The sequence below is a fragment of the Paroedura picta genome, chromosome 5 (assembly GCF_049243985.1).
Source record: "Paroedura picta isolate Pp20150507F chromosome 5, Ppicta_v3.0, whole genome shotgun sequence".
NCBI classification, from domain to species: Eukaryota; Metazoa; Chordata; class Lepidosauria; order Squamata; family Gekkonidae; genus Paroedura; species Paroedura picta.
This window is the reverse complement of record NC_135373.1, coordinates 46542698-46614545: the sequence shown is the minus strand read 5'-3', so window position 1 is coordinate 46614545 and position 71848 is coordinate 46542698. Positions and strand designations below refer to the sequence as shown.

The 71848-nt window shown below is 45.3% G+C and overlaps 1 protein-coding gene and 2 long non-coding RNA genes across 4 annotated transcripts; 1 reads left to right on the top strand and 2 right to left on the bottom strand.

The window, feature by feature from the left end:
* The first annotated feature begins 13864 nt into the window (after positions 1-13864).
* On the top strand, positions 13865-45234 carry LOC143837638 (uncharacterized). 2 transcript variants are annotated; one of them, XR_013231034.1, is made up of 4 exons: positions 13865-13898; positions 15997-16038; positions 28980-29089; positions 42231-45234. It is a non-coding gene; the product is annotated as an uncharacterized LOC143837638 (long non-coding RNA). The 2 variants fall into 2 exon arrangements; XR_013231035.1 differs by lacking the exons at positions 13865-13898; positions 15997-16038 and adding an exon at positions 26877-26958.
* Positions 45235-48930: 3696 nt separating this feature from the next.
* TENT5B (terminal nucleotidyltransferase 5B) lies at positions 48931-64848 on the bottom strand. Its single transcript, XM_077337690.1, has 2 exons — positions 64242-64848; positions 48931-53832 (listed from the first exon to the last, which is right to left on the bottom strand). Exons 1-2 carry the CDS (start codon positions 64434-64436, stop codon positions 52813-52815), a joined length of 1215 nt encoding a protein of 404 aa, XP_077193805.1. The 5' UTR covers positions 64437-64848; the 3' UTR covers positions 48931-52812.
* A 2199-nt stretch (positions 64849-67047) lies between these two features.
* Positions 67048-71506, bottom strand: LOC143839043 (uncharacterized). The gene is made up of 3 exons (XR_013231552.1): positions 71382-71506; positions 71087-71194; positions 67048-67165 (listed from the first exon to the last, which is right to left on the bottom strand). It is a non-coding gene; the product is annotated as an uncharacterized LOC143839043 (long non-coding RNA).
* Positions 71507-71848: the final 342 nt, after the last annotated feature.

The following is a 71848-nucleotide window of genomic DNA, read 5'->3' as shown; positions in this document are numbered from 1 at the left end:
AGGAGAACTTTGTGTAAAGTTATTAAAAAATGATAGATGATTCCCTAGGTAGAGAACTGCAATTGGGTGAGGATTTGGATAGGAAATGAATCTCACATTAGGCAGGCCAAGTGGTCATGCATAAATCCAATGTGCTAATCGCTTATACCACAAGAATTTAAACAGGCAGGAGGATCAAGTTGGGACTGATTTACAGTGGTATTTTAGTTCAACAGAAAAACACATACTATTAATTCTCTGCTAGACAAATGCATTCCTGCTTGTGAATATATATATATATGCACAATCTGAAGTACTTATAGTCTTTTGTAAATCTAATTGAATTCAATAGAGTTTTCTCCTGAGTGAGAATACTTAGGGCATTTCCGCACGTGAGAAATGTAGCCGTACAGCCTCCGAAGGTAGGTGGCATATTCTGGCCCCTCCACGTGACGTCGCCTACCTTCAGACTCTGGCCAGCAGCTGCCTCGCAATTTCCTCCATTTTAACTCGTGACTTCAGGAATCCTAAAAAGTGGATTAACCACCCTAAAATGTGAGATCCCCTGGCGAATAACTAGCCTGCAACCTTCTGAAAGAAATTATGGAGGGTGAAATATGCTATAGCCTTCTTAGCTTTGTCCCACCCATGCTCCTGCTCTCCCCCCTCCATTTCCTGCTCAAAGAAGGAAGTAGACCCCCCCCCCCGTCATTTCAAATGGCATTAAGTGCTCAGTGGCGTGCAGGCAGTGCCCGGATTAAGAGATGCTGGGGAGGAAAGGAGAGCGAGGGAAGGAGTCTGGGGAAACTGTGGAATGGCATGGAATATCTGAGCAATGGGGTGGGGGAGAACAGAGAGGAGAAGAAGCGATGGTGGTCTGAGAATCAAAGAGGAAGGGAAGGATGCATTTGGTTAAAAACAACTAAAGAGAGACTTAACGCTGTTTGAAATGACAGGTGAGGGAATCTGCCTCCCTTCACTGTGCCCTCTGCTGGCCAGCCCTGTTTTTTTTGGGGGGGGGGGAAGGCTTTAACTAATGTGGTGATGTATTTAGATAGGACTTAATACGCATTGCTATGTGTAAGTTTCAAGTAAAAAAAAGGGGCTAGACCAACAAACCACAGATTGGTTGGCCCCATTGATTGACAGGCCGAGGAGTAGTGAATGAAAGATCATGTCGCTCTGTCTTTTGCTTTTTGTGCAGCATGTGAGAAGGGGTAAATGCAAGAAGACACAGCGGGAAGTCTTTAAATTGTGGAGGGGAGAAATAATGTGATTTAATATCATGCTATTGCAGATGGGGGGCATCTCATCATTTTGACCACTCTGCAGAAATCCTCTTAATATTGCAGCTCTAAGACTCTTGTGAAGGGAGAGCAAAAGGTACTCCTCTATATGGGAGCAAATCCTATGGAATTCCATGGGACTTCTGAGTAAGCATGCATAAAACTGGTTTGGAAGACACTGATGTGTGGAGCAGGATTTTTTAAATTATTGTTGTTATTTTTGTTGGACAATTGTTGTTGGGCAAACCTCAGTGATCCAGGACTAGGGCCTCACCCCAGAGATAACTTTATGTAATACAAGTTGGTTGTCATATTTTCCAGCAGTACCCATTTCACAGGGATCTGGCCCCACCTCTCTGCCCCCACCCCCATTTGTAGACCACCTGTTCTTGGATCGGGGTAGAGGCATTCCACACACACTAAGCAATGCACTTTCAATCCATTTTCAATGCACTTTGCAACTGGAATTTGCTGTGTGAGTCCCACTACTTCAGACCAACACGGCTACCCACTTGAATCTATACCGTTTACTGTTTGATTCAATTAAAAAATCTGTTTTCTGGTCAAAATGCAAGGGAAACGGTGGCCCACAGAGAAAAATATGCAGAAGAATTTTGTGTGCATATCCTGTTGCCAATGTGCAAGCCTATGTAATCACAGTGGAGATGCAGCCTCAGAGTGGGGAATCTGTTTTCCAACTGCATTTATGTTGCACATTGATCTGAATTCAGTTCTCCCCACAACTAGTGAGACATTTCAGTGGTTAGACCACATTGGCTCTCTGGCCTTTCTTGGGAGAGAAACCCCCAACTATGGAGGAAAGGCCTGTCATAGGGTCATACCACTGATGTGTTACTTGCCTCCACCCTCCTGCCCAGTTGCAGTTTCTCTCTCTCCTCTTCTCATCTCCAGACTGCTAACTTGGAGCTGTTTCTCTTGGCTTGTGACTTGGGACATTTGGCTGGGTTGTGAATTTAAAACACACACACAGACACACAAATCTGGCTGCTGTTAGTAATGGCTGAGGACCAGCTACTGAGCAACGGAAAATACCAGGAGCTGTGTTCACGACGGATGCAAACTGGAAATGTTGGGCTCATGCTAAGATGCTGCGGTAGTAGAGGAAAAGAACTAGGTTCATCTCATGCCTAGCAAGGTGCAGTGGTTAGGCCAGGGGTAGTCAAACTGCGGCCCTCCAGATGTCCATGGACTACAATTCCCAGGAGCCCCTGCCAGCGAATGCTGGCAGGGGCTCCTGGGAATTGCAGTCCATGAACATCTGGAGGGCCGCAGTTTGACTACCCCTGGGTTAGGCTGTTAGGCAGTGATCATGGAGAACAGCAGAATAGTGGAGGACAGTCATTCAGCAATGGGATAAACCAAGGCAGGCCTCTTCTTATCATGTGACTTGTGCAATCAAGTTAGTTCTTGTCGTATGCTCCCAAGTCAGTGGGGCCCCTGCTGCCGCCTCAGTGGGATGTTTAAAAGAGGGTCCTGGGCTTGGAAAAGTTGAAGACCACTGTCAGAAACCAAATGACGTCCCAGAGGAGGAAACGGTTTGCCATCCCTTCCTTTTGGTTAACCTGTGGATTATTTTTTTTAAACTGCATTTATAACTCATGGAGGCATATGGTGTTTTTAGATTGTTTTCAGTTTTTTTTTAAGATATCTGTTGCTAAAACATTGTTCTATCAAATTGTTTTTATATTGTTTTATATATTGTTACCCATCCTGGCTCCTGAGTTGCTCAGGAGAGTAGCGGGTATACACCTTTGATGAATGATTTATTGCTGTAGTATAAGGCAATGCATTTGGCAGGATTTGAAAATCCCTATAAAATTCAAGTTATATACAGGCATCCCCTTCCTTCCAAGTTAACTGGCTACATGATACTATTGCTGCCAGTGCGTTTTGTATTTTGGAAAGCTAGATTCCTCGCTGAGGACTTCAAGCAACCTTATACTGAGCCGGACAACTGGTCTACTGAAGTCACTACTGTCTACTCTACCCTGACATGGGACGCACAGGCTCTGAGCTCATCAGATCTGGGAAAGTAAGCAGAGTCTGCCCTGACACTTATTTGGATGGGAGACCACCAAGGGAGGCCAGGGTCATGACTTAGAGGAAGGCAATGGCAAACCACCTCTGAACATCTCTAGCTCTGAAAACCCCACGGGTTGCCAGAAGTCAGCTGTGATGTACAACAAAAAATCAAAGCCTAGTCTGACTAGCAATGGTTCTTCAGGATTTCAGGAAAGGTCTTTTAAATCATCTAATACTTGATCCTTTGTAGCTGGAGACACCTGGGATTGAACCTGAGATCTTCTGTGTGCCGAGTGGATACTCAGCCACTGAGCCAGAGCCCTTCCCATGAACACAAATGCATGAAACTGCTTTCTTCTGCGTAGCAGGAGTTCTCCAGGGTCTCATGGAGGGGGGGGGTCACATTACCAGTGACCTGATCCTTAACACTGGAGTGATTGTACTTGGGACCTTCAGCATGCAAAGTGGGCGCTTTTACAACTGAGCCACCACCCCTGCATTAATTTCTAAAAATGTACTTTGTTTACTTTGTAGCCTGCCTTTCTTGCTGAGATCCCCAGATGGATAACAAAATATAAAAACAATGCAACCAGATGCCCAATTCATAGTGCCATAAGGGCCAAACTGGCCTCTGCAAGCCATTCCCTCTCATATGGAGATTCGATAGCTCTTCCAAGAGATTAGTCATGATGAAAATGCCATTTGCACATACTCAGAAGTATTTGGATCTCAACGGTTACTTTGAATGTTTCAGGGCCAAGAGCTGGCCTGAAACACATTTTCCAGGAAAAAGAAGCCCTGCTGCAGTCTTTGCAAAATCATACCAGGTTTTTCTAAACATAATGCCAGGGTGGAAAAGTGTGTGTTGAGCTCTGTGCAAATCCAATAGAACAAAGGAGAAGAAGTCAGTAAGTCCTGTCTGTATGCCCTAGTTGCCAAATCTGTACTCTGAGCCTGCCTGAGCTCTCAGCCACTTTGAGCTCTCTGACTAATCTGTCATTCATTTCTGAGTCCAGGTTGTTCCTCATAGAGAGAGGAAATCCATGCTCCTTCACCTGCCAGTCCTGTAGTGGTGCTCACCACAAGCAGAAAGCACAGGATATGTTGCGGGATCTCCATGGTGTGGAAGCAGCATGTATAAAAAGTTTCTTAGTTAGGCAGGTAGTATGAGGGGTTAGAGGGGGGGGAGAGAACTGAATCTTTTCTAAAGAAATGGATGGTGAAACGTGAGATTTATGGTGCAACCCAAGCCCATCTGCTAAGAATCCTACTCTTTAGGCCTGTTCAAGGGGGCTTATGCCTAGTAAAGTGTTCCTAGAATGGCACTGATAGACCCCCAGTCTGAGGTCTAGCTGGCAATTATTTGCATCCAGCAGCTCTTGGTGTGGCTAGGCTTGCCACGGATTTCATGGTGAACAGGTTCAGTGGGTGACCCCTCCTCCTTGCGGAGTTGGATTCTGCTGGGCAGGGAATTGTTTAAAGAACTGCTTCAGTCAGTCCCAAGTTACATAAATGGTCATAAATAAATGCAACATTTTAAATACCCTACCATTTGTTGCTTCTCAAAATAATCCTCAGGGATACAGATGGCCCACGAAGGATGGATTGACAGCATTTTCACGCACGTGAATTTGTGAAAACGCCTGATGCAAAACTAGCCGGCAGGCGTCCCAAGTCATTCATTGCTGAACTAAACTGACTGGGCTGATTGGATAGCATCTGATCGTCACAGATAAATGTGGGCCAGTTCAGCTGCTGCATACATTCACGGCAAAACGTCCCTGGTTCCTCATTCTTTATCTGTGGATCTTGAAATATTACATTTTCCAGTTTGCCTAATGGACCCTGCATATTGTAGCTACCTGTTCTTCTAGACCAGGGGTAGTCAAACTGCGGCCCTCCAGATGTCCATGGACTACAATTCCCATGACCCCCTGCCAGCATGTGTTCACAGGGACTCATGGGAATTATAGTCCATGGACATCTGAAGAGCCACTGTTTGGCCACCCCTGTGGGCACCAAGTGGTCCAAAAAGAACATAGACTGGGACCCTCCAGTATAGCTGTAAAACCTTGATGGGATAGTGGACCGGGAGAAGTAGAAAGAAGGGAACTATATCAGAGAAACCGGTAAACACCTGGTGACTATGAAACACCTGGGCCTATAAAAACCAAGGGCCAGCCTCCGAACTCCAGCGGTGGCATAATCAGTCTTGAACCATTTGTAAGCAGATAAGGGGAATGAACAGCTCTGCCTTACAAAGCATTTTTTGAACAAAGGGAAGGGGAGGGAGTTGGAGAATGGTGCGCTACAGCCTCAGCTGGACATGCCTGCTATGAGCAGATGGCATTTTCCTATATAAACCCTCCTTCTGGAAGCACACGTTGCATTTTTAGTGTTATGGGGACACGTGGAGTCCGATGGGTTTCCCCGTAGTGGTCTAAGTATGCTGCAGGGGTTGGCAGAGTAGGGGCAGCATGCTGAAATAAGGTTTTCAGAGGGAAACCTCTGCTGGTTTTCTCTGATCGTGCTTTTTCCCCCAGCTCTGGCCCCCAGACAGGCTGCCAGCTGGGAGCTGGAAGAGGCAGCAACTGTTGGCCGGGCTTTGTTTCTGCAAAGAGAGTTGGGACTGTTAACTCAGCCAGTTGCTATTCCAAGAATCCCGGCCTCTGCTTTCATTCCCTGTCAGGAGACATTCTCAACCTTCTGCCCCTGCCTGTGTCACAGAAACATTCTGGAACCCACTGGAGAAAACGCCAATAAGCTTGGGGGCGGTGGCGGGGAGGGGAGGGGGAGACTCATTTTAAAGAAATTATAGATAAAAAGTACCTTTTATACAAAAACAAACAACCCTCTAAATGGCTCTGAAGCCGGCCGTGTGTCTGTTGGAGTCTGTGGGGAGAATCTGTTTGCAGGACAGAAGCCTAGTCTCTTGTCTGTCCCCGTCAGAATCAACAGACTCTGCTTTGGCCGTTGTGAAATAGTGCTACCAAAATAATTTACATTGTGTGCTTCACAGGCAGCCCTTTCAGCAGTTGGCAGGGTCACTTGCTCCTTAGCGTTCTTTGTGTGTGTGTGTGTGTGTGTGTGTGTCCCCTCCATCCTTGGAACTGCTGCTGGCCTCATTGGGGGAAATACACAAGCAGCATATGGGACAAGCAGTAGCATGGGGGGCATCTGAGGTCAGGAAACTGGAGTGGAAGGAAACGTGAGGTCTGATTTGAAGGTATTGCTCCATCAGTCTTAATGGCAGGTCCACTGGGGGAACAAAATTGCCCTTTGTGGAAAATGGAAAGCAATTTCTGCAAAGTCCCTGTTAATTTTCTAGGCCCCTTTATTATGGACCCCTCTCCTGTTCCTGGGGGATGACTGACTGGGAGGAGCAGCTAGGGTAGGAGAGGAGAGCTGAAAAGGATAAAGTTGATATCATGGCTAGATCCAAACTGGGGTGCCCTTCTATGGCTATTTAACAAGAGCATATTGTCTGGTCTGTGCTTTGACCCTCAACAGCTACTGTTTCTTGGTTGTTTCGCTTCAAGTTCTTCTGCCCCCTTACTTTGGGCTATAGCCAACAAGCTTCCAGGTTCTTCACCCAGCAGGCAGGGGAGCAGGGAGAGTAAAAATCTGTCCACCCAAAAAATGAAACCCCCTCAGAGATTTACATTTAAACAGGCAGACGCATGACAAAAATTGTAGAACTGTTTTAATTAACTTAAATTGACTTTTAACCTATTTATGATTGTATTTTATTATATGATGAACCTCACAGGAAGGGCAGGTTAGAAAAATAAATTGTTGTTGTTATTAAGGGTCAAGAAGGAGGGATCCAATCTGCTGAGAGCTCTGAAAAAGACAAAAATCCCCTGTCTTAGAGCCAACATGGTACAGTAGTTAAAATGTGGTGAACTCTAATCTGAAGAACCTCTCCTCCACATGCACCCAGCTGGGTGATCTTGGGCCAGTCACAGTTCTCTTAGGGTTTTTCTCATATAGCAGTTCTCTTAGAGCTCTCTCTGCCCCACCTACCTCACAGGGTGTCTGTTATGGGGACCCACTCTGTAAGTCACCTTGGAACTCCTTCAGGTAGTGAAAAGCGTGGTATAAAAACCCAGCTCTTCATCTTCTTGGTCCCTCTGTGGCATTTTCTTCATGGGCATGGAGGGAAGGGAGAGAAAGCTTAATCCTGCATTTGCTTCCACATGAGGACAATTCTCTGTTGCGTTCTTAATATGGAGCAAAGCTAAGTAACCGTCACTGAAAAACAGCTCTGTCCTCAGCATTTTTAAAGAGAAAATACCTGAAAGAAAGAGAGAAAATGCTCTTGTTTGGTCCCGTAATTAAAAGATGTAGCATCTATCTTGAGCCTGCAAGCTGACACTCCCTGTGACAGGAAAACCAATTAACAACAAAGCGGCACTGCAGCACCCCTTTGAGGTAGGGTGGAGTAGAATTGCTAGCCAAGATTTCTCTCTTCCATGTCCCTCAGCCAAGTATGACGTACCTCATTCTTCCTTCAAGCACAAGACCTGCCCTTCCGGGGCAAATTATTGTGAAGTTGTGGTAGAAGCTGAATATAGGTTAATTTTGCAGGGGGGGGGTGAGCTTTACAATTTCAGTGACAAAGGGGAGGATGACGGCAGTTTAGGAAGAGTCTTCAGGACCTTTGAGGTGAATCCAGGTGAAGGTGCAGTCCTCTGTTCCAATAAAAAGTCACATTTAGGGCGGACGGAACTGAGAAGGGAATGGTGAAGTCAGAAACGAAGACCTGTGGGAAGCCATTTTCAAGGGGAAGGGATCCGGCAGAGTCAAGGGAAAGCGCTTCATTATCTGTTTGCACTCTGCTGAGAGGCAATTGGGATTTGGGGCTGTATCAAATGGAGTATCACGTCCAGATTGCAAGAGGTGATCTTTGCTCTGGTTCGGCCTCACTTGGAGTATTGTGTTCAGTTTTGGGTACCCCAGTTGAAGAGGCAGGGGCTCATGGGAATTGTAGGGGCTCATGGGAAGAGGCAGGGGCTCATGGGAATTGTAGTCCATGAACGTCTGGAGGACCACAGGTTGACTACCCCTGATGTAGACAAACTGGAGCATGTCCAGAGGAGGGCAACAACGATGGTGAGGGGTTTGGAGACCAAGATATATAAGTTAAGCTTGGGGGAGCTTGGTCTGTTTAGCCTGGAGAGGAAACGACTAAGAGGGGATCTAACTATCTTCAAATATTTAAAAGGCTGCCGTGTAGAGAATGGAGCAGAGTTGTTCTCTCTTGCCTCAGAGGGACGGACCAGAACCAATTGGATGAAATTAATTCAAAAGAAATTCCATCTAAACTTCCTGAAGAAGTTCCTGATAGTTAGAGTGGTTTGTCAGTGGAACAGGCTTCCTCGGGAGGTGGTGGGTTCTCCATCTTTGGAAATTTTTAAACAGAGGCTGGATAGCCATCTGACAGAGAGGCTGATTATGTGAAGGCACAGAGGTTACAGTGGATGAGCAATTGGGATGTGAGTGTCCTGCATTGTGCGCGGTGGGTTGGACTAGATGTCCCATGAGGTCCCTTCCAACTCTATGATTCTATGGTCTAGGCCCTGCATATCTAAGGCAGGGGTAATCAACCTGTGGTCCTCCAGATGTTTATGGACTACAATTCCCATGAGCCCCTGCCAGCTTTTGCTGGCAGGGGCTCATGGGAATTGTAGTCCATGAACGTCTGGAGAACCACAGGTTGACTACCCCTGATGTAGACAAACTGGAGCATGTCCAGAGGAGGGCAACAAAGATGGTGAGGGGTTTGGAGACCAAGATATATAAGTTAAGCTTGGGGGAGCTTGGTCTGTTTAGCCTGGAGAGGAAACGACTAAGAGGGGATCTGACTATCTTCAAATATTTAAAAGGCTGCCGTGTAGAGAATGGAGCAGAGTTGTTCTCTCTTGCCTCAGAGGGACGGACCAGAACCAATTGGATGGAATTAATTCAAAAGAAATTCCATCTAAACTTCCTGAAGAAGTTCCTAATAGTTAGAGTGGTTTGTCAGTGGAACAGGTTTCCTCGGGAGGTGGTGGGTTCTCCATCTTTGGTAATTTTTAAACAGAGGCTGGATAGCCATCTGACAGAGAGGCTGATTCTGTGAAAGCACAGAGGTGGTAGGTTACAGTGGATGAGCGATTGGGATGTGAGTGTCCTGCATTGTGCGGTGGGTTGGACTAGATGTCCCATGAGGTCCCTTCCAACTCTATGATTCTATGGTCTAGGCTCTGCATATCTAAGGCAGGGGTAGTCAACCTGTGGTCCTCCAGATGTTTATGGACTACAATTCCCATGGGATTCACATGGGAATTGTAGTCCATGGACATCTGGAGGACCACAGGTTGACTACCCCTGATCTAAGGGACTGCCTCTCCCAATATGCTCACCAAAGAGCTTTGTGCTTTACTAACATCAATTTGTTGATAATCCCTGGCCCTAAAGATGTTTGCCTGGTGTTGATCAGAGTCAGTGCCCTGGCCCCAACCTGGGGGAGAGCCAGTTGAAATGTGAGCCCTGACAGCCGCCAAAGCTCCACAGGGCCTGCAAAATGGCACTCTTCTGCCATAGCTCTCTGAAGCTATACAGGCCTCCCTCCTTTGCCTTGGTTCAACCCCATCCCCTTCAAGCCAGCCAGCTTGGTGTAGTGGTTAGGAGTGTGGACTTCTAATCTGGCGAGCTGGGTTTGATTCTGCCCTCCCCCACATGTAGCCAGTTGGGTGAACTTGGGCTCACCACAGCACTGATAAAGCTGTTCTGAATGAGCAGTAATGTCAAGGCTCTCTCAGCCTCACCCACCTCACAGGGTGTCTGTTGTGCCTCTGTAATTGGCCTGCGACCTCCACAATTCACCCTCTCACCACGTTGAGGAATACAGTAGGGTGTCTGTTGTGAGGAGAGGAAAGGGAAGGTGACTGTAAGCCGCTTTGAGACTCCTTTGGATAGAGAAAAGCGGCATATAAGAACCAGCTCTTCTTCATTTTATGCCATGCCCAATCCAGGTACCTTGGCAGAGGGTGTTTAAGCGGGTAGGTGAGGGAACTGTTTTTTAACTGAGTTTCTATTATTGTAGGCTGCATGTGAGGAGGGGTAGTGTGGAAATAAAATTAATCAAAAAGTTTGATTTACAAAGCAATTCTAAGCAATTCTATTCAACAGGGATATTTTCCAGGAAAATGTGGATGGCTCTATTAGACATTCAGTCTAAAATATAGTGAGTAATTGTTTGAATTTAGCAGCACGTGTGGGTAGGCTTGCCACAGACTTCATGGTGAATAAGTCTGGCATGTGATCATCCTGTCCATAGCCTCCAGGAAGGATCTGGGGATCCCCTGGAATTAAAGCTCATCTCCAGTCTAAAGAGATCAGTTCCTCTGGAGAAAATGGCTGCTTTGGAGGGTGGACTCCATAGCACTTTACTCCACTGATGTCCCTCCCTGCCCCAAATCCCATCTACTCCTGGCTCCATCCCAAAGTTTCCAGGTATTTCCCACCCCTTAGCTGGAAATCCTAGGCTGTGCACTGCAGTCATCATCAGTCACAAGCTGAACTTAGGCTGTCCTGACCTTGCCCTTATGCAGTTTGATCAGCTATGCCATTTGTAGGGTGTTTCAGTCAGTTTCATTTTCTTCTGCTTTGTAACTTGCCATTAAAAAACAAACAAACAAACAATTATTTGTCCTGGAAACTTATTTTTTTGCCAAAACCCCTGCTGGTTGGTGAAGGATTTCTAGTTAAACTGTTTAGAAACATTTGACAGGGTGAGAATCTTAAAGCAGGGGTAGTTAACCTGTGGTCCTCCAGATGTTCATTGACTACACTTCCCATGAGCCCCTGCCAGCAAACACTGGCAGGGTTCATGGGAATTGTAGTCCATGAACATCTGGAGGACCACAGGTTGACTACCCCTGCCTTAAAGTATACCCGTTCTGATTTTGGAAATTCCAGGAAATGTGGGGACAGAGCCTGGGAAGGGGAGAAGAAGAGTTGGTTCTTATATGCTGCTTTTCTCTACCCAAAGGAGTCGTAAATTAGTGCAGAATCGAATCCGGCATGCCAGATTAGAAGTCTGCACTCCTAACCACTACACCAAGCTGGGGAGAGAACTCAGAGGAGATATGACACCATAGAGCAGCAGTGGTTAAACAGTGTCTTACTGGATGTCCATGGACTACAATTACCATGAGCTCCTGCCAGCATGGACAACTGGCAGGGGTTTATGGTAACTGTAGCCCATGGACATCTGAAGAGCCAGTTTGGCCATGCCTGCTAGTAGAGTTTGCTCTCCAGGGAACTTGTCTCTGTAGCCTGGAGATATAATTTGGGGAGAATCCCAGGCCACACCTGGAGGTTGGTAACCACAGGAGTTTTGGAGAAGAAAGTGTGTCTAGTGTTTGGGGAGGAAGGCTTGGAAGAGAAAGAGAACTAGATAAATTTTCTGGTCTGACTCTCCCATCACTGGATCAGGAGTGCTCAGGGGTGGGAGGCCTGAAGCCAGTGCAGTTTCTGCTCCAAGCCTCCCCCAATCACCATCTTTGTATATCATCTGCAAAGTTCCAGCTTTCTATGTATTTGTTAACTAAAAGATTTATTTTCCTCTTTCAAGGTAGCCAGAAGTTCTGATTATTTCAACTGCTAGGATTTCAGGGATATCAATCAGGTGCAGCTTACATAACAACGCGGAATGTTTAGTTTACTTCTCCAGGCATTTGGGTTAAGGCTTTTATCTTACGATAAGAACCACCAATGGAAATTTTCGCCATGCCGTGGTGTGCTGTTCCTCTGGATCCTGGCACTGTAAGGTCTTTGGTGCCCTTGCTATCACATTAGATGGGGGGGGGGAATGACCAGTCGGGGGCTGTTAAAATCCAGTCTCTACTATGCCAAGAAACCTGCTATGGAATGTTAAACAACTGCTCTCAACTTGATGATTTACTCAGATCAACCTCCCCCCCCTGTCCCCCCCCCATCACTCACTGTCTCTTTGTAAAGAACAGAGCTATGTTGGGGAAAATGAATTGTACTGGTTGCTGCATGTAAGTTTCCTAATCCAGGCAAAAATGGCCATTCCAAGTTGGGAAAACAGGAGGGAGGGGGGAGATAGGCTTTGGACTCCTTTCCTCACATTGTGTGGGTCCATCCAGAACCAGGCCACACAACAGCCTAGGAGTCTCAGAACTCCCAGAACACATCTCATCATAGGTTCTTGTGGAATTTGTTATGTGAATCCCCTGTCCAGTAGCCGGACTATATTAGGGGGATAGATTTCCAGAGGCTCTAGAAGCCAAGTAAACAGTAAGTAGTAACTGGTCAAAATATGGATTCATTAAATCCACAGTGACATGTTTTTGGGGAACAATTCATTCTAATTCCAAGCTGCAAAGGGGCGGGAAAAATAAACTTGGGAACATTTTAACAGCACAAGGTTTCCCGTATCTTTCTGACAATACTCTCTGGGGGACTAGTCTTCCAATTCTCCCCTCTGCATTATTTGCATTAAGTTTTATTCTGAATGTTGTATATTTGAAGGAGTCTGTATGTACAGTGATACATTCGCCTTTCACTGTACACACCAATTCGCTGTTGGAAGATTTTTCTTTGCTGTGTGTGAATAGCCTCTAAAAGGAAAGCACACACTCCAAAAGTCAATATTGAATAGGTCTTTATTGGAATGACCCTTTCCGTTCAGGAGAACAAAAGGAGTCCTGAGTGATAGCTAAGGTAGGTGGTTCTAGGCAATTCCTATAGCTGTGGGAACCACATTAATGAGCCTGCAGGTGCGAATGGGGAGGGAGAGCAGCCCACCCAATGGCATCTGAAAAATCAGCTCCGTTAATGAGGAGTGGTCCCTGCCACCTTAAAGAGGCACAGAAATATCCAGGGGAGGGGGTGACAGCTCAATGGTAAAGTAGCTGCCTTACATGCAGAAAGTCCCAGGTTCAGTCCCCACCCTCTCCCGTTCAATCTTGGAAGTTAAGCAGTGTTTGGAGACCACCAAGGAAGTCTTTGCAGAGGTAGGCGGGGGTAAACCTCCTCTGCTTAATCACTGTAATGCTGGCAGGGGCTCATGGGAATTGTAGTCCATGGACATCTGGAGGAGCACAGGTTGACTACCTCTGATCTAGAGAGCTACTCTTTGACCACCCCTGCCCTACAGGGTCACCATAACTTGGCTGCAAGTTGCTGGCACTTTAACACGCAATAAAAACTGGGAAAATACTTTCACAGGTGGCCCTGGGTCTCATTAGACATCTTTGGGAATCATACTTCGCTGTGCAACAAGAAGCTACAGAATGAACAAACAAAACAGCTGAGGTACGTGGGGTTTTTTGTTTTAAAATCTCTATACCGACACTTGTCCATTTTAAGAAACCAATAAGAGCCAGTGCGGTGTAGTGCTTACAGGGTCAGGCTAATATTTGGAAGACCCCGGTTTGAACCCCACTCTGCCAAAGGAAGCTTGCTGGGGTGGCCTTGAGCCAGTGGCTCTTTTTCTCAGCCTATTCTACCTTTCAGGATTGTTGCGAGGATAAAATGGATGGGAGCATCACGGATCCCTGCTGGGGGAGAAAGGTGAGAGAGAAATGAAGTAAAGAATTATATTAACTCCAGCAGGTATAGCGAAACTTCCAGATATGGCACTGTAGCTGTGTTGAAGAAAGCTTCCCCTGTTGAATTCTCACCTGTTGTATAACTGTTATAGGCACAGGTAACCTGCCAGGCCAAAAAACAAACATTCCTCCCTTCTTCTTAACCAATCAGAAACCAGCAGCAGCAGCAACATTGTCTGAGATAACAGCTGCTTAAGGGCTTCAGCCAGGCTATTTGCCTTGGTTGAGGTGCTCTAATGGTGATGGTTGCTGGCGGTCAACATGGTTTAGGGCTATTGACTCCTTAATCTGGTCTCATAATTGTCCTGTATCTGTGGAAGGCTTTTTAAAAGGTCGCTATCTGCCTGGTGCCAAACCCTTTGATAGCCTCCAGAGCAATCTGGTATAGAAAGGAACATATACTCTGTGCCCTTAAGCCCAGGCAAGGAATTGGCACAAAGGCAGTCCTAATCTTGAAAGACAAGACCAATGGGGCAGAACAAAGGGGCTCTTAAAAGCTGATCCAGAGTGCTCCACTAGAGTCCGAGGCGGCAGCATGTGGAAATATGAGTCACTAAAGTGTAACAAGCTTAATTTTACTTTGTTAAAAATATTAATTTATACAATTACCTATTTTATTCTTACTCTGTTGAGGGATGTACCTCTTTCCATATATGTATACACACATGCATATGTGCCATGCTTGGAGATGTCAGATGCTGTAAAGCTCACTGAAGCGGTCCCCAATGCCCTGGAAGCATCATGCTTTCCCAGGGAAAAGGGCCATGAAATGCACAAAGCAGTGTCAGCAAAACTGACCTGTGTTTCCACTAAGAGATAACCATTTGTCCAGGAAGGGCAAGATGGAGGGCTATCGTCAAAACGTGAGCTGAGTATTGAGGAATGGGAGCTGTGAGGTCTCTAATGATTGGAGACAGGAGCCCACCGCACCAGGAGAGGAAAAGGTGCCCCAGTTGTGCAGGGATTTCCAGCCAGCTAGAGCAGGAAGGGTTAAAAGATCTGAACAACTTGTTAACATTGTTCAAACACCAGGAACTGAGTTCTAATGCATGGAGGAGGTGGCATGCCAGGATCAACATTTGTTCTGCAAGGCGTCCTAAGAGAAGGATGCTGGGGTAAACATCTGTAATGTTAAAGGCTAGCTTTGAGATATTATTTTTTTCCTTTCTTTCCCTAGCTCTGATAGTTACGTTCCCTTGTCTTGATCTCTACAGTCTTTGCTGTTTACAACAGCCAGCAGTGTTCAAAGACCTTTCTACACGCCTAACTCTCAACTATCACAGACATAGAGAAAGGCGAGTGGTAGTTGGGAAACTCTGCTCCTTACAAAAGCCCAGGGGCAGCCTTCACTGGTGCTTCCTCAGACCGCTAGTAAATAGAAAAGGCTGCATTTTAGATGGAGGCAGTGGCAACCAAAGAATATACACACAAACCAGGGCGGGTTTGTGACAGTGCATGTGCATACAGAAGTAAGTGCAGTCAAGACACAACTGCCTTCTGGCAAGGAGCCTTCTGCAAGGAGTTTAAATATACAATGGAGTCCAGTACCAGGCTGCTTGAAGTATAGTTTTTAAAAATAAGCAGAGAAATAACTATGTACAGAAAGAGGAGAGAGAGAGAGAGAGAGAGAGAGAAAGAGACCTGTTTAGCTAGCTGGAGCCAGCATGGTGTAGTGCTTAAGAGCAGTGGCCTCTAAGCTGGAGATCCAGGCTTGATTCCCTGCCCCTACACATGTAGCCAGCTGGTGACCTTGGGCTAGTCACAGTTCTCTCTCGGCTCCACCTACCTCACAGGGTGTCTGTTGTGGGGAGAGGAGGGGAAGGCACTTTTGAGACTCCTTCGAGCAGTGAAAAGTGGGTATAAAACCAACTTTTCTTCTTCTAGCTATTTATCTACAAGTCATTCTTCTGCTGTTCAGGAGACAAGACAAGATGAAGTGTGCTCAAAGGGGCAGGAAGTCTCCAGTTGAGCCAATTAGGGCACAGGAGGGGAGTATTTGGAAATGATCAGGAAGTTCCCATTCTAACTATGCTAAATACACACTCTTTATATTCTCCTAGATTATGTACACTGAAGATCTTGCATATTTTAATACTTTCAAGGTAAGTGAGAAGTGGAGATGGTTTGCTATACTTTCCCCTGAAGGGACCTCCTTGGTGGTTTCATCCAAGTACTGACCCTGCTTTAGTCTCCAAGTTCTGACAAGAGTGAGCTGGAACAGCCTGTGTTATTCTGGGCTCTCAGTTAATGGAAAGTAGTAATATTTCATTTAATAGGGACATCAATGGCTAGGGGGTTGCATTTTATGTCCACTATAGGGAGTAGCAAATTTCCCACTGCTTTTAACAATACAATCAACCATCATTTGTTGCATGATTTAGGACCACTATTAGCATACTTATCTTCACTCCATGCCGAGATCAGAGGGTTCTTAGAAGTTTCTTGGGGCGCTTAAGTGGGAAGTTCAGTTATTGCAAATAAACTTCCAGAAAGCATCATACTTGGGACTGGAACTGAGGGTCTGCCCAGCAGAAAGCCTACTTTAATCCTCTATCTGCACGGCTTAACAAGACTGCATACCTGAGACATTTTTCCTTGTTTGCCCATTTTTTTGTTTCTGCAATCCTAGTCCTATTGCATTGTTTACTGGGTGCCTGATTTCATTCTTTTTAAATATTTTGTAATCTGCCTTGAGTCTCCGTAAGAAAAGTGGCCTATAAATAAATAGCAGGCATGTATTCCTAACTGGAAATGGAAGATAGCCAAAGAGGTCCTTATAACATCACCAAAATCTCTGGCACATCCTCCTGTCTCCTGACTAGATACATTTGAGAGGATCATGCAACAGTGACTTTCTCTCTCTCTCTCTGTATGTGTGTTCAAATGATACCAGAAGTCAGTCTAGGTTTAAATTAAAACCCAGAGCTAGTCCTATATGGATTTTTACATTTCTTTGTTGTTTGTTTGTTTCTTTATGGGATTTATAGTTTGCCCCGCTTTTTGGGAATTCAAGGCAGATACTCCTTTAATACTGAGACAGTTTCAAGACATTTCAGGCAAACTGCTTTATCCTTGTTTAAAGCAAAGTACTCAGTAGTCAATTTGTCATTAAAGACACAGTTCTCATCTGCAATTTTTCATTTCTTTGAAACAGAACTTCCTTTTGCAGACATTTTAAAATGTTTTTAGCAGAGTAGCAATTGCAGAGTTTCAATGTTATCCTTTAATAAATAAAAATATGAGTAGTATACTAGGGGCCTAACTTCTCCCTTTCTCATGAAATCCACTCCACTAGCTGCTATTAGCTGGGAATTTTCATTACAGTTCTCAGAAGCACTTGGACTATATACACAGGCTAGGAACAATTTTTTTTAAATGGATTGTGAATCTGGCCTATAAGATGGTAGAGTTGCAGTCCTAAATACACTGAATACATTGAGGTTTCTTAATAAACACAGTTCCTTGAAGTTTAAATATACACCTACTAATATGTTAAAAATTGGGGGCCCTCCAAAAAAAGGGCAAGTAGATAGAAAAAGTGAATGTAACAGAGGATATGCCATTAAGTTGGCTTCAAATTATATGCAGGGTTCACATACACATCATTGCTTGCCAGCCAAGCCTCAATCATGAGAAGTAAAATGGCAGCCAGAAGGAAGGGAACTTGGCTGGAGGAAGTTGTGAGAAGGGGAATGCCATAAGCTTCCCTGCTAAAGGGCCACTCACTGGCTCCTGCAATCACAGATGTATAAGAAGACTCCTGGCTGGAGTGAGGAAGGGAGGAGAGGCAGAAGCAAGCAAGGCCAGAAGTCAGAACAACCAGCTCTTGTTGTGGAAGGGAGAATGCTTTTGTTTGCAGCAGCAACCTCACCAGCAACTTAGGAAGCCACTTACTTTGATGGATGGAGCCTCTAGAAATGTTCAGTAGGCAAAACACTTTTATCCTTTTTTTGCAAAACTACCAGGCCTTTTACTGTCCTTTTCCTGCCTTTCTTTGCAAAAGCTGACCTGACATCTTGTGAACCCATTCACACAGCAACTTTACCTTTCTTATATACATACATAGCTTCAACATGGTAATTCATGGAGAAGAGGAGTTAAGAAGCTATGGGTGCCTGAGCTTTGCTGGCTAGCAAAGTACCTAGAGCGGCCAAAATGCTATTACAGCAGATAAGAACAAGGAGAACCACGGAGACCAAAACAATATTAGTATTGTCTTTTTTGCAAGAAAGGGTGAGAAAGAACAGCATTAGATGGTGCCTCTTAAGGCAAGAAGAACAGTCTGAGGGAAAATGCCCTGAGGGTGATAGCAGCAGACAAACAGGTTGGAAGGCTGCACAGAAAGAGGTGGGGGGCTGCATGTGGCCCATGGGCCTCGGGTTGGGGACCCTTGGCTACAAAACCAGAAGTGACCTAACAGCAGACTTGAGCTATATCAGCCTTTCTCAACTTTTTTACTGTTGAGATACCCCTGAAACATTCTTCAGGCTTCAAGAAATCCCAGAAGTGGCATGATGATGCAGAATATGATTGGGAAGCATAGCCCACCTGGGGTCCCTCCCCTTCCCACCCCCTCCAGGACCATCACTGGCCATTTTGGGAAAGGGTGGGTGGGTTGACATGACCATATATGGTCAATCACCCAATAAATATTTAACAAACTTTAAAAAATTATAAAGAATTAATTCTCAATTATTCCGGAAACCCTTCCAGGGCAATCAAGCATCCCCAGGGTTTCATGGTTTAAAAAGTCTGGTTTAAAAAGTCTGGTTTAAAAGGTCTGGGCTATATGAACAGCTCTAACCAGTAGATAGGAAAGTTGGGAAGTGAGGAAATACCTGAAAGGAGGCAGAAGAGATCAGAAGGTGAGAGGGCAGCAGTTGGGTCTAAATACAGAGTGATCTTGGAGCAAATAGAGCTCTCCATGGGGACACCCATGTGAAAGAACATGGAAGGTATCCAGCAGGGCACTTACATAAGTCACAACAACATGAGGTATGCAATGGAGCTTAGGAAGGATGAATGCACACATTACATAGTTCACATGGTGTTGTAGGGGCTCCAAATGTATGAGAAAGTCAGACACAAGTTACAGTTCCTCATCCATTTCCACATCTGTGGTGCTCAATCTGGATCAAAAGAGCAGAGCACATGCAGAAGAGGGTGGGGGTGTTCCCTCCCTTCCAAGCTGAACTGCTCAGAGGGGGACACTATTTGCCCCACTGGGGAAATCCATGTGCCCTGTGAAATATTTGAGCCTTCTCAAGAGGCTTAACACTTGTGGATTGGTAAATAACATGATAGTTTAAGGCTGAAGCCCTTTATGCCACAAATAGCACAGAGTTTTGATCCAAAGCAGGCATTGCCTGTTCAGAAGCTGAGGAGAATCTGGAACTCATGCCTACAGACTGAGGGTCCCAGACCTATGGATGTGGGGTGATCCCAGTGGCAGCCTAGCTAGGGCCATAAAAGGGGGTATGCCTCAGAACCTGCCATCAGTCCATCTTATCTTGCAATGTGGGATGCCTCTCCATACTGGAAAAGCATCTCTCTGTCCCATTTCTCCCCTTTTTTCCTGGGGGCTAGTACTTTTGTTCTCTTCCCTCTTGCTAGATGCACAGGGAATTGAGGTCAGACACAGTTCCCTGATTCCACAAATACTGCTGCCCAGGAAGGCATTCTCCTGGCTACTCCTCAACCACATGTCTGCTGAGGCTGCCTTGGGAGAAAATTCTTTCCCAGCATTACACATTTCTGATCCAGCCCAGAACATGTGAGCAATATTCACTGCAGATACATAGTTTGGGCTTGCACATCTGTACTTTTGCTGACAGGAAACACTTCATCTCCCCGCAAGTAACTATAGACAATAAATAAAAACTCCAGCCACAATAAATTTGCTAGTTTTGAGGTGTTCGTTTCCATTATCCTTTTCCTAATCCCATTTTTGCCCACCCTCTATATAGTCATCAACCATAACTTTTTTGGATCACTTGGCAGACTCATCATTTAAGCCTTCATACAGCAGCCACTAGCAGGCCAGGGTGGGGGGTGGGGTTAGAGCACTTTTAAATTTAGGAAACAAGGCTGTGAATGGTCTGTGAAAATCCCCAATGCTGCATTGCTTACATAACATGCTGTCCTTTAAAAAATGTCATTGTTCTCTTATGATGTAACTCAGTTTTATTGCACTGTTTATTGCTTGTGTTCTACTGGTGTGCATTGCTCTGCTTTTATCACCTTTCAATCCCTGTCTCGTCTCAACAACAAAGGCAGACAATAAATGAAATAAAGAAACCAGTGAAAGACACACACACACCCAAGTAGGCCTGCCTCTTCATTAAAAAATAATCCTGCTGAGGGACAGGGTGGGTCAATATCTCATTAAGACTGATAAGGTGTGTAGGTGTGGGGTGTGTTCAGAATTGAGTGTATCAATAGGTGATGGGGAACGTTCAGTGTAACTCAGGGTGTGAAGGAGACAACACCGAGTGGGTGCCAGGAAGATCCTGCTGACTTTACACTTTGATAACAGCCAGTTCTCAGTCCTGTCTCTTGATCCAGCCCACACCTTAACATGACTTAAGAGTCTGGCAACACATTATACACCACTGAGAGTCCTGCTTGGTGGCAGTTCTCAATAGTGACACTCAATTTTCATGAAGAATATGTTTGGATATCTGCTGCCCACAGGGCCTGTTCTCTCTTTAAGAAACAAGATTTCTAATATATCAGTTGTTGGTAATTCCCGACCCCAAAGTTCTCAGCTGGGGGAAATGGCTGCTCTGTGGAACTGGGCCAGGGGAAAATGGTACCAGTTTGCCAGGGACTGAAATGATCCAGACTTTCCTGTCCACATGGGTTCTGCCCCAAATTTCCTGTGATTGTTCTCAAACAATTGCACCAAAATAGATTTGGGGTAGACTGTAGGAAAGACAGTGAAAATCCAGGAGGTCTGGGGAAGCACTACGATGCTGTGGAAAAGTGACAGGGAGACTAACTTCCCAATAGCTTCCAAGCCAGGGAAAACAACCTATATGTAAGTGACCTGAAAGATTCTTCATGGGGAATAAGAAAGTTGTGTCCTTAGACATTGGTCTTTTTGTCTTAATCAGAAGAAGGGTAATCTTCTTCTAATTAAGACAAAGGTCAATAAAGTGTCCCAACATCAGTTATCACTTGGCAGGGACTTAAATGGTAGCTTGAACGAGTTGCTTGAGAGGAATGCTTGGGTTGTGAGTGATGTACACTCTAGTTCTTTTTAGAAGCATTTGTGAGTCAATGTTTTCATAGCTGAACCTTATTAAATGTGAACTGAGAACTCAATTAACTGTTGACCATCTCCCCAAACATCTGAAGAATTGAATGGCTGTTTTATACCTCCTGATGCAAACTACCCAGGTGCTATCATCAAAGGCCTGTGATACATTCCCCAGTTATGGGCGAGTGAACATCACGGCAGCAATTAGAGACTGAAGGTATGGAAACAAGCAAGCACAATGTAGCTCATAGGTTTTCAGATATGGTTGTTAGGTCTTAATTACCCAATCCTGACAGATTTAGCCCCATTTAGGGAACCTGAACAACCAAAAGAAGGTGGGAAAAATTCAGATGCAAACGTGGTTCACAGATTGCTCACACTGGGTTTTACTACCTGAGAGGTCTGATTGAGGTGACCTCTCTCTGTGATTGCCCTATTGTTGTCATGGCAACAGAGTCACAGCCAGGTTTCCACATGTATTTAGGGTTTAGGTATTTAGGGTTCCCAACAATGCTTCTACAAATTTGTGGTTGGTCCTCCCCCCTCCCATTTCTGGAGTCTGTTCACCAAAGCACCAATGCCTGCCAAACATGTCTCAGCAGAGAACAGCTGGTTTTTTTATACCTTGCTTTTTCAGTACCTGAAGGCATTCCAAAGTGGCTTACAAAAACCATTCCCTTCCCCTTCCCACAACAGACACCCTGTTAGGTAACAGAGGCTGAGAGAACTGACTAGCCCAAGGTCACCCAGCTAGCTGCAAGTGGAGGATGGGGATGAGACAGAGGGCAGAGGGAACAGACAGTACACCTTAAGAGAATGAACAGGGAGTGGTAAGGGCTGGGGAGCAGGACAAACGTCTCCACTGATGAGAAAGGCCTCAATTAGGGAGGGTTTCAAATGGTTCATCCCTGCTGTTTCAGCCTAAAAAGTCTCATTTTGCTTTAGCATGAGTCAGACTGGAGATCCTTTATTTTTTTACGAATCTGTTTCTCTGCATAGATCTCCATTGCAAATAGGACAGCCAACTCTTGTGTGGCGCGGTGCCAGTGGAAAGTGGAGTTTGCTCACAAAATGCCATAGTCCACCATCTGCTGCTGCTGCTTCCTTCTGAGGAACTGACATCGGTAGTCTGGACTGGAGACCCATGGTAATTCCAGAAAAAAAAAACAGGTCCCACCCAGATGCTGGTAACCCCACCCCCAAAGTATGCATTTTCCAGCCCTATTTGTGGGCCAATAAACCAGCATGAAGCTTTAAAACCAAAACAGTTGTCTACCGCCCCAAATATAAATCCTCTTGATCTGCTTCCTTCTTTAGCATTTGATTATGCTGGCAGAGTTCAAACCTGCAAAGAGGGCAACAGCACCAGGCTGCTTGAAAGAATGAAATAGTTTTATTTAGAAGAGAGACAAACTTTGCATAGAAAGGAGAGAGGAAGTCCTAGCAGTCTGTCTCTGACTAGCATTCATTCTGTTTTTTGTGGAGGCAAGCAGGGACGAAGTGCACTTAAAGCAGCATGAAGACTCCAGAGCCAATAAGGACACTGTAGGGGGTTATTTGAAATATATAATTCTTATTCTAAGTATGTTAAATACTCATCTCCTCCAGTGTTCCTTATAGAAGAGGAAGAGTTGTTTTTTATACTCCGCGTTTCACTCCCTGAAGGAGTCTCAGAGTGGCTTACAATTACTTTCCCTCTCCCCACAACAGGCACCCTGACATTTTCCACATGGAGGACTCACCCAGCTGTTATGTTGCGTTGTCCCCTGGATTTTTGCCTCAGGATGGCTCTCTCAATCTTTTCCCACATCTGCATAGAGAGACCCTGCCCCATTTGCCCCCAGATTTGGGTCCGCACACAATAGCTGAAGGAGAGGAAGTGAAAACTTTCTGCCTTTTTTTAACATGTCAACCATCATCAGGTGGTGAAAACTCCCAATCATCTTCCAGTGCCATGTAGGATGCATTTGAGCACCCCCCCCAAGTCTGAAATCCTAAAAAATAAAATAAAAACATGGTTATTGTGTTATGACAATGCAACACTTTAAGAAGCAAGGACTGAAAGCAAGAAAAGGCAAGCCACTGTGTGAATGTTTTTCCCCAATACCAGGCCCATTCCACACAAGGACGAATGTTGCCAATTGGTTCCTGAAAGTGGAAACGCTATTTTTAATAGTGCAATCTCTGAGTTATGCATACCTTCCTTTGTAGTGGAATCCAGTAGCGTTTCAATCGTTTCCCACAGGTTTCCGGTCTCGCCAAAAATCGCTAGAAAGGAAATGATTTTTTCTGTGCTGTCCCACCCCTGGCCGTCAATCAAACGAACAGTCAATGGGCGGCCATTATCATGCTCCCGAAAAGCCCCTTTCCCTTTAAGAACAGGTTAAAAAAGAAAAAAGAAAAACACACGTTGCGACGAATATGCCTTGATTCCTTGATTCCTCCTAATGTACCCATCTAGCTGGCAGCTGGCGAGTCATTATTACCACACTCCCCTGAGTGAAACCCCCCCCCCCCGTGCACGGGTGCGATTTTCGGCCGAAAATAAAGTGTTGTGCTTGGTGACAGGGGAGCTTTAAAGCAGCTCTGTGGAGGGACTGCAGCCAGAGAAGCCTCACTGGGTGAATGAAGGCTCGCCGGTTTGTTGCTTTCTGCTCGCTCCGAGAAAAAAAAAATGGCGATCGCTTCGCTGGAAGTTCGGAGGAGAGAGCCAGGGGGAGGGACTTGGCTGGAACCGCAACAATGGGGACGCACAGGTCTTTTCCGCTACTGTTGCAGATTGTTTGCAAGAGTGTAGCGCATTTCGGAGGGTGAATCCACTTTTCTGGATTTCCCTTTAAGCGCTACAACGAATCGCTTTTTGCGGGACTGTTTCAGGAGTGTGGCAGATTATGTGGGACGTTGTGCATAACTGCAAATATGTAGCGTTTACAATTTGGAATCCTTTTGCAACATTGTAATCATGCGGAATGGAACTGGGTCTCCCAGATCCTTGTCCGACATTCTAGCCACTACACTAGCTGCCCCTGAAAATAGTATTTCTAGACTGCATGTATAGGCAGCTTACAAGAGAGCCAAACAGTCTGCTCCTTCCCTTGCCTCTTTTCTTAGCTTGTGGTCACAGTACTTGACCAGTCATTGCCAAACTCTCATGTATACAAACCATAATTGCAGGATTCCGTTGGGAGATACCACTCTGGTGGGTAATGAGTTTGGAACTCCTTGCACTTCTAGATCTCTATTGTGAGTCTTGGCTGAACTTCAGAAGAGTTTGTTTACTCTCCCAGCAGTAACAGCATCTCTTGATCTACACAAGCACACAAAATAACAGCACCAGGGAAGGAGGCAGAAGTTGGTGTTTAAAAAAAGGGGGGGAAATTAAAATGCGTTCAGGCTAACAAGGACATAAGAGAAGGCATATTGGATCAGGCCAATGGCCCATCCAGTCCAACATTCTGTGTCACACAGTGGCCAGAACCCAGATGCCATCAGGAGGTCCACCAGCAGAGTCAGAACTCCAGAAGCCTTCCCACAGTTGCCCCCCAAGCTCCAAGAATACAGAGAATCACTGCCTCACACATAATGCTCCATTTATACCTTGTGGCTAATAGCCACCAATGGGCCTCTGCTCCATATTATCCAATCCCCTCTTGAAGCTGTCCATTCTTGCAACTGCTTGTGGCCTGCAGCGGTGAATTTCATGTGTTAATTACTTCTTGGGCGAAGAAGTTATGGGCTTCCTTTAGTACTGCCTGTCCTAAGTTATCCCAAACATCAAAGGTTTATCTAAGCAACAGCAAATGTCCGGCATGTCTATATTCTTTGAACTAGATATATCAGGGCAAACTCACACCTTCAGTTTTGGTACTATATGGGGCTTTCCGACTCCTTCAAAATCGCACAATAGTTGCCAATTGAAAACGCTATGATTTGCCATTATGCACAACGTCGTTGACAATCTGCCACACACCTGAAACCGATCCGCAAAAAGCGCTTCGTTGTAGCGCTTTCAGGGAAATCCCCAAAAGTGGATTCACCTTCCGGAAAGCGCTACACTCCTGCAACCAATCTGCAACACTAGCGGGAAAGTTCTGTGCGTTACCATTGTTGTGGTTTCTACAAAGTCCCTCCCCCTGGCTCTCTCCTCTGATCTTCCGGCGAAGCGATCGCCATTTTTTTTTCTCCGAGCGAGCGGAGATCAACGCACCGGTGAGCCTCCGTTTAGCCAGTGAGGCTTCCCTCCCCAGAGCTGTTTAAAGTCACTAAGCACAAACAACAGAGAAGCCCGTTTGCTGATTTATTTTCCCTTTATTTTTCACACTGTTTTCGGCCGAAAATCGCGCCCGTGAGGGGGGGGGGGTTCCACTTGGGGGGAGCATGGCAATGATGAAACGGCAGGTCAAACACACCTGCCAGCTGGATGGGTCTCTCCGTTGCAACGAAGCAATGCATATTCGTTGCAACGTGTGTTTTTTTTTTTTTAACCTTTCTTAAAGGGAAAGGGGCTGTTTGGGAGCATGCTAACGGCCGCCCATTGGCTCCTTGACGGCCAAGGGCAGGACGAGCTCGGCAATAGCGCTTCCTTTCTAGCGATTTTTGCCGAGACTGGAAGCCTGTGGGAAACGATAGAAACGCAACTGGATTCCACTACAAGGGCAGGTATGCATAACGACGAATTCCACTATTTAAAATGGCGATTTTTCGTTCAGCAAACAATTTGCTACAAGGATCCCGGTGCGGAAAGCCCCTATGATTAGACAAGACTGAACCAATGTAGGTATCATTTCTTAAACCTGGCTTTGGAAAGAAGAGTCCTAACTTCTGAAGAATTCTGAATGGGCATAATTCAGGAAGACCAAGTCCTTTGAAATGGGGAGGGTGTCAGGCTATGCTGAGAAGCCACAGGGGCAACAGAGTATGGGCCGGATAGGGATGCCAACCTCTAGGTGGGGTCTGGAGTTCTCCCACAACAAATCACCAGACTACAGAAATCAGTTCTCTGGATAAAATTGCTGCTCTGGATGGCACTGCTTTGGAGAGAGGAAAAAGCATGCATAGGATTTGGCTCCCAAATATCCTGTGTTTACTTGCAAAATATATGGTATTCATATGCACAATGTGTGTCATTTACATCTATTTCTTGCACTGATTTCTGGTGCATAAATAATACGTTCACTTTATGGGGAATAAGGTAGGGGTGAAGAAACAAATGGTAGATTCATTTGATTTGCCCAAAAGGATAAATGATCCAAAGAACTCTTCTGCCTCTTTAGCAGCACACAAGGAGGATGCCATTGATTTGTGGTGTAGATGTGGTTTCAATACACAAGCCTTCTCACTTCCTGTTTTGCCTACAAATGGTGGGGTTGTTGTCCTTCATGTCCTATGAATTTGGGGTAAAGAGGAGGAGCTGCCTGTTGACACAGGCTTGCTGCAATTGTAAAATATTAAACCTGGCAGATTCACCTTTCTCTGTGAAAGCAAACAAGAGAATCACAAACCGTCCGAGTGGGAGAAAAACGATACTTCATGCCATCTCATTTTGCTCTGTGAATGACCCTAGCTGGTCACTGTCCCCCAGGGCTCACTGCCCGCTGGAGTCCAATGTTCTAGTGCTATTGCCAAAAAGGAACAAAAAGAAATTACAAGTGACCTCTCCTGGTGTCCAGTCCAGTTTGCATTCACTGAAGCAAACAACTTAAAAACACACACACACAAAATTGGATCCAGCATTCAGAATGTCTTGAAATGCTTTGATGAGGTAAGGCACCAAAAGCCCACGGGTGCTTGTAGATGCCAAATGCTCTCTTGCTTCTTCCCTCACCCCTGTCCTGGCTTTCCTCTACCCCAGTAGAGGTGTTTCAGAAGAAGGACTTCTTGATATACTACTCAGGTATCAAGTGCATGAAGGTGCTACGTAGGCAGAGCAATTTTCTGGCCTTGCTTTCTGGAAGAACAGCTTTTGAACAGATTAGGGAGCCAGGTTCATGTCCCCACTTTACCATAAAGCTCACTGGGTGGGGGAGGAAGAACTATGCAAGTAATCCTGAGCTCCTTGACAAAAGGGTGGAATGAAATCACAGAATCATAGAGTTGGATGGGGCCATACAGGCCATCTAGTCCAACCCCCTGCTCAACGCAGGATCAGCCCAAAGCATCCTAAAGCAGATGGGAAAACTTTAGGATGTAGCAGATGGGAAAACTTGCAGCTGCCCATATGAGTGAACTGATGCAAAGGACTGCCACACAAAAATGTGGTTCCTAGCCCTCTTGTTTGTGGTATAAATGTTGGTTGCTTTGTAACACTGTATTTCCCTTCTCTTGCCCATGCTTGCTTCATACAGCAAGTGGCAAAGTGCTAATCGGGGCAGTATTCAGACTCAAATGACCTGATGATCAGCTTCAGCCACAACCTCCACCACTGGGATTTCAGTTGGGAGCATTAATTATAACATTTAAAAATTTTAACGTTTGTCTTTGTTTTTGTTGTTACCTGCCCTGAGAATTGGAAAGGCAGGATATAACTAAAGTTTATTATTGTTGTTGTTGCTGTTATTTCCCTGAATTCCATTTTGGCCATAAGAATACAAGCTCTGAGAGATTGTACTGTACAAGGGCCCTCTAGTCCGGCAGTCTGTTCCAGTTGCTGGCTAGCCAGTTGCTTTTCAAGGAACCACAAACTGTATATAGAGAACAGGCCTTCTGGTGTTGCCTCCTAGGATTTGGTTTCAGAGGTAGACTGTCTCTGAAGATAGAGGTTCCCAGTAGTCATCACAGATAACAGCCATTCAATATCTCTATCCCGTTTTAAGCTTATCTATGTAGAGATGCCAGTCCCTAGGAGGGACTGTGGGTCCCCCCATTTTTACAACTCATCTCCAGGCGACAGAAATCAGTTCCCCTGGAGAAGATGGCTGCTTTGAGGGTAGACTCCATAACATGACACTCCACTGAGGTCCCTCCCTGCCCCAAATCCCACCCACTCCTGATTCCCCCCCCCCCCAAAGTCTCCCGGTATTTCCCAGTCCAGAGCTGGCAACCCTAATACTCATGGGTGGCCTTAGTGATTCTGGACCCCTGGGCAAAACTTGAGAATGGGACGTCAGAATCGTTCAGGCAACAGAGAAGCCCAACTGCCTACAATTGATCAGTCCGTTGTCCTCCCCCCTCCCCCTCCCACTGCCCGAGCCTCAGGCTGCACAGATCAGCTGCAGGGACTGGGGACACCCCACACAGCACCTCCCAGAGCACAGAGTCTAGGCTGGGCCTTGTCTTTAACACTCCTCCTGTCTCTATTTATGGCCATCACTATGTCCAGTGGCAGCAAATCCCGTAGCTGGATCACTCGTCGAGTGACAGACCTTTTCTCTGGGTATTGCCCTTCAACTTCATTGGGTGCCCCCAAGTTCTAGTATTTTGGAAGAAGGAGAAAAAGTGACAGGTTGCCTGGTCTCTCTGAGTTCTGTGTGTGTGTGTGTGTGTGTGTGTGTGTGTGCAACTGAATCCAGACTGCAGCAATGTTTTTGCTTCCCTGCTTGAGCAGACAGATCTTGGTATCATAGAACAAGAGTTTTTCAATGCCTTAGGTCAGGGGTAGTCAACGATGTTCATGGACTACAATTCCCATGAGCCCCTGCCAGCGTTTGCTAGCAGGGGCTTATGGGAATTGTACTCCATGAACATCTGGAGGACCACAGGTTGACTACCCCTGCCTTAGGGAATGGAGCAATTGGCACCAGATGGGACTGAAGGCCTCTTTAATACAGTTCTCTTCCTCACCAGCAAAATGCGACGTCATGGCTACACACAGCAGTTTATGGACCTTTGTGAATGGACCTTTGTGAAAGGGAGAAGAAAAGTGGGGATTGGAACAGATGAATGAATCAACCCAGGTAAGCCTTTAAAAAAGTCTGACATTGTAGGTGGATAGAGCTGTATGACACACAAAAACCTGTCAGGGTGCTGCCAAATAGTAGCACTGAAAGAGCCTTGCTGGATCAGACCCGTGTGGCCCATGTAGTCCAGCCTCCTCCTGTTTTATACAGTAAGCAGCCATCAGCCCTCAAAGGCCACCAAATGGTGTGTGGAGGCCAGGGCCAAAGCCTTTCTCTGATGTTCTCCTTATTGCGGAGAAGACAAAAATTAAGCAAATATAACAATTACTAGAGAGACTGGGTGATTTTGGGGGAGGGGGCGTTGGGAAGGTTTTGCCTTCCCACATAGCCAGAACTACCTCAAGAGAAGGGTGTTTTCTGAGGTGAATTTCCTTCTCATTGTCACTGCAAGGACAGAACATGTTTCACTTGGCAGTTGAAATCACCATGGTGAAGATAGAGGAAATTTGGGCCAACAAAAAGTATTTTCTGAACCTCATTTTTCTTCCAACAATCAGCTCAAGGCCAGGAGAAAGCCCATGTGAGGAAGGAAGATTTTTAAAGAGAGACCTTTCACTTCCCATTCTTTTGGCAATTCATTGCAGGCCCTCATAGTTTTATGCAATTTACCCAATGAAGCAAACCGGTAGGCAGGGCTGGGATGGGGCCTCTGCAGAGAAATGCCCACCCACAAATTGCCCCCCCCCGATACCTGACATCCCTCAGCTCATCCCCACTGTCAGGAAGGAGGGAGGGGGGACTGGCAGTCATAGGCCAACACTGATGCTCATGCCATAGGGTAGGCTGCTGGGGGGGGGGTTACCAGGTGTCTATTTTGAGTATTGTTCCATCTGCTGTGAGCTGCTGACATGCCCAGTCTTGAGTCCACAGTGTCAGGGCACCAGGATACCTGTAGCCAGTGCACATGTCGCTGAGCTCTCCTTGGCCAGGGCATGGGTCCTGGTTGTCATACCCTAAATATGTCATTGGAGGAAGGTAATGGTAAGCCACCTCTGCCTCTCCTTGAAAGTCCTCTGCTAGGTCACCATAAGTCAGCTTAGACTTGAGGGCCCTTTACACATGCAATTAAGACTGTGGAGCTGATGAATGCTTCCCTTGGAAACCCAAGTACAAAGCCACACACGGGTTTCCCCTCTCATAGACTATTAAACTTCCCTTCCTTTCCAGTTTCCTAAATTAGGCTCTGGATAGGTTATGCAATACTCCTCCCCCCCTCCTAAATTTGGCTCCGGAGAGGTTATGCAATACTCCCCCCCCCCCCCCCCGCCAGCATCTTCAACTATTTCATTTTTGCTGTGTGGTGCAAACCTTTTGACATTGGCCCCTGTCCATTTCTCATAGCCAGCAATGCACAATGCGGGTGGTGTCATAGGGAGGAACATGTGATCGATGAATGCAAATGAAGCTCCATCTTCCTCCGTTGACCTGTCGTTCCCCGTTTTGGGGCACCTACATGCTGGAAGCTGGCTGGGAAACCAGAGCACCAAAACTGAGCTATGCGGGATGATGACGACTCTTGCCATGGATCATTTGTCATAGTGCTCTAATATTTCCCCTGCTTAGCAACACTTTGTGAGGTCTGAGGAGATCCAGTTACCCGCTGCTGGTGTTGCAAGTCTAGTGTGTGACTCACAGTACCATCCTAAGCAGTTACAGACTTCTAAGCCTGTTGACCTTTATGGCCCTAGGAAGGAGGAGTTCTGGTTAGGATGGTACTAGTTGTTTAACTAGGCAGTTATGGACTATGCTCATAGAAATGCCAAAGAGCCAACAGGCAGCTTACTTAAAACCCAAGAGGATTCTGAGGAGCCTGTTTGGAGCCTACATTCACAAGTGCAAAGAGAGTTCAAGAGCATTAGTTAGATTGAAAAGAGATGCAAAGAGGGTAGTGGTTAGAGTGTCAGGCTAGCATCTGGGAGACCCAGGTTTGAATCCCTGCTCTGCCCTAGAACAGTGATTCCTAACCAGGGGTCTGTGGACCCCCAGGGATCCACAGGGTCTCCAGAAAGGGGGTCTGTGGCCTTCCCCCTCCTGCCTTAATGCATTCAGCCAGAAGCTAAGGAACCAGCCCTTTCCATTACTCCCCCTCCCAAGCATAAGTGAGTTCTCTTGTGGTTTCTGTGCTTGGGAGGGGGCAGAGCCTGCCTGCCTACTCACGTTTTAAACAGCCTCTTGTCTCTCCCCCCTCAGTCCTCCTTGAGCTTGCCTGTTAACTCAGGAGGGGTGATATCACTTCTGATGATATGTCACTCCCAGGGGTGTGGCAAGGAGGCATGGCCAGCTGACACCACTTCTGGAGCTCCTCGAAGTCTGAAAAATTATTTCTGGGGCTCTTACCACAGTCAAAAGGATGAAAAAGGCTACTTGCTGGCAGACCCTGGGCCAGTCGCACATTCTCAGCCTTACCTATCTCACAGGGCTATTGTTAGGATAAAATGGCTTGGGTCTCCACTGGGGAGAAATGTGGGGTGTAACTAAATAGTCTGATGTTAAACAACACAGTCGTAATAGGGATTTGAGTCAACTGCTTCCACAAAAGGCTCCTGTATGCCTTTAATTTAAAACCAACCAACCAACTATATTCAAGAAGCTAGAAAGTGCCCAGTTCCATAAGATTTTCACACCACAAATTTGTGCATGTTTGGTGTATCACAGCTGAGGTGAACTGCTATGCCATACAATAGAAAAGACCACTTCACCAGTGACTCACAAAAGCTCATACCCTGCCACAAATTTTGTATGTTTTTAAGGTGCTTTTGGACTCTTGTTCTTTTTGGCTGGTACAGACAGGCTAGTGGGGCTACCCATCTTGCACCATACTGTACAGATGTTAAGCCAAGATATAATAGTTTTTCCTATGACCCTGGTGCCATTCGATGGTTTCCCTCAGCCAAACTGACCTTTTACTTCCAGACAGCATCTGCACTGACACAGATTTCAATGACTCCTCCCTCCCCACACACTGCCGGTCATGAGAATGCCACAGAGAATTCTGGGATATTGCAAAAACGCAGTCACAGTTGGAGGGAGGGTGATAGAGAGATTCAGGGGACTATTATTTCACTGTGAGCTTCCCTTGCATAGTATTCATGCTGTCTGTCATTGATGCCGGAAAGAAAACGGAGAAAAGCCTTTTCGTATTGTGTAGGGGCATTTGTTCAGATTTACAAACCTGACTGAACTGACAGCAACTATGAGCTTCAAGGCACAGAATCTCCTAGGAGTGTCAAGTCTCCAGTTTAAACCTCGACACACTCACAAACACACTGTGGAGCTAGATTAGTAACTTTTCTCTGCCTATGAGGATAGCAACACTAGCCAACCTTATAGGGTTGTTGTAAGAAATTCCTGAGACAATGGGGGAGGAGCCATAGCTCCGCAGCAGAGCACTTGGTTGAATTCTGAAGGCCCCAGGTTCAGTAGCTGGCATCTTCACTTAAAAGGATCAGATAAGAAGCTAATGTGGAAGGCCTCTGCCAGAACTCCCAGATAGCTGCTTTCTGTCAATGTAGAAAACAGACTAGAAGTCCGACTCAGTACAAGGTAGCTTCTCCATGTGTGTCTGAAATGCTCTGAATTCTCTACTTAAATGCGAAGTATAATAATTGTTAGCAGACCAGATCCTAAAGCTTTGGGGAACAGATTTAAGAGTTAAGGGAGGGGAGAAGGTCATGGGAGGTTCCTGTATCAGCCGCTTAATTGCTATTTTGAATACATATTGGCTGAGAGAACACTGGGGAAGTTAGCTAGCTGGTGGCTTTTTGAAAGCCTCCTCCCTATGCAATATGAAAATATGGGGGGTGGGGTTGTGGTCAGTGGTAGAGCATTTGCTTTTTTTGGCAGGAGGTCCCAGATTTAATTCCCAGCAGCACTGCCACTTAAAAGTATCAGGTAAGAAATGTTGTGAAAGACCTCTGCTGGCAACATTCTAGAGAGCTGCTGCCAGTCAGAGTAGAAAGTTTCATGTCTTTATGTGCTGAAACCCTTGGCCTGGCAGTTTTGCTCTAGTATAAAAATGCACAGGGCTGTAGTTCTTTGCAACTGTGGACAGGACCTAAACATAAGAACCTTAAGGGCTCTGTGTGCGTGTGCGTGTGTATGAGCAGCCTATGATTAACCTATTTATGTGAACAGCTAGTCATGTGGGGCCTGGAGATCTCCCTGGATTACAATTGATCTGCAGGCTACAGAGAAAATGGCAATAGGGAAGGGTGGACTCTATGGCATGATGTCACAATTGAGCTCCCTCACTTCAAAATCAACTCTCCCTTCTGTATCTAAATCCTTGGGGCCTTTACAAACTGGAATTGGCACCCCAATTCCATATGCTGTTGTAGCTGGGTGTGGAGGAAGAGGCACAGAGGGACTTTTTTGCCTAGAGCAGCTCTTTACCATTGAGTAACCCCCTGAAAAATTCTTCAGGCTTTGGGTAACCTCAGCAGTGACGCTGGCAGGCCATGCCTCCCTGCCACGCCCCTTGGAAATGACATGTCACTTTTTTCCTTTTATATTCCCTCTCTCTATAGTTGATTTGCCGTTATAATTTATTACGTCCTGGATGAGGAGGGGTGGGACAGAGTTCTAGTTTAACGGACATCAGATGTTCTGGTGGCCAGAACATGGAAATCCAGACCATGGCAGCAGGCGTGAGCTAGGTCCCTGTTCATGCTCACCCAAGCCCCAAAGTGGTCTGGTCACCTGCTCTGCCCATCACAGGGACAAAATTCCAGGCCAGGTCCCCTCCCCACGCCCTCCAGACCCAAAATTAGCCATTTGAGGAGGGGGCAGGTTGATTTGCTCAAATGAGGAGAAAACTTTAAAATCTTTAAAAAACATATTTAAAAGCTGCATCCTCCAGCCCTCCTGGCCTAGAGCCCTGTGGTGGTTCTCTCTGTTTCCCTGAGCAGGAATGATGGAAGACGTAGTGACAAGGTGAGGCCCGGATTAAGGATCCAAGCCTAGCCTTCTGAAAAATCCCTCCAGTAAATCTACTTGCAGAGAAAGGTCTGCCAAGCATCTGTAAAGAACCAGACCTACTACTAGCTAATGCTAGTCATGATACTTGTGAGCCGGGATACTGAACATTTTGATGGTACCGCCTGGGGAGGAATCTTAGTGGGCGTAATGCTGTCCACCCTGTGAAGCTGCCGTTTTCAGTGTGGCCTTGAGTAACTGCTCTCCAGGCCCTACCAAATATGGAAGCAGAGCACATGACTTGCTGTTCACATAAGTACATGAATCATTGGTTGCTTCTCCCCCCTCCTCCCCCTTAGTTCCTTACATTTAAGTCCCACACACATTCATTTTCCTCAGGAGAACGGATCTCTATCATCTGGAGATCAGTTATAATTCTGGGAGAGCTCCAAAATCAAGCTGGAGGTTAATATCCCTACCCGCTGCACTGACTTTTTGCAAAAGCCCACACAGTATCCTTTGGCATGCAGGCACCGTTGTCAACTGGCCTGATAATAAATGTCCTGTCCCTTCTACAGAGGCTTCTGTTTGCTGGGCAGTGTAATTTATCTCCATGCCATTAAAAGCTCCAGTTGCCCATTTTGACACAATGCACAATAAAGGAGCAGGACAGTTTCTTCCAGGCCAGTTGGCAACTCTGGTACTGAGAGACTACTAGCTCATCTCTGGACCAGTTTCTGACTGTTGGGTTAATGACTTCATACAGCAATGTTTATGTCGCCCACACATGGGTTTGGAAGTTGGGGATTGTTTGCAGTGGCATTGTGGGGATTCAGCTCTCTGTGGGGCTGAATGCCATAGGACATTCCAAGCCAGATTTTAACAACCTTACTCAGGCAGGATCAAAAGGTTACTCATTGCATATGGTATGGATGAGTAAAGAAACCTTAACTATGATGCTCAGGTAGCATTTCTGATTTTCATTCTTCTGCAAATAGCAATTAGATGCCTCTTGCCCAGAGGGAAAAAACAAAACACAAAAAACACAACCAAACTCACTTGGTAGCAAAATTCTTCCAGTTCTCCTCCATATGCAAGTTCTATTATTAGATACTTCATTGTTGCTATGAATTGTGCAGCAAAACCATCCTTTCATGCCATTCACATTATTTTACAATGACATGCCCAGGTTTGTGTGTTTCCTATGATTTTCTATCGGTCATAGAATTTGTTGTTGAGTTTAGCACCCTGAAAATGTCAAGTTTTCATTGAGAAATCAACCATCCAAGTTTCTAGCCGTCTGTGAATGCAAAGGTAAGCTTGCAAGTATGTCACCGATACTGGATGAAATCCTTGCAGTGGGGATTGGGGGAAGTCTCCCTTTGTGCCTGTAAGTCCTTCCCAGGTAAACATGTACAAAATTGCAGAGGGTCTGTAGTGATTATGGGATAGAGCTTCAATATCTTGTCTCCTTCTCAGATTGTAAAATAAAGAATTCAATAGACTAACAAGTTCAGTTTGCACAAAGAACTTTCTAGAGAGCTTGTAGAACCTTTGCCCATCATCTTTTGGACCACTTGGAGGACTGGAGAGGTGCCAAAAGATTGGAGGAGAGTGAATATTATCCCAATCTTCAAAAAAGGAAGAGGGATGACCTGGGAAACAACAAGCCAGTGAGTCTGACTTCAGTTGCAGGGAAGATAATGGAGCAGATTTTTAAGGAGGTGATCTGCAAACATCTGAAGGACAATTTGGTGATCTGGGGAAGTCAGCACGGATTTGTCTCCAACACATCCTGAAAGACCAATGTGGTTTCCTTCTTTAACCAAGTGATGAACTTACAAGATCATAGAAACTCACTTGATGCTTTTTTACTGAACTTCAGTAAGGCTTTTGACAAGGTTCCCCATTATTCATTAATGTATTAATTCATTAATTCATATACCACCACTCATGGCAATTGGGAATGTTCAACCTGGAGAAGAGGAGGTTGGGAGGGGATATGATTGCTCTCTTTAGATATATGAAAGGTTGTCACTTAGAGGAGGACAGGGGAAGGTTCCTGTTGGCAGCAGAGGAGAGGACCTGCAGTAATGGCTTTAATGTATGTGTAGAACAGTACCAGTGGTATATCAGGAAAAATAATTCACTGAGTAATTCAGCAGTAGAATAGGCTACCTAAGAAGGTGGTGAGCTCTTCCTCACTGGTGGTCTTTAACCAGATGCTGGACAGATACTTATCATGGATGCTTTAGGCTGATCCTACATTGAGCAGCGGGTAGATGGCCTGTGTGGCTCCTTTCAACTCTGTGATTCAATGATACTATGAACGTATATCAACTGCAGAATTTTTATTTCAATACTGATCCCCCAGGTTTTCTCCCTCACGGGTGCCTGAAGTAGCTTATAACACCTTTCTCCTGTCTTCCATTTTATCCTCACAACCACAACCCTGTGAGGTAGTTTTTCCAAAAGAAAGTGAATGGTCCAGTGAATGGTCCAGTCCTCGGCAACAAACTTGGCTGCAGAAAAATTTGTAAGCGCTTCTGGCACATTTTCCATCTGACCATTCTTTCTTGCTTTGGAAACCCACAGCAGCACACCTCTCTCCCGAGAGCTTTTCTGTCACATAGAATCACAGAATCATAAGAGTTGGAAGGGGCCATCTAGTCCAACCCCCTGCTCAACGCAGGATCAGCCCAAAGCATCCTAAAGCATCCAAGAAAAGTGTGTATCCAACCTTTGTTTGAAGACTGCCAGTGAGGGGGAGATCACCACCTCCTTAGGCAGCCTATTCCACTGCTGAACTACTCTGACTGTGAAAAACTTTTTCCTGATATCTAGCCTATATCGTTGTAGTTTAAACCCATTACTGCGCGTCCTTTCCTCTGCAGCCAACGGAAACAGCATCCTGCCCTCCTCTAAGTGACAACCTTTCAAATACTTAAAGAGGGCTATCATGTCCCCTCTCAACCTCCTTTTCTCCAGGCTAAACATTCCCAAGTCACTCAACCTATCTTCATAAGGCTTGGTCCCTTGGTTACAGCCGATCATGGAAAAGGGAACACTGTTGTTCCCTTCAAAAGGCCCAAAGCATTCTGGGACAGAAGCAGCTCTCTCTGACAAACCGCTGAGACATTCCCATGAGCCTTTTCAGGTGTGGGAACCACTGCCATGAATAAACCTATGACATCACACAGGAACACCATGGGGAGTTCTGCCACAGGATGCACAAGGCACTTGAAAGCTTTTTCCAATGAGGAAAACCCCTTTGCTCACCCTTAATTATACCCTTGTCGCAAGGCCATTTCTAGGCTGTCCATATATGGGAATGCGTGTAGCGTGAGCCACTGATGGCTGTTGATACGGAAAGACTGGCTCAACGTGCACTCAAGGGCTATTTAAAAAAAGAGAAGAAGTTGAGGAAGAGGATGGCTGAATGCATGTTAGCATTCTGTCTGGCTGCTAATGAATTTAGTTAGCATTCATTAAGAGTGTGGCACTTACATGACTCACCCCACAGCCTTGTGCAGTGAGCTGCTACTTCAAGCAGGGCTCTAATTGCACACTAGAGCCCAGAGATGCTTGAAAGTAATCAAAGGTTCCAAACTCCACCGCCTTGTTTGCTTTTAAGGGAAGAAAAGATGGGTGGGTCTTGCCTGCCTTCTGACTCCTCCTCACATTAAAAACAGCCAAATGTAGGCCATGCTCTAAACAGCCTTTGGAATGCACTGAAGCCACTTGCTTGGGCTTTGAAGGCAAGGTGACACTGTCCCAGCTGAAACTCCCTTTTGATAGTGGTCAAGATAAGAAGGATAAACATGTCCTGGTGGCAGGAAAGGGGCAAGGATCAGTGCCTGGGCTGGGATGTGAGACACAGGGATCCTACGGGGGTGACCGCTAGGTGTACATTCTCTGCCAGCCATTTCCAAAGGCCACTCTTCTGATTAAGCAGCAAGAGACCGGCCAGAAAGGAAGGCTTGGCTTTGCCAGGCTGAAAAAGTCTGTATCATACAGAGTCCAGGACTGTTGTACATCTGACTTGAGGAACAAAACTGCCGACATGGAGCTGCCTCAACTTGTTTCATTCCTGTAGGCCACCAGGATCAGTCTTATCCATGCTAACTGCAGTGGCTCTCCAGGGTTTCAAGATATAGATCTTTCCCATCACCTGGAACGGGATCCTTTTGAACTAGAGATGTTGGGGATGGGAAATGTGAGATGCTCTGTCCCAGAGCCATAGTTCTACCCCTGGAGCATGGATGTTGTGTTAGGCAGAAATTGTGAGCTTTTCATTGTGAGCGAGTCTCAGCCTTGGGGGAAGGGTGAAATGTAAACTGCAAGAAATAAGGGCACAATTTGGTACCCCCAGGATTCCTGCACCTGCATCTCTCCCCTCCACAGAATGGTGCTTGGTGAGGTTGGAGGATCTATGGCAGGGGTAGTCAAACTGCGGCCCTCCAGATGTCCATGGACTGCTGTTCCCATGAGCCCCTGCCACATGGGAATTGTAGTCCATGGACATCTGGAGGGCCGCAGTTTGATTACCCCTGATCTATGGGCTGAGGCTTCTAGGTGCCAGAGAAGTGTGAGGGAATTAAGCAATCCTAAAAGATGTTATAAAATGGATATAATGCCATTTTGGAAGACTAGCTTGTTTCTAAAAGCCAGAAACTTGCGTTTCTATCCACTCGTAAAGATGAGCTTGGGCAGCCTCTTTCTGTTCCTGCAAGACAGAAGGAAAGGTCCAGCCTTGGCTTTCTTACCTGAATATTTAAGGAGGAGTTGCCTGCAGGAAAAGTTTGTGAATGTTGGCTGAGCCCCTAGAGCAGGGGTAGTCAAACTGCGGCCCTCCAGATGTCCATGGACTACAATTCCCAGGAGCCCCCTGCCAGCAAATGCTGGCAGGGGGCTCCTGGGAATTGTAGTCCATGGACATCTGGAGGGCCGCAGTTTGACTACCCCTGCCCTAGAGAGCTAGTTGGCTGCACTCAAGATCAAGCACAGAGAAGCAGCCCCTTTTGAGCATGCCTGAGATACCGGAATTCTATCCTGGACAACCCCCTCCCCCACTATGACTTACTGCTGGCAAAGCTCCAGTCAGTCAACTGATGAGCCCATTCTCTCTTGTGACAAAGAGCATTTGAAAATGGCCCAAACCAGACCCTGCTGGCTGAGGCAGCAGCTTTTGCAAACCATCCCCAAAAAGATTGAGGCTCTACTCCCTTCTCCGTGCAAACCCACCTGACTGCATGAAACATGTGATCGGTCACTGGTTCACATCCCCCCCCAAAGCAGGAAAATGTACCTGTTCTCCTTTCCTTTTTATATTGGATATATAAACCCCTCTCCCTTCTGGTTCACCTCTCCCTATCTTTCTACCACATCTTATCAGGGACCCAGAGTTTGTCACTCAGTACAGGTGCTAATGCTTTACCACATTCCAGCCCCCACAGATTTTAATTAGTTCAGCAATACTTCAAACACCATCACCATATCATCATCATTCATTATCTGTCTACTAATACCAAGTCAGCTAAATCTGAGCTTACTGAAATCCAGGGACTGAAGCTGTGAATGGGCAAGACAGATCTTTCTGCAAACTTGAAAAAGACCCCAGGTTTGGAGGAAAATGTGATATCTAATTATTTAAAGAAATGAACAATTGGTAGTGCTTTAAAAACCTGAAAATGATAGCTGGAGAGCATGTCGCTTTAAGCAATGGATTCCATCAGGGACTGTTGCTAGGCAACCATGGCATTCCAGGTTTGGTCCTGTCAGTAAAAGGCAGGGGGAGGCAGCAGGGCACTTCCCAGACCTATTTTGGCCTTTGATGGAGGACTCGATAAACCCAGACCGGACTAGGCTTGCCAGCTCCAGGCTGGGAAATTCTTGGGGATTTTGTGGTAGACTCCAAATAGGACAAGGTTTGAGGAGGGGAAAGACCTCAGATGGATATTATACCACAGAGTTCATCCTTCTAAGCCATTTTGGAAGACTAGCCATTTTATTCAGGGGGCAGATCTTTGTTGTCTATAATTCTAGGAGATCTCCAGGTCTCACCTGGAGGTTGACAGCCACCTGCCTAGCAGAAATGTTTGAGTTAATACCACTTAATTTGCATGACTTAAATAGGCCAGGCTACTTGCTACTCCAACAGCAGCCACTCTATTAAAACCAGCATAGTGTGGTTCAGAATAGGACCTGGGAGACCCAGGTTCGAATCCCTATCTTGCTGTGGAAACTCACTGGGAGACTTTGGGCTAGTCACATATTTTCAGACTAACCTACTTCACAGGGCTGTTGTGAGGATAAAAAAGAAGAAAATAATATAAGCCACTTTGGTTCCCATTGTGGAGAAAGGTGGGGTATAAATGAAGTAAAAAGAATAATGAATATAGCTGAAAATGTGAGGCAGATAAAAGGTAAGTTGGTGAATGGCTGAGAAAGAGAGGAGAAAGGTGAGAGAATATGGGGATTGTCAGGAGGGCAGAAAGAGGAAACATTGCAAGTGGGAAAGTGACGTCCCCCCACCAAGGTGTTTCCCAGTTGCTGGAATCACCCAACTGGGCCACATTTCTCCTAAGCAGAGACTGCTGGGGAGAGGAAAGGAAGCTGAAGGGAGAGGGGCAGAAAAATGTTGCTGGGCAGGTAGGAGACAAGGAAGCAGGGAAATGTGAGAGACTCTACAGCTTTCAGGAAAGGGGAAGAAATAGTGTGGGAATGGAAAATGAGATGCCTCCAGCAAATCCTTGTGAGTTTACACTTTTATATTTTAATTCTCAGCCAGGGCAGATCTGAGGATACTTAAATCTGAAGACGAGCCATAAATGGACAAGACAGATCTTTCTACAAACCTGAAAAAATGCCCCAGATTTGCAGAAAAATCTGAAATTTCAAAAAACCCCAAACACCATGGAGAGAACCCCAAAAGATAAAGCAGCATCTGTAGCTTTAAGAACTGGATGCCCTAAGGGGCCCTTGCTAGGTAACTTCAATGTTGTTGTCAGCATTTCAGGTTTGGTTTCCGTCAGCAAATGGAGAGGGAGGGGACAGGTTTCTTCCCCAGGTGTTTTGGTCTTTGAGAGAGGAATCATTGGGACCAGGCCCAGCAACCAGCCGTGAATTGCTACCACCCAACTTGCATGATTTACCTAGGCCTGGCTGCTTGCTACTGTTCAACTTAACCTACCTCTCAGGGTTGTTGTGAGGATAAAAAGGAGGAGACTGATGTAACCCCTTTGTTTGTGGGAAAATGTATAAATGAAATAATAAATACAGCTGAAGATGGGAGGCAGATCTAAGATAGGTTAGTGAATGGCTGGAAAGGACAGAATGAGGCAGGGAAAGGGGATTGTCAGGAGTAAGGGAAGGGGAAATAGTGGTGGGAAGGGATACAGGGGAAATGAGGCATCTGTCACAAGTCTTTGTAGGTTCCCTCCCATAGAAATAGGACTGGTCCAGCAGCCACCACCACACAACCAAGGCTGGGGTCAGGGTACAAAGGACAACTGAAGGCTGAAATGAGAGGAAGATAAAGGTAGGTTGGCTGTTCGGTGGGAAGGAGAAAAGGAAGCAGGAAAAAGCGAGAGCCAATAGGGCAGGCTTTCTCAGCCAGGGTATCTTGACAGCCCTGGAAGTTTCCCAAATGGGTGGGAGTTAATTCATTTTAATGTATTTTTAAAATGTGTTAAACATTTAATGGGTGATATGACCGTATATGGTCACAGCAACTCACCCACCCCTCCCAAAATGGCCAATGCTGGGCCTGGAGGGGGTGGGAAGGAGAAGGTCCCCAGGTGGGCATGTACACGGTTGTCCTTCCCAACCATATTCTGTACCATATTCTGCTTCAGGGGTTTCTCAATGGTAAAAACATGGCGGCTTTCAGGGAAAGAGAAAATAAGTCAGGAAGTAAACATGAGATATCCCCTGCAAGTTTATTGATTATGCATTGCTCTGCACTAGACCTATTTTATGTTGATCATGTGAACACATGAAGCTGCTTTAGCTTAAATCAGACCTTTGGGTCTGTCTATCAACATCAGTCTTACTCAGACTAGCAGCAGTTCTAATGGGGGGATCTTAGGCATGCAAAGCAGGGGTTGTACCCACTGAGCCACAGCCCCTTCTCTATCCACAATAGGCAGTAATATGCACTGGTTACGCTCGTGTCTGGATATTATTTTAATATCTGTGTAACATAATCTTTTATCGTCTGCAGATTTGAGGACACATGGGTTTAACGGATGAAGGCACTCAATGGTGAAGGCAGCTCTGACTCCCGAAAGCTCATACTGGAATAAATATTGTTAGTCTTTAAAGTGCCACTGGCATTTTTTGCTGCTGCAAACCAAGCCAGGCATCTGTAATCTTGAATCATCTCTACTAGAGCCACATGTGAGGCAAATGACATTACTGGGTAATGACAGCAGTTGATCTCAGAACATTCAAGATTTGACAAAATGCTCTGTGACAAGTCCTTTTACTGATCTTCCACGACGCCAACCCTGGCTTTGCCATTGTGTTAGCTGAGACTAAGGAAAAGGGCAAGAGGTTGCATTTCATGTCATGACAAGCTCCGTGTCTGGTTTCTCCACCAGAGAAGTGTTTCCTCAGAGGGTTCCTCCCATTTCTGATGCAAGTTGCCCCAGGAAGCAGTCCAAGGATAGTAGTGGGGATTTATGAGAAGCTCTACTAGGATTTGAGAGACCCACGTTTAAATCCTTGTTTCGCCCTGGAAGCTTGCTGGGTGGCTTTGGGCCACTCGCTCCCTCTCTCAGCCTAGCCTTCTCACAGGTTTACTGTGAGGAGAAAATGGAGTATAGGAGAATGGTGTAAGCTGCTCTGGCTCACCATTGGGCAGACTGACAGGGTATAAATCAGGGGTGGGAAAACTGTGGCCCTCCAGATGTCCATGGTCTACAATTCCCATGAGTCCCTGCCAGCATCTGGAGGGCCACAGTTTGCCCACCCTTGGTATAAATAAAGAAAAATAAGATAAATACTACCTAAGCAAAGATCTTGTGGCTGTAAATACTCCCTCCCCTTAAAAATCTACACCATCCTGTTATGTACAGAATGTGGATTTTGGTATATTGTGGCAAAGACTGAATTCTGTCTGGATGTCCTGTCTCTGTCCTACTCTCCAGCGGTTGTGTGAAAAGGCTTTGGGGCTATATAAAACTTTCAGGAACTGGGATGAAGAGTTTGGATTTGTTTAAAGCACAGAGGAGCACAATATCCTGAAAGTGGGGAAACGACTAGATTTTCTGCAAAAAGCACTTGTGTTCTTGTGAACTCGGAGTAACAATTTGGGATGAATAGCCCCACCTACCAGTCTAGGCGAATATTTTCATATGGGAGTATCCCTACCTCCAAAATATCAAACACTCCAAAGCCCTGCAAAGAAAGTATCCAGGATACTTATGGTAATAAGGTGAACAAAAAATATTTCAGCAAATGCAATGTTAGTAATACACCTAATGATAGATATATTTTTTTAATCTGTTTGTCAAATGGAGGGATTTGGTTGGGAAAATGATGTCTATTTTGAAAATGGCACCTCAAAATGTTTGCTGGCTTGCTTGTGTTTTGGAAATTCTCTCCGTTTAGTATTCTGACAGCAGATACACTGTGGCCTTAAAAATGTACTGGTGGGTGATATAGAAGAGCTCCATCAGGCGTTGGTCTCTGGGCGTGGGCCCATGTGCCAGTGTTGTGCCTAATCAGCACTGTGCTCCACTTGCTCCACCCTTGTCTGCCTGAGAGATGGGCATGGCAGTGAGGGCTGCCAGGGGTGGTGTCAGCTCACACTCCACCCACAAGGCATTGTTGCTGCCTAAAGAGGTTAGATTCATTTCGCAAACCATCCTCCTACATGAGACCTATTGGAATTGATAGTGGAAACCCAGCCGAAAACTTGGCATCACAATCAGCACAGAGTGTCCTTTGATACTTTCCGTCTTCGTTCTCTGTGGGATTGTTTATTTAAAATTGTTTTAACTTGGCTATGCCTGCATCTCTCCTCTCCACAGAATGGTGGCCAGCAAGGCTGGAGGATCTGTAGGCGAGAGAAGCAGAAAGGAGTGAGACTATTCTAAAGATATTATAAAATACCTATTTATTGATTAGACATGGGGTGGGATTTTTGTTTGAGAAAGGAAAAATAAAAATTGGAAATGCAATTTCTGGGTTATATGGAAATATTGACTTTATGTCACGGAAAATTGACCCCCAGAGTGGCTCCTTAGAAGAGAAAATCAAGTTATTATCTAGTTGGGGTGCTAGAATGACAAGCGCATGACAGGAATGAAGGCACAGATTATTGTGGGACTAAAGGACTTGACAGAAAGTGAAATGATAGAGGGAACAAGTTGCCAGGAATCCAAGTGCAAACTATGTGCAGCTTTGCAAAAAACATCCACACAAGATGTTCTTTATATATGTATTGATTATTGAGAGATATTGTGTAGAACCATAGAGTTGGAACGGTCCATAAAGATCATCGAGTCCTACCCCCTGCTCAACGGAGGATCAGCCTAAAGCATCCAGGATAAGTACCGTATTTGCCGGTGTATAAGACGACTGGACGTATAAGACGACCCCCCAATATTTCCACTCAAAATACAGTACTATGGGCCCATATGGGCAGCTACGTCTATCCCAACTGAAGTGCACCCGGCGTATAGGATGATCCCCCCACTTGGAGGCATGTTTTTCAGGGGGAAAAAGTAGTCTTATATGCCAGCAAATACTATCTGTTCAGCCACTGTTTATAGAGGCAGTGAGAGGAAACTCACCATCTCCTTAGGCAGCCCATTTGACTGTGAAATTTCTCCGCCTGATATCTAGCCAATATTGTCCTGCATGTAGCTTAAATTCGTTACTGTGGATCCTCTCCTTTTCTGCCAGCAGGAACTGCTCCCCGCCCTCCACTGACAACCTTTCAAGTAAAGACACCAATCATGTGCCTCTTCCTAATAAAAGACTCCCAACAAGCACAGTGTTTGGTTTGTGGAAACTTTATAGAAACTCATTAGATACTCACAATGTTAAGCTATATAATTTCCATGATGCAAACAGATTTTCTTATATTTGAATCTTTGTTGATTTCCGGCTCTGAATTTCGACATTGTTTGGTTCTAATGGGAAAAAAGTTGCAGACCCAAGCTCTACGCCTTAGGCAGCTTTTCTCAACCTTTTGACCATGGAGGCACACTTGCATTTCCCCCCCCCCCCCCATGTTTTGAGGCATATAGGAAGTTATATCTGCTATATCAGACAAGGCAAGCTATCAGTTTCTTCTGGAAGCCCCTGCATGCTAAAAAAAAGAAGAAAAAAAAAGCTAGCTAGAGCTCAGACACTCTGTTCATCCTTCTCTCACACCACTGTTGGTTTACTGAGTTTTTCTGACCAAGCTCAAAAGCTACACAGTTGTACCTGACTATGGGTGTAAATGTTTAAGAATGACTCTTTCCCTTGGTCACAGAGAATAATTATCAGAATAATTCCATCTTGGTCAGGTTATGATGAATGAACATCGCAATGTTATCTGTTTGACAACTAAGAAAAGCCATTTGGGCCAAAATGTGTCTGACCAGGGTCACTATTTTTCAACAGGGTTTCTTGACAGCCCTGGAAAGTTCTTTATACAGATATAAAATTTGTTAAACATTTATTTGTGATATGACAATATATGATCATGTTGACCCCCTCCCCAAACAAAAAGCCAATGATGGGCCTGAAGAGGGAGGGACCTGGTGGGGCTCCAGGTGGGCATGTACATAACTATGCTTCCCAAACCATATTCTGCACAATCGTGCCACTTCTGGGGTTTCTTGAAGCATGAATGTTTCAGGGGTTTCTCAACAGCAAAAATGTTGAAAAAGGCTGCTTTAGATACTTAATACTATCCTTGAAACCAATGGGCTGGATCCCACAAATTTCTGCATGCTCCAGGGCAGGGGTAGTCAACCTGTGGTCCTCCAGATGTTCATGGACTACAATTCCCATGAGCCCCTGCCAGCGTTTGCTCCAGAGTCTTTACCCAAACAGAAACACAAAAAATTACAACATGTAAGTGACTGAATTAATAGTACAAGGTGTTTGTATTGGTACAATTTCAAAACCAAATTATGCAAACTGTCTATTGTACTCCAGATGCACTCTCTTATTGCATCGATTATTATACTTGGTGTACTATGGCTTGCACAAGTGAAACTGTGCTAAATACACTTTCCGTTCATGCAGCGCTGGATCCAGCCCATTGGGCTGATGTGTCTTCTGTGCTGGATTGTTGTTTTAAAGAGGGCAGTGGTTGGGAGGCTGATGGTTGCAGCCTCTGTGTTTCCATAGCACCTTCTGCTAGAATTCTGTATCTGACCACTTTGCTCACTTTCAGCAAGGGAATGTTGCAGCCGCCGGAATAGGCTGGAGCTGACACTTGGAACATTCAAAATGGAATTCACACCAAACCTGTCTGACTCAATTCTCCCCATACCCTATAATCTTTCCCATAAGCATTCACAGTCCAATTTCTGAAGAAGTCTTAGGCAGATTGTAAGTGGGTGAACAGAAAGGATTGTGTAGGTGTTTGGCTCTTGTGGCCATTTCCTGCATTCTGCAGGGGGTGGGACTAGATGACCCTGGAGGTCCCTTCCAACTCTATGATTCTAAGTGAGTTGTGACTCATGAAATCCCATACGGAAATACATGTTGTTTTGACCTTCATTTTATATTTGCCACAACAGACTGACACAACCACCTCTCCCTTCTCCCCACTGCTGACAGGCCTAAGAGAACTCTCTTCTCAGCAGCCCATTATGCCAGTTGCTCAGCAGGGAAGTGAGATCAAGGCCAGTCTGCAGAAGTCTCTACCATGTAAAATCAGCAGCAGGCCCAACCATATGCTAAGAAGCCCCAAAGGCAAGCCCCAAAGGTGCAATTTGATGTCACATGTAAAATTCCTGACACGTTTCAAATGTTTCCTCAGGGGAATTAAAAAAAAAACAAAACCAAAAAACGTCTTCTGGGAAATCGGAGGAGTGGCAGCTTCCGTTTTACCAGAAGGAAAAGTTACATACGTCTGTTTAAAAAAATTCCCCTGAGGAAGCATTTTGAGAAGTGTTGTAGTAGACTTTTAATTACACCTGTGGGGCTTCTGTTTGGCTTCTTTTGTGGTGTTCTGTGCATCCTTCTGAGCCAGGAACTCTTTGCAGATCCTGAGGGCTTTTCAGGGCCAATTAACGATCGGCAGACGTTTTTTGTGCTATGTTTTCCCAACACCTGTCTTCCTTTCACGTTTTATTGTCCCTTTGGTACAGAGATTAATATATCTTGGTGCTTGGGCCAAGGGGAAAATATATATTTAAAATGAGTTGAAGATCTAGAACACCAACTTCCAAACTCAGGTTCCTATAGCCCTTGTTTTTGGAACATCCTGATTTCCTGTAAAATGTTGCCCTCTTATTTTTATTCCTTAAACTCCCTTCAGGAAAGAAAAGCACTATTCCTAGCAAGATTAAATGTCTTCACCTCAAAAGTGACCCACAGCCCTATTCCTGGACTGGAGAAACTTTGCTTCCATGGTTGTGGTGTCCCTGACACCCTCCCCTACATCATCTTGGTCTGCCTGGTCCTTTGCAGCCTACACATCCCAAGTCAAGACTATATAACCAAATTGGGGATGAATTGCAGGAATGAATGGCAAATTCTTAAACCTCTGCTTAATGCTTAAAACCTTAAAGCTCTATTGGATAAAACTGCAAATGTACCATATTATTAGAAGTCATTTTTTTGTATTTACAAAAATGCTAGCTTGCACATTGGGTGTCAGTGTATATTGATCTGTGTTGTGGTTATCTTCATGTATTTGAATTTTATGCCATTAATCTATATCTTTAAAAAAAAAAGAGGTTGGTAACTTATACTAAAATATAAAAACCAGTTCCATTCCAGATTTTGGGGAGCCAGAAATCATACCAGAAACAAACTGTGTTGGTTTTCCATGATGAGGCTGAGGGGAGTACAAAATGCCCCTTTGATTCATCCTCACAACTCGAAGATAGGGAAGGCTAAGCAAGCAGTGAGCTTACCCAAAGTAAGCTCCATAGCCGAACAGGATATAACCCAGCTTATCTGCTAAGGCCCACTGACTCTGGCATCGAGAAAATATACATTCCCCACCATTTCATTTGTTTAGGAACGGTTTCCAAGTGCTGATGCCAGGACATTCTGAAATCCCATTTGTGGGAATTAAGCTTCATTTAATCCTTTACTGGATGACAGCAGCAAGCAGCTAGATGCCGAGAGAGGAGATGTGCTGCATATTCCAGAAAAAGCTTGTGAGAAGACTCCCAACAAATGGCCTCTCACATATGAAGGAAACGTGGGCTTCTGTCTTCTGACAGGCTGCAGCTTTGCAGCTGCTCAGGCATAGAAGCTGACAAACCCACCCTTTTTTAAAGAGAGGAGACCAGGATCAAACTCAAACCTTCATGTTATTGCATGCTAATTCCCCCCACCCCACATCTGAATACACATCTGCACATCAGCCACTGCCAGGCCATTTTGATCCTGCAGCAAACCAAAATTGGAGCCAAGAGTCTTCAGCAGGCAGCTGGATGAAGAATCAGTTCTGCTAACAAGTTGTGACATACCAGGCAGACTCACAGATCCAGAACTCCTGATTTCCCACAGGCCAGAAGCCAGCCAACTCCCGTGGAGGACAGCAAGCAGATATTAAAGTCATTGAAAAATGCTGTTTTGTCAACTTTCCTGTCATCCCAGCAGGCCACACATTTCTCCCACCCCCTTGGCTCCTTGTAGCAATGAGATCAGTTATGTTTAGAAGCAATGGCCGACCATCACCTGTAGCTTTTTGGTCCATGATTTAGTTTAGCCAAAAATAAAGACAGACCACCTTCTGAGAAAATAGATTTTTTTTTTATTGATATGAAACAAAGAAGGCTTAAACATCAAGAGCTGCTTTCGGATCACAACCAGTGTTTTCCACTAGCATCCTTTTGTTTTAGCTTGATCTGCTCCAACAATGGAAAAGAACCAACCATGTCAGGTGATTGTTTTGCTGTGGCCAGTTTCAAAAAGACAGTTGGCCAGGCTGTAATGGAGCAGGGTGGGAGAGACCAAATTAGAGGAATGGCAGAGTAACTAAGGCACAATAATGGAAAGGGGCAGATCCTCACACCAGGGTTTTCATCCCTGCATGGTTTACCAAAACTGGTTTGCCCTCCTTATACACAGTACTATTAGCCAGCCACTGTGCAACCCACACCACTTTCCTCCCATGTTTTCAGGCCACAGCAAAAACAGTCTGAAGGAACATGGGGAAATTCCAAAGAAGAATACGCTGTGTGTGTGGGGGGGGAAGCTGACGTAGTGAAGAAGCAAAACTGGAACCAAACCCAGTGTTGATAAGCCCCTGCAGAGAACTATCAGTGGTATCAGTAAAAGTGCATCAACCACAGTCAATGATCAAGACAGGGCCACATTAGAGGTCGAGAGGCAGCCCCCTCACGTACTCCCTCACCTGTGATTCATAGCCTATGTGAAACTAGCATCACCACTTACACATGCTAGCTCTCCCAAACCCTGCTTATAAATTACTTGTGCAAGAGGTGGAGGTTATACCATGAGCACCTTAGCCAGCAGTAGCCAGGCTAGCTCCATACATCTTCTGTCTACATCTGGTTTCCTTTCTCAACTCCATGGTTGACAGCTGAGGGGGAGCAGGGGGAACGGGCACCAAAAAGATCCTAAGGATGAATGTCCAGGGTTGCATACTGTCTTTTTTTGGCCATCAAGTCACAACTGACTTACAGTCAACCCGTAGGGTTTGCAAAGCAAGAGTTGAGAGGCTGCCCTGCCACTGCCTGCAGGTAACAACCCTGTTATTCCATGGGGGTCTCCCATTCCAAATACTAGCCAGGGGTGGCCCCTGCTTAGCTTCTGCGTTCTAATGGAATTGGGCTAGCCAGGGCCAGTCAGATCAGAAGTAACTCCAAACTGCTACAATCAAAAGAGGGCAAACACATTTGTTATAGGCGCTTTCAGTTTTTAAGTCGGGGGGGGGGGAGCAGGAGTCTGTGCACACTAGAAGGGCATGCCCATTCAGCATTCCCTTTCCCTAAGAGGGCCATACAGTACCTTTGCACTAGGGAAATTGACACCGTGCAGCCATCTGCCTCTATGATAATACCACCTGATGTTATGTAAGGTGTCTGTCTACAGCCCTAATTCTCTTCACAGCTGCCCTCAAGTCTTGATACATTCCAGGAAGGGCCTGGCACTGTGGGAAGAATGGTTCTCAATACCAGACAAGCTCACAGCCCTTTTTCCCTCAATTCACTTTGCCACAATCAAACGAGTCAGATGCAGGAAGGGTGGAAGTGGGCCTAGAAGCTATGGCCTCGGTCCCTTTCTGTGATCGAAGCAAGAAGAATAACCCAACAGATTTCAATACATTGTATTTATTTATGGTGACAGATTCTAAAGAATCTAGCAAGTCTTGTCAGGCCTACCGCATGACAGGTTTGGTAGCTGCAGAACAAAGTCAAACACAAGTCCGGAAGTGCCCAGCTCTTCAAACCTTTAAGATGCCCCTCACGCATACAAGAGAACAGCACAATCACAGCAAAAAAAAGTCCAATGCAGCTTCCATTTGCAGGAATTTCACCACACACATACACACCTCACGAAAAAGTGCAACTTTTTTATTCATCCAGCAAGCCCTTGGTTACAGGGGAAAGATTTTTTTTTTTAACTACAGTATTTGCTTTTTGAAGAGGCAGTTTTCTCATTTAAACATCCCCCTCAAGAATTCAGCCTGAAGAGTTAAGTGCTGCTAGACATCTGTGCTACTTTGATTAGTGCAAACCCACTTTCCCCCCCATAAAATGTGAATTACTGAAAAGCTGCCAAAGATACAGTATTGAAGAGCAGCTTTTTCATGTGGAAAAAGAAAAAAAAATATATACACACACACAATTAAGCCCCTGATATCAGGCACTGCAGCCTCATTTCTCTCCGTGTATAGAAGAATTTACTGGTGTGTACAGGAACACCCCCCCCCCCCCAGCTAAAGAGCTATTTATATTGCAGAAGATCTCCCTATTTACACAGTTATTGGACCTCTTAGAACTCAATGGCACCTCCTCATCCAGGAAGAATGGTGAAAGTGGCATCTCTGAAGCAGATGTTTTGGGCCACAGGCTTGAGAATGGTTTGGTCTTTGCCAACCCAGCTCACACTTTTGCAGGAAAAGAGGCAGAGTTTTACCTAGACAACAATCCAAGTATGATATTTTATTTCATTCCCCCCCCCCCAAGACTGCCCCGAACTTGGTACAGTTTTACTGCAAACAAACATTAGTAAATAAGTTGCCCTTCAAGGATGTACCATGAAACATTTTAATATAGCCCTTCTATAGCAGGCACAACCAAAAAGCTAAAGCCTTCAACTGCTTCAGCTTTCTAAAAAAGCACGGGAGCATTAACCTGGACTAACACATTACACAGGAGCTGCTATGCACTCCCACACACCAGGAAAGGACTACTGTGTGCTGTGAAGGTAGCCACTTGAAACTTGCAGCATTTATACAGGCCACACACTAAAATCCTCTTAGATACAAGTCTGGTTGGCTTTAATTGAGCTCTTCCACTTCCTTCCAGTTGCCAGAAAAGGGAAACTGAGGATTCCTCCCCTCCCAAATCTTTGCTAACAGAGGGCCATCGCTAAATCAAATAAAATGCCATCTTACTCAGGTATAGAGCCAAGCAGCAGGATACAGGCATCAAGTTAAAGGGAGAGGAGCGCCATTCTCAGAGCAGGGTTAAAAAGAATTGGTTGTAATTTTCAGGAAGAGCTCCAGGGCTCTGTGCCCAAACCTCAGCCACAGCCAAAATCCCCGCCAATAACAGATCAGTCTATCTAAGCCTGCTGGTGTTTCAGGTCAAGCTAACTTCATCCCAAAAGCCTTTCGATCAGTGGTGTTTTTTTAAAATACCACACAAATCTCAATATTTTCGCTTTGCCTCCAGGACCACTTACTTCCTGGAGTCAGATTTTTTGGCACTGCACATTTAGTAGGGTAATACGTTGACACGGGTTCCCAGTCTACCTTTCAGTGTTCATGAGGATTTTGTATAGCATCAAAAATGGTGGTACTGATGCTCACAACCTCTGTCTTCCCACACTGAATACCAATCAGGACTGCTGGCTCATCTCTAGTCAGGAGGCAGTGGCTGCTCTTTCAGATCACGGCCCGCATCGGATCCCTTGACAGAAATGATCAGGTGACTCTACCCCACCCCCCCAAAATCAGATATCCCTCCCTGAACTACCAAGAGGGAGCTCTGCCCTTACAAAAAAAAAATCAAGGTTACAGTACAATTTTTTTTTTTTGGTTGCAGGCACTTGAATAGGATATCTTTGGTCCTTTACAAGGAATCAACCACCCTGGCATCTCTTCAGAAATAGTCTGCACTGCCCCACCTCTTGTACTAAAAAAAAAAGAAAAAAAATCTTTCAACTCAGGTAGTGCAGCTCTAACCTTTTAACCTAATCCTACTCACCCCATACATAACTCAAGCATTTTCTTACTGTAAACATCTCTGGTAACTACTCATAACACTGCACGGTTTTCCCACAGTATACAGCAGACTGACTTCATTCCAATGTAGAAGCAAGAGTTCTGGATTTGTTTGGGTTTTGTTTTTCTTCTGAAGGGTGAATGGCCTCTACTCCCTCAGCCCTCCCCAGAGTATTTAGGAGAGCCACTGCAAAACTCAGTTGCAGGGGAGCCAAGTTGGGTAGGAGTGGCTGCAAGGCATCAGAGGTTGCATGTGGGTTACATAGTAATTGACATTTATTTCGCTGACGTAGGGTGCCGGCTGATAATAGCAAGTCACGTTCGTGACGGTCGGGATTATGTTCTGCTCAGCCAAGACCCTCACAGCCAACATGGCAATGAGGTTCAGTGTCTGACGCCTTTCATGTCCCATCAGGCACACCGTACTCTCATTCACCACTCTGTGCAGGGTCATCAGGCAATCATACCTCTTACTCTCCATACCAACAAAATGACTCTGAAGGTATGACTCTAACTTCCGCTGCTGCTCTCCGATGTCGGGAAAGTCTATAAAAAACCTGGAGCACATGTATCTCTGCAGTGCCTTCATGTCGACCTCTGATTTGGGCTTAAATCCTCTCACAAGGAGGTTGCAGTACTTTAGAAGCCCTCCGCCTCTGATCTCCTCTGGGTTCCGAGTGGCGATGATTCTGTTCTTCAGGTGGTCCATTGCCTCTTCAAAGTCCCCGTACATGCTCTCCCCGGTGACAGTAGGGTGGAAGTTCTTAGACATCGGGTTCTCTGAACACTCCCCAAAAAGCAACAGCGAGTCCAATATGATCTGGAAGGAATCAACGCTGAACTCAAACTGCCGTCGGAGAGAGTCTACAAATTTGAGTTCTACGTTCTTCCCACTGTTGTTGGAGAGTGAAATAAGGCTCCAGCGGTCCGTATCATTGGACACTTTCACCAGCTTCTGGACGTAGGCCTCTTTCAGAGTCATGGGAGTGATCTTATCTTTGTTTACCCCTTCCGGGAGGAAGTCCAAGAGGCAGTCCATCACCACGTCTTTCACCAGCTGGAAGACATCCTCACTTTTCAGGTCGACCCCAAAAATGAGATCCAGATCTTTGTACCCCAGGCCACTATCTTGATGCAGCACGTGGCTGGCCGCTGAGCCATTCAGTCTCACATTATGGACAGCAACTCCCTTCTTTTCCAGACGGCTGCGGACCACCTGAAAACACAAGGAGAGGCATACTGCCGTCAGTCATCGAGCACTCTGGATACTGGGGGCAGATTTGCAGGGAGCAGGGAGCATTGGGCTGCCAAGTGAAGGGCTGACATGTTTCCCCCCCCCCCTGATATCCTCACCAAACCAGCTAACAAGAGCAAGCAGCAATGAACACACCTGGAGCTTAGCGCTTCCCCTTGTTGATGGGATCTGATGCCAACTTACACCCTATATGGACACTTAGTTATGAGCTGGAGGTCTGTTTGTCATTCTTCACCCAAGGGCTGCAGCTGTCTGGGCAAGCCTAATGCAAGAACTGTCCCTCCTCCTGCAGCTTTTAGCCTTACTTGAGCAGAGTTCCAGGAAATTCCTGGCCTAAGTGCATGATGACGGCAAGATTAAGAGGCAAGGGAGGACTCCAACATAGATTTCTTCACTAGCATATAGGAAGGCTAACACACTGGCCGCATTAGTATTGTCTGTTCCTGGAATGGCTCTTGCCAACACTCAAGGGCAAACAAGATCTCAGGGCAGACAAAGACCTTGCAATTCATGTGGCAGAGCTCCATGCTACTGGGATGTGCAGCTTCAGGCACCTACCAGCCAGCCAAACTACAGCCTGCCCTTGCAGTCTCCCTCTGATTTAAATGCTAATTGTAAAAACTAACCTGGACTAAAGCTATATAGGCCAATTACCACAGGATCCAAGTACACCTCCCTCTAAGCAGCTATCTGCTTTACTTGTAATACTCATTGAGAAGCAGCTGGCTTTTTCCACCCTAATTTCATGCCAGGCCAAGTGTTTAGAAGGCACACTCAAAAGTATACCCATTGTCATCTTCTGAACCAAGTCAGACTGAAGCATCAGAAGGAGTGCCTCTTTAAGACACTCTTCCTCCATTGTCTCAAAAAGCCATTGATCTTCCATATAAGAAGATATAGAAGATATATCTGGCTCAGACAGTACACAAGAGATGGAGCCAAACTGTGCTCCACACTATAGAATCCAGGCCAAGATTGGGGACAGGGGGGAAAGGAATAAACAGGAAAGCATACACCGGTTTGTCAGCTAGCTTTTAGGTACATTTGATAGAGGTGTTAAAGCATTTTATAGCCCAGTTATGGCTTTGTAGAGCTAACAACTGAATAGTTGTGTAGATTCGTGGATAAGATCAGGACTGAGTGGTTGTTCTCAAGGAAGGATCAAATTTGACTGTGTGAATGACAGCAATTCAACAGATGCAGTTTCTACAACTTGGAAAGCTCTACTGACTAGAACTTGCCACCGGTATCAAATAGAGAAAAGCTCCCTCCTTTTTCACATTCAAAACCTTAGCTTACTCATTTTAAAAAGAGAAAGCCTTTCATATATAGCATGAAAAAGTCTGAGGGCTTTCAGTCTTTCAAATGGGAAAAATGGGAAACTCTTGTGTTCAATATTTTCATTATCATAAACTTTGGCTTGATTATCTCAAAATGCTGGCAGCTCTACATATTGTGACTTGGAGAATTTCTGACCAAATAATATACTTGCTTTTGTTTACAACAGAACCTTCGGTCTTTAGCAATTTTTTCCTCCTGAATTAACGAAGAATGTGCTATGCTAGTATAAGGGTATAGAAGTTTGCAATTCTTTCTCAATTGTTGGGTATAATTGAATCCCTTATAGAAAAGGGAATTTATGCTTTATAGCTATGCCAAACAGTACAATTTATATGCAAATCTATAAACAATTTTTTATGAATTAAATCTACAAAACTTAGATCTTATTGGAAAGCAAGTTTTCCAAAATTCATTTTTTCTTCTGAAAATCTTTTCTCCCTGCATCTGGATATTGGACAGCACTATTTACCACCAATTGTGGTACAGCAGAGGTCAGTACATAGCTACTCCAACACCAACCTATGTAAGTAGGTCATTTGGTAGAGAAGCCACACACCAAACATTGTAAGAGGTAACTCCCTCTCACATTTGCATTTAGGGCAGATTTACATTCATCTGGCCAAAATCATTTCCCTTTGTTTACTGGGGAGCCCGTGGCTTAGTCATCTACTTGGAGCACAGAAGGTCCCAGGTTCAGGCGTGAAAGACCTCTCTGAGGCTCTGAAGACCTACTGACAGTCAGAGCACACAGGACTGACCTTGACGGTTCTGACGTCCTGACGTAGCAGAAGGAGCTTCAGGTGTGTTCATATGAGTGTTCCTATGATTAGTGGCATAGAAAGAGGTGAAATTCCTTCTATAGTAGCATGGCTTTATAACAGGAAAGGACCAATATTGGACCTAACCTTTTACTCAGATGGGCTAGTATTAGGGTAGAGCAACCCCCAAGGGCCTCTGAATTCTCTATCCTGACACAGTCTAATAAGTTTCCATGACTGGATTTTGCAGACTCCTCAGGCTAGGTATGAACAGAAGCCCTGGCCTGTTTGCGTGCATATTTGTCTAAAGGGGCAAGGCTTAACATTATTGTCTCCATCACTTGCCATGTGTATTATTTTGGCCAGCAGCAAAAAGCAACGAATCCCTTCACACTAGTCACAGAATGAGTGGACAAAGCCTCAGCATTTCAGCATGGGTGGCGATGTCCCCATTCGGTGAGAGCTGGCTTTCTCATGAAATCCTGGGGTTTCTTGATGGCCTTGGAAGGGTTTCCCAAATGGATGGGAGTTAATTTTGTATATATTTTTTTAAAGGTGTTAAACATTTATCCGGTGATATTACCATATATGGACATGTCTACCCACCCTCCTCTAAATTACCAATGATGGGCCTGGAGGGGGAGGGGCCCCAGGTGAGCATGTGCACAATGTTCTTTATGATCGTGCCACTTCTGGGGTTTCTCAAATCCTGAAGAACGTTTCAGGGGTTTCTCAGGGGTAAATAAGTTGAGAAAGGCTTAGTGAGTATCTTCAAAGACTATTTGACGGGCTTTAGTTACCCCCGGAAAAAAACACCTCTACAAAACAGAGGTAAGTATGTTCTAAATCAGGGATAGTCAAACTGCGGCCCTCCAGATGTCCATGGACTACAATTCCCACGAGCCCCTGCTGGCTACCCCTGTTCTAAATGTTTACCGAGATACTACTAATCATAGTGATATTAATAATAATAATAATGACCAAGGCCTGCCAGCCAAGTCTCGCTAGTCAACAGAAGATTTAAACTATGACATATTAGGTTAATCAGATGCCAGTGTGTTAGCATCTATGTATTCCGGAAAACTTCCCTGCTGCAGTTGCACTGAGGGACTAAATTTAACTGCCCCTCCTTTCTGTTTCAGGAAGGCAGCAGCATACTAAGCTTCTACTGAGCTATATGAGCTGCTTAAAAAGCATTAAATCCTTATTACTCATGGGCACGTGTCCAGGAACTTCATCACATGGTTTATTCATCCAACGAAAATGCAGTCAACACCAAACTTCCATGTATAAAGCTTCCTGAGCATACCATAGGCAGCACAAAGGGGGGGGGGGAGGGGGATATTTTCTCCTCATTTCCTTCCCCCTCCCCATTCCTGGGATTTTATGAAAAGGACATTTGCTTTTCAGTATCTGCTCAGTTAGCACATGGAACGGTGTGCAGGGAAGGAAGGGATGCTATGCACTCAATGCCTCTGGACTATCCATGCGACATTCATACTAGGGCTACAACTTTAAATATAGCAACTGAGACGGCCTCTGCAACTCATTTGAGAAAGCTCCCTATTCAGTGGATGCCCTGAGGCCAAACTAATTATTATTCACCAAGGGGAACTCTGGTAGAACTCTTCTGGTTCTAACATACCACCCTCTTTCCACCCTGCCTGGCATAAAACCCCTTAATCAGCATCATTCTTGCCTGCAACTGCCAGGTGCTCCCCTACACCCTACTAAACCACATGCTGCTGCTTGGCCTCCCCAGCCACCTGGCACAAAGATGTCGGCAAGCTTCCAGTATACCCTGTTCCTGCTGGCCAAGCACACTCTAGTAGCCATAGACCATCCCCCACATCCTGCCTGCCTACAAGAGCCAGCGGCATAATTTGTGATGCATAATGGAGAGATTGCCCCAAGCAAACCTCTGGCAAGGTGGCATGCAGTTTTCCCAAATGACTATGGCTTGCACTGGGGACCTTGGGAAAGCTCTTATGGTTTGCTAGCCCTGCTCTCTCTGGTTATGCAAATGCAGAGCCGGATGCTCGTACAACCAGTTTGTCCAACTCTGCCCGGCTCTGTGCAAGACAAACGGCTCAGTGAAGCTCCGCAGTTGTCAAGTGGCAGGTATTTGGAGCTTTAAACACATGCTCCTAGCATGGTTTCAATATTCCTGCCATGACTGGAGGCTCTTCCTATGTAATTCCTATCTTTCCCAGAATTTTGAGTTCCAGAGTCTAACAAATTCAACATAAAGCAAGCAGGATTAGCACATACAATCTACTCTGGAGAATACTTGACTGACCACAAACTAACCATCTCCATAATTAAAGAACAGCATTTCATTTTAATCCTGGATTTGCAGAATTCAATAAACATAGCTATGCACTTATTTTAAACAAGAAACATCTTCTGCTTAGAACAACTTGACCTAAATTCTGTTGTGAAGTTTGCACTTGGTATAAAACTTAGAATTTATACACCATTTTTCCATATGCAGCTCCTGTGCTAGCACACAGATGCATCCCAGAAAGTCCTAGCAATTGTAGTTGCGAAAAGCAGCCAGGGTGGTTTTTTGGGGGGTTGTTGTTGGACAATGCTTTCTTAATTAGAATCCAATGTGCCTTATTTTATATTAGTGAGTCACCCCAGAAGAATGAAGCCACCTCCCATACAAAATGAATATGCAGCAGCTTATTGGCACAGCATTACTGCCTACTAAGCACATGGGTTGCTACCTAATAGACAAACAAATCCCTAGTAATTTGTGGCAGTGACAACATACAGCAGAGTAGGCTATTTTAGGGCAAATGGACTGTACTAGAAGCCATCTTCCACGTTCCTCAGCTTCACTGGAGAATCAGGCAAAAAGGACAGTCTGATCCCATTTTTCCTACACCAAGAGGTTGTGTGAATTATGGCAGTAGAATTTTGCTCTCGGGTTGGATCTCAATTGTATTGGCTATTTCTACCAATTCTCCTTTTCCACTGCAGAGTCCCCCTCATGTCATCCCAATGGGCCTCTAAGTGCCCAGGAGTAACATTTCGAGATCTGCGCGTGGCAGCAGGCAAGTTACATTCTGACACTGGAAAAGTTTGTCTGGCCCCAACAATTATTTTGTGCTGGAAGATGATATGTTGATGTATAGAAAATATGTTTCCTGTACCCCCCTACTATGAAATAATCATAATCAATAGAAGGAGACCAAATTACACCCCTTAAAGAGACCAAGCAAGCATTTATACTGCTCAAGCTTTATATAAAAGTTTATAGCAGGTACATTGAAATGCAGGGTATTTTTTATTTCTCTCCCCGCCCCCCCTTCATCTTGAGGTCTACCTATCTAACTAGCTGTTGCTGTACAATAAAATCAGAATCCAATAGCACCTTTAAGACCAAAGATGTATTCAGGGCATCTTAAAGGTCTTAAAGGTGCTACTGGACTCTGATTTTATTGTGCTACTTCAAACCAACCCATTTGAATCTAGCTGTTGCTGTAGACACACAAGATTCTGCTTCCCTGGAATTTGATCCTACTTAAGACTAGGCCTAAAGCAAAGCACAATAGGGTCTGTCGCAGACTCTGCTTAAGCTTAGGGCCAAAACAGACATCACATGTTAACGAAGGAGTTAATGATTCAGCTTTCAAATTCTTTTTGACACCTCACCAGCTGGGATGTTTGGCTTAACATATCCAGCCCCCCTGGAGAATTCTAACACTTGCTCACGAGACTGGCGACTTTTAGTTGGCATTAATAAGAGCAGTTCCACTAGCATGCTTTAGTGCAGGGGTAGTCAAACTGCAGCCCTCCAGATGTCCATGGACTACAATTCCCATGAGCCCCTGCCAGCGAATGCTGGCAGGGGTTCATGGGAATTGTAGTCCATGGACATCTGGAGGGCCGCAGTTTGACTACCACTGTTTTAGTTTCTTAGGGACCGGTATAGCTTTATATTGTGTATCTACTCAAATTACAACGATCCATATGCGTTCATTCCAAAAGATGCATAGTCCAAAGAATAAGGTAATTTTAACCTAGCTAGTGTATAAGATTTACTTCCAACAGATTGGCCCAGTTTGGGCAGCAAGCATGAAGGTTGTCAGCAGCTAAGCTTCATGCTTTAGAGATGGAGCCAAACTGTGCAACTATAATTACCACCAGCTTCAGGGAGTCCCCACCGCTGCCTCCGCCCAGCATTATGCTACCCTCAAAAATCCAAATAGGGGTTGCGCAACTATTAGCAGACCACCATGACAGAAATGTCATTACAGAAGTCATGGCTTCCGTTCATCCCTTCACCTGCATCAGCCAATGCCCAGCAAGAATGGCCGGCGAGAATTCCAGTTTAGTTTGGCTACTGTGATTACATTTGTTTACATCCATGGTTCTTGGCCTTTGATACTATGGAACTTCTGTACTTTTGTCTACGACAGCCATCCTGTCAGGTAAACTTGGAACAAGTTCTTTTCACTCTTAGCCCAACCGGGACAGCCAAGCATCAGAAACAAGTCAGGCAAGGGTGCTGGCGATGTCCAAAACGAGCCTTCAGACAACCTCCAATGGCTGTTGCAGCAAATCAGGTTTACCGTATTTGCAGGCGTATAAAACGACCCCCCAACATTTCCACTCAAAATATAGAGCTTGTTACATTACAGTACTATGGGCAGCTATGTCTATCCCAACTGAAGTGCACCCGGCGTATAGGAAAACCCCCCCACTTGGAGGCATGTTTTTCGGGGGGGGGGGGAAGTAGTCTTATACGCCAGCAAATACTGTATATCTCCAAGGTCAGAACACGGCCTAGCATATTTCGTTCAACAAAATCTAATGAGAGGTTACTCGGTTGGCACGATGTTAAAAGTTATATGGTACAATATAGCCTATGTGCTTCCCACATCTCCTTCCATTCTGTTCTTCTCAGCAATCCAATTACTGTTTCAGCAGGTATAGCAGAATTGAGCTATTCTGAATAGAATCACCCTGAATTGAGTCTAAAATCACAGGTTTCAATAGGCTTAGACTGGAGTTTAACTCTGTACAAGCCTGAACTGTAAGAGGCTTGACCAAATGAGGACCCATGAAGCACAGGACAGCCTCCGACAAGCCAGAATCTCTTGGCCTACCCTACCTCACAGGGCTGCAGCAATAACCCCATGGCACAAAGCCAAGGCCAAGAGACTAGATAGCTCCACCTCAGCAGATTTATTTTCTGCTAGCAGATTCCAAGCTCCATATAAGCTGACAGCAGAGTGCCAAGCAAAGGGGCCAGCCAGCATGCAAGCTCATCAGGACAGAGTCCAATGCTTCTGGCATACACTGCTTTGGCAACAGAAGAGTTCACAGTAGCAGAAAGAGCCTAGAGTGACCTCGTTTTCCTGGTCAAGACAGCCACCAACTCATTAACAATGGTCAATGCTGCACTGCAGAAAGCAACCGTGTACAGGGTGCTAACATCTATGGCTCTTGCTCCAACACGCTCAATGGGAGGCAGAATGCAAGACGGCTCCAAAAAGGGAAACACCCTTGGCAGATACCAAGTCACATACCCTAGTTTCCTCCCTCTGAGGGCTTTGAAGCAGGAGCTGTTCAAACACGGCTCAGAAGGCATCTCTGCCAACCTACTTTTGAATTCCATACCGTTAATCTTTTTTTCCTGTGGCTGACACCTCCCTTTACATGAAACACAACCTTTAATATCATCAGGCTTAAGCATTTTGTACAGGAAAGCCTGCCAAGGGAACACGGCCTTGAGAGATGCAAGCATACCACACCAGAGAACATCCATGCCCAGGCTGATGCCTACTACCTTCCTGTCCTTCATGAGAAGACAGCCCCAAGCACACACCCTCTAGCAGAGAGAATGCCCTACCCTGCCCCCCAAAACAAGCTCTAGTACACTGACATCTGCCCCAGTCTTAGGTCAGCAATTCCATGCACTATCAAGAACCTGGATTGCAACAGAAAATTACTGCTCAATCTAGATGCTTCTAAGGGAACTATTTTTCCTTCTACACTGAATCAAGACATAATTCAATATCCAAATTCCTTCTCTTCCCCTCACAGCCCAGAGCAGCAAGTTTCCAGGAAGTCCCTTCCCTTTAATTTTTGGCCACTACTCCACCAGACTCACTAAATCTTCAGCCTCCCCCAATGATACTCTTCTTACCACAAGTCAGGGGACACTTGCGGTTCTACAGCTAGCATATACTCAACTCAAGTTGAACTCGTATATGTATTCCTGTTGCTATAGCTCATATGTACTCAACATCCATTTATCTGGGGCCATTTTTTAAAGACCAGGCCATTTGTATGGTGGTGCTTCCCATTCCAAGTGAACAGAAGGGCCAATAAGCTCCACTAGAGAGTACCTATAACCTCTTATTATGGGCAGAACTATTACTCTGCCTCCCCTCTAGCTCTTTGTGGGCATGTAATATGGATTGTTCATGAACAAGCTCTTCATCCAGAAAACACCTTCCACTGCCCAAACTGCTGAGGCCCCCGCATACATACATCAAGCACCTTCTGTTGTCAAATCTAACAGCCCCAGTGCTACTATAATCTAGAAAGAACATATGCACCACCACCCTATTTTATAACCCCAAGTGCAGATGAGGCTGCTGTTGACAATATCCTGTGTCAGATTTTCTGCCCCACAGCTCTTCCGCTGTCCTTCAGGGTCAGGGCCTTCTTCAGCCTACCACATCACTGGAGAGCCACTTTGAACAGCTCTGTCCGAATCTCTCCAGCCTCCTCTTCTCCCTACATCACAAGTTGCACTCCCCCCCACCTTTGTGACCCCTGAAGTCAACAGAGGCTTTTAAAAATGATTTCAAGAATAGCAGTTCAGTGAAAGGGGGCCAAGGATCCAGTGTGGGACAGTGTACACAATGCATACCTGCAGGGCTTAGCCATGAGCTCAGAAGGTAGCTTTAGGTAAGTCACTATTCTTAGCCCACCCTCCAAGCCAGAATTTGGGCAGGGTGGCCTCTTATAGGATTGTTACAAGGATTACAGAGGTCACAACCATGAAACATGCTGAATCTGTCCTTCACTCAAAACACCTCCTGAATCACAAAGCTACATACAGCCCAAGCCTGTAATAGCATTCATGGGCCCCCGTGAACTGGGAAAACCCAGCATCAGATGCCATCTTTCCCAAAAAACGGCAGCTTGACCTGCAATATGGCACTGGGGGAAATTTTAAAAAGGTAACTGGAAGGGCCCCAAATTTATGTGAAGCATTTTGTATGACCCAAGTGCTGCTCAACTAGTAGCCATGCTTGACACATACTTGGGAAGGGCCACAAGAGAGTTTGAGCTCCATAGCCCACCTTGATTTAGCCAGCCAGCTCCAGAAAAGGCCCTCAGATCTCAGCCTAGCTAATGAAACCATGGGAGTTTGCTCAGGACAACTTCCTTACACACGACACTCACTAATATGGAGTAAGATCAAAGCCATTAATAATTGGCCAGAAAGGCTGAGGTTATAACACCTTTAGTAATTATAGTACCTTGCATGCACCAGATGACTGAGGCAAGAACTACGTAATTTACAGCCGTACTCTTATGACAGGAATTTGGGAGGAACACTTAACTCAATGAGACTTAGGTGTGAATAAGGGTGTACAAGACCAGGTTCCCCCCCCCTCCTCCAGAAGCCCAGCAATTGTTCTTGACAGTCATTAGGGCCTTCCTGGGCACCTTTGTCGTAGAAGATGTTAAGAATTCAAAATGAGTTGATCCCCCCCCCATAAGCATGCACAAGCCTAGAACTGCCATTTGCTGGTGAAGCTCAGCATTGCTTTTCCCCAAAAGCCATTTAGGGACTTTACTGAAGAAAGTTAAGATGTGTTAGTATGCAGAACCTCGACCCAACTGATCCCCACGGCTGGCTATTAGCAAATAGACAGGGACGGGCCTACCGATCAAGCGGCCCGAGGTTCCGCACAGCAGGGCCAAGTATCCTCAGAGAGTCCAAGCCCAAGGAGGGAACACTAACCTACTTGTCCCTAGACCTTCCCCACCGACTCATACGCAAAGGCAAGCGAAGCCAGCCTGCAGCGCCACGGCCCAAACTGATCGTTCCTCCCCGATTCTGCACACGTTGGAGAATGCGCTTTAGAAGCCGATTCTCCCGTGGCGCACAGGGAAGGCCAACTGCAAAACGTAACTGAGCAGGGAGTTCGCCCAAGGAACCTCAGCCGACCCGGAGGATGGTTAAGAACAGGAGAGTCGTCGGTGGGCCTCTCCGCTGGGAGCCCCACTACGCACCTGCACGATCCTGCGCGGCCGCACCGACAGAGTGGGGAAGTTGCCCCGGCCGTGGATGGGCACCGCTTCCTCGAGGATCTGGTCCAGCCGCTGCACCTGCTGCCAGCTGAGGACGCTGAAGCGCCCGTCGTCGCTGCTGCCGTGCGGCCCTGGCCCCGAGTTCGCAGCGACCCCCGCTGACTCAGTCGAGTGCATGGCGACCAACCAGCCTCCCCCGGAGAGCAGAGAAGCTGACAGGCGGGGCGGAGGAGAAAGGCGGGCTGAGTCAGCAACCGAGGCTATTGAAGAATAATTTTTTTAAAACAAAAAAGCCAAAGGAAAATTCCAGAAGGGAGAAGGAGGAGGGGAAACTAGAGAAGCAAAACTGTCCGGGGGGGATGAGAGGGCGGGCTGGCTGGCTGGCTGGCAGGCAAAGGGCGGGCGTCAATCGGCCAAGCCACCGTCTTCCTTCTGCACCTCGTCTTTCCCCCCTCCCCTCCTTCGAGCCCGCCAGCCACACTTCGGCACTGCAGAGGCCGCGGCTGGCGCTCGCAGCTTATATAAAGCCGCCTCCGCGCGCCGCCATTGGCTCCGCTCGGACCGCCAATCAACGGGCGGGCTCGCGGAAGGCTCCGAAAGCGTTCTCGTTGGGAGCGAGGAGGCCAGAGCCGGCTCCGCCCACTTCAGCCAGCGGACCGGAGAGATGGAGAGACGGCTGGAAAAAAGGTAAGGCGAAGCTCGTCGTTTCGGACGTCAGAGGGGAGTCCTGCCTGTGATTGGTCGGCGGGGAGGAGGCTGGGTTTAAAGATACAGTCGCCGCCAAAGCAAAGATGAAACAACGGAGTGGAGGTGATTGATTGGTGGCAGTTGGCGCTGGCTTGGGAATTCTGACCCGAAAGCCCAGGCGGGCGAGGCTGACTGTGAGGACTGAAGAGGAGATAGTTATAATATGAAGATACTCCGCGTATGCTTAGAGGCACTCTTGCCTTCCTTACCAGGAAGTTACTCGTGATATGTCAAAGACTGTCCTGGGGGTTATTTCAGCTCAAGGTTCCGTGGGGAAAAGCCCGCTCTGATCAGCTGCATCCGACAATGTGTGCTGGAGTCTAGGCAGGTTTGTGGTAGACTAAACCCTTGCAAGTGCTGCAAAACCTGTGCTTATCTCTCTCTCTCTGCAGTAGACTGACGCAGCTGCTCTTTGGGAACTGTTACTTTTTAAAACTTCCTACTTTTTGGGATCGTGTCTGAGTTCTGCAAACCAGACTGTGGGTGGAGAAGATCTTTCTGGAGATTGGATTTGAGGTTTGTAAAGGGTTGCATTATTTAAAGAATTTATCCTCTCCAAAAAGGAAACAGTTTTGGAGAGTGCTGTGGCTCAGTGATAGAGCATCTGTGTGGCAGGCAGAAGGTTCCAGATTCGATCCCTGATATCTCCAGTTAAGCGAACCAGGCAGAAGATGGTGGCAAAGGCCAATAGACTTAAAGTCTGACACAGTATCAGCAGATTCCAGTGTCTTTACACACGTGTGCACACACACACATGTATACAGATATACAAAATCTAAATATGTTACTATGTTTCCAAATTATAAATGTTGGGCGTTTGTGGATATGTTTATGTGTATCAGTAAAAACAATAAAAGTGGCAGGATTTTGGTGAACTAAAAGTGAATTTCTTCAGATGGTTCTGCACAAAGAAGTAGAAGGGTTTGGGCGTACAGATTGGGAAATAAATGGAAATAGAAGAAAAATGGGATGGCGTTTTGGGATTCAGACCAATTCCCACAAACCTTTTACAGGTGTAGCTTAAAGTGGTTCATCTCCCCAAAGGGGGGATTGTAAATTAGCGTCTCCCAGATCAAAACACAATTATATCTTACTATGCCTAAAGTGATATAACAGATTAAATGTTTAATAAACTATCAACTTTTGATTTAAAAAGTGCTGCCTGGTACATGTCAATGCCCCCACAGTTTTGAAATCTGCTGGCTTAAACCCTACGCATGGGATTGTGGGTGAAGAACAGGATGCTGCAAGCATAGCTACTTCATAATGAGCAATTTGGAAGATTCAAACTTTGTTCTCTTGAAAGAATACTGTCACATTTCCCCCTGTTGTTTTGTGTACAGGGGTTAAAGATAAGTATTTTTTTAAGGATGCTAAAATTTTAAATAAAAAATCTGGAGATAAGACAATCCTAAAAACATTTTCCTGGGAGTAAGCCTCATTGTATAGGCCCAATTCTGAGTAGGCTGTTTAGAATGATACTACAATCAGACTCCATCTGTGGAGTCTTCCTCTCCCCATGGATTTGGGTGATGAAGTTAGTTGAGAGAGAGTATTCTTTTGGGAAACCGTTCTTGGAGATTAAAAAATTACAAGGTCATGGAATGTGATCAATTAAAGGACATATGTAAAGGGGACCAGGAGCGAGTGTGGTGAAGTGGCTAGTGTCAGTTTAGGATATCAGAGACCAAGATTCAAATTGCATTCTGCCTTGGAAGCTTGTGGGGTGACCTTGGGTTAGTCACTCTCTCTCAGACTAACCTACCTCACAGCCTAACCTCTCTTTGTTGGTCTTAAAGGTGCTACTGGACTCAAACTTTTATTCTGCTACTTCAGACCAAATTGGCTACACACCTGAACCTACCTCGCAGGGTGGTTGTTGTAAGAATAAAATGCAAGAGGAGAGAACAATTTTGTAAACTGCCTTGGGACTTCAGTGGGATCACCATTAGCATGGAAATGGTAGTCTGCTTCAGGCATATGACAGAGTTCTAGCTCATAAAACTTCATTCCCCCAAAAGCGTCAGTCTTTCAAGTGCCACAGGATTCTTTGTCATTTTTATCCAATTTTCCTTTAAATGATTCTTCAGATACTTTGAGAAGATCCTTTGATTTCCTCTCTCCTTTCCAGTACCAGAGGAACTCCAGACCTTGAAGCCCTTGAAATGTTGTTAGGGATTAATGCAGAAGAGATTGAAGAAGGGCAGAGTTAATTAAATAGCATTTAGGGGTGTGAACAGAGACGAGGCTTGTTAATTCTGTGGAAAAACTTGTGTGAGCAAGTTTTTGAGTTGGGTGATTTATTTGCAGAGGAATATGGAGAAACCTTGCTCATTTGTTCCTTGGTTGTAAACATCCCATTGCTCCCAGTCCAGGAAGTGTCGTTTTTATTTAATCTGTAGTTTTCATTATTGTCATAATAATACTGTGCATTTAAGTGGAATGTGGTAAATACACTGCAGGTCATTGTGCACCTTCGTCACTCTGCACATAGCCTCAGAAACCTTCACATCATCAAGACAGGTAGCCGTATTAGTCTTGTAGCAGCAGAAAAGAACAAGAGTCCAGTAGCACCTTAAAGACAAACAAAGTTTGTAGCGGAATATAATGTGCCACAATTTTTTTTGGGGGGGGTCTTTAAGGTGTTACTGGATGCTTGAGCTTTTCCGTATCATATCACCCCAACTCTGTCTGTCTGATTAGATTTATTGAAATACGGCTCAAAGCCAGCTACATGTCCTTTTCATATCCTCACTTTATGTGGGAATTCAAAATAAAATCATTGTGCTCCCCCCCCCCCCCAGCCTTGCCCTGGATACCTGATGACTCTGAGAAAGGGGAAATTAAGAGCCTGCTCTCCGGGGGAAATACTGAGGTCACCAAACAAATAGCCAAAGGCTGTGCCATAGCATGCAAAGTATGAAAAAACTATGTTATTCCAAGGTAGCTGTGTTGGTCTGAAGTAGCACAACAAAAATAGTCCATTAGCACCTTTAAGACCAATAAAGATTTATTCAAGGTGTGAGCTTTTGAGTGCATGCAGTCTTCCTCAGACTAAATGAAAAAACCATAATAATTGTGGAGATATAAGGCAAAAGCAAATTGTGGCAAATGAGTAAACTGTGTCATAATATCCAAATTAATCCGCATGATGCCATATGATAATTCTTTGCTAAATAAACTAATCAGTACTTTTGAGTTCAGTTGTAGTTCACAAAAATATTGGAGAAATAAAACTGTCCACGTTAGTAATTAATGGCAGACACTTTCCCAGTTGATGCTGACCCCTTCTTATGTGAACTACAACTGAATTCAAAAGGACTGATTAGCTGTTTTAGCAAAGAATTATCATATGGCATCATATGACTTAATTTGGATATTATGACAGTTTACTACTTTGCCAAAATTTGATTTTGCTTTATATCTCCACAGTTATGATGGTTGTTCACTTAGTCTGAGGAAGATTGCATGCACTCGAAAGCTCACACCCTGAATAAATCTTTGCTGGTCTTAGTGCTACTGGACTCTAGTTTGGTTGTATTATTGGAAATTTGCCTTCGGTAATCTTGACACATGTTTATAATTTTATAATGTTTTAAATATTTCTGTAGGCCAAGATCAAGTTAATTCATGCCAGAGAGCAGAATCAAGTTTCTTCCGTCAGCTTTATTCATTGTCCATCTATCATAGCCATATATAACAATGGGATACACTGTGCACGGGTGGCCAAACTGTAGCTCTCCAGATGTCCAAGGACTACAATTCCCATGAAGCCCTGCCAGCATGTTCATGGGACATGGACATCTGGAGAGCCACAGTTTGACCACCTTTGCATGGTGTATCCCATTGAGGGACTGCTTTTCACCCAATGCCCCTGCAGGGCTTTTTGTTCAGCTGGTGCAAACCTGTTGGTAGTCCCCAGCCCAAGGGAGTCGTGCCTGGCCTCAACCAATACCAGAGCCATTTTGGCCCTGGCTCTGACCTGCTGGAATGAGCTCCCAGAACAGCTAAAGTTCCTGTGGAGCTCTTGCAGTCCACAGTGCCTGTAAGATGGAGCTCTTCTGCCAGGTATTTGGTTGAGGCCAGGGGGATTAAGATCTTTGGGCCCCTCCTTGCCTCAGCAGGGAAAACATGCTGACACCCCCCCCCCGTTTTTTCTCCCCCCCCCCCAAGGCAAGGGATAGATAGAAGGGGTGCACTGAGGTATGGGAAGTGGGTGGGAGTGGGCTTTAAGAGATTGGGATTTTTAATTCATTTTTTAAAGTATTGTAACATGCCTCAAGCCAGTTGTAACTGAGAGGCAGGTGATAAACTGAAAAATAAATAAAAATAAATCTATGGCCATGATAGCCAGACAATGAGGAAATCTGACAGGAAGAAAGTTGATTCTTTTGAAATGTGGCATCAGGGGAGAGTTTTATTGATATCGTGGACCGCCAAAAGTGGTTTCAAGGTCAAATCAAGCCTGAACTGTCCCTAAAAGCTAAAATGGCTACTGTACTTTGGTCACATTATGAAAAGACAAGAATCACTAGAAAATAAATAAATGTATAAATAAATTTCAAATATAAATTAATATGTTGTTGTTGTTATTTAAAAGGCATCTTATTAGGAAAAGTTTAAGGTCCAAGAAAAGAGGAAGACCCAATATGAGATGGATTGACTCAATTAAGGATTCCACAGCCCTCAGTTTGCAAAATCTGAGCAAGGCTGTTGCTGATAAGACATTTTGGAGGACATTAATTCATAGGGTTACCATGCAGGCAATGCCTGAGAACTGAAATTTCAACAGGGAAATTGCTTTCTGCATACTTTCTGTTTGACAGTTTCCTTGGAAAACACAAGGCAGACAGCAGAATATGTAGCTGGCTCTACCATTCACAAAATATTTATTGGTACAGCACTGCCTCCCATAACCAAAGGTGCAGTAGATGAAAACATTCACACATTAGCTCCAATTTGGAGAATATTGACCATTTATCTCGGCATACCAGTAAGCAATTAGTTAGGGTGTTGTCCCAGAATCTACAACACTATTAATGCTACAGAACCAAGTTAGAGCCTTTATGATCAACAAAGTTTAATTCTGGGACCTGGTATAAGCTTTCATGTGCATGCACACTTCTTCAGATGCCCACAAAACCTTGTGCCCAGAATTAAACTTTGTTGGTCTTAAAGGTGCCACTGGACTCAAACTTTGTCCTATTCCTTCAGAGCAACATGGCTACCCATCTGAAACTATGCTAGTTCCAAACACTTTCTATTTTTTGCAACATACAAACATACAGAAACAACAAAGGCACAATACATCACATGCTGAAAATGGTCTCACATGCCTAGCTCACATGCCTGGCATTAAATACCTGCAAAATCTCAATTATTTCACGCTATACCATACCAGATGATTTACAGCATACATCAGCCAATATTTCCGATTTAGATGATTGGGTGCTCAAAGCTGACTCACTGATTGATCACTCTTCAATTCAGCTATCACAATCAGCCCCATGGTATAAAACAATGAAAAAAGACCATTCTGGAGCATCATATTTAGTAAATATAACAACACGTAATCTTAGAATGGCCCTAACGTCTTTGCGGTTTGAAATGATGCCATCAGCCATGCTCTCTGGGCGATATCTCTGAATACCCGCAGCCCAACACCTGTGTATATGTGGAAATCCATCTGTGGAGGACCTGCCTCACTACGTTTTGGCTTGTCCCCTGTACTCCGAACCCAGGGGCATATTCCTTGCCAAATTATTACCAAACTCACACCCTATTTCTGATTTTAACGAAGTCACCTATCTGTTATCAGATGTCGACCCCTATATCTTATATAGGGTGCCACTTTTCGCTCTGGCTGCCAGGAAGATCCGAGCCAAAGCATTTTTACAGGAGCCTCCACCTTGATACACCATTTTATCCCTCTTATTGTAACTTAGTAGTCCATGTTTACAATTTTATCCACGCAGTATTGGAGAAATATTGTTTTATTTGTATTTTTACCATATTGTTTTAATTGTGTTTTGTAATGCCCTTTGGCTATATACAATAAATGTTATCTTAATCGTAAATACCTGCAAAAGTAAGGGGAACAAGCTCTCTTCAGATCTCAGTAGCTGGCAGAGTTCACAAGATTACCCTCTGGGCTAGCAGCGCCTCTGGCCACTCCCAAGTTTAAATACCTGCAATAGGAAAGGAAACAGAAGTTCCACACGGATCTCATTAGCTGCAAGAGCTATTCCCAAGATTCCTTCCCTGCCAGAAGACCTTCAAGCTACACTGAGTCTTAAATATTTGCAATAGGACGGGAACCACAGTGTACCATTCTCTATATTTATGTATAAATAAACAGCTGCCATTTGTTCTTACAGTAAAATAAAGTATTCTTGGAGATTTTATTGCAGTTAGGCAGTGTTTTTCAACCTTTTGGCTGTGAAGGAGCCCCAGAAATATTTTTCAGGCTTCAAGGAATCCCAGAAATGCTGTCAGCTGTCCACATCTTCCTGCCATGCCCCCGAATGTGATGTCACCCAGACACTCCCACTGGGTGAGACGAGGCTACTCCCACTGTCACATCACAGGAAGCGATGTCACCAGGTCTCCTCCTCTCCTCCTGCATTGTCAGAACTGATGTGTCTAATCCCACCCCATTCCCAACTACATTTGACTTTTGTGCATTAATGTAATAACTCCATTGCCAGAGTTGCCAACATCCAGATGGGTCCTGGAGATCTCCAAGAACCACAACCACATGGCTAGCATACCAACCTCCAGTTGGAAGTTGGACACCTCCCTTTATTACAGGTGATCTCCTGGTGAGAGATCAGTTCAACTGG

What these genes read in the sequence shown, in the direction of transcription:
- TENT5B (XM_077337690.1), bottom strand. Translation starts at nt 64,436, where the DNA reads ATGCACTCGACTGAGTCAGCGGGGGTCGCTGCGAACTCGGGGCCAGGG. An exon ending in GGCCGCGCAGGATCGTGCAG is followed by an intron (nt 53,833 to 64,241) that starts GTGCGTAGTGGG and finishes TTGTGTTTTCAG; the next exon opens with GTGGTCCGCAGCCGTCTGGA.